This window comes from Delphinus delphis, chromosome 17, assembly GCF_949987515.2.
Source record: "Delphinus delphis chromosome 17, mDelDel1.2, whole genome shotgun sequence".
NCBI lineage: Eukaryota > Metazoa > Chordata > Mammalia > Artiodactyla > Delphinidae > Delphinus > Delphinus delphis.
In genome coordinates this window covers 51434212-51506300 of record NC_082699.1, presented here as the reverse complement: position 1 = coordinate 51506300, position 72089 = coordinate 51434212, and the positions used below count along the sequence as shown (strand labels likewise).

General features: G+C 36.3%; 1 protein-coding gene across 3 annotated transcripts; it reads left to right on the top strand.

Moving 5' to 3' along the window:
• Positions 1–11470: 11470 nt before the first annotated feature.
• On the top strand, positions 11471–68892 carry EIF3E (eukaryotic translation initiation factor 3 subunit E). 3 transcript variants are annotated; one of them, XR_009516637.1, is made up of 14 exons: positions 11471–11605; positions 17706–17820; positions 19431–19548; positions 23329–23371; positions 24439–24543; positions 29667–29792; positions 30468–30592; positions 43839–43965; positions 44794–44895; positions 46199–46308; positions 60571–60673; positions 60966–61100; positions 62180–62284; positions 67990–68892. XR_009516637.1 is itself a non-coding variant. In XM_059995062.1 (13 exons), exons 1-13 carry the CDS (start codon positions 11516–11518, stop codon positions 62216–62218), a joined length of 1338 nt encoding a protein of 445 aa, XP_059851045.1. In that variant the 5' UTR covers positions 11471–11515; the 3' UTR covers positions 62219–62372. The 3 variants fall into 3 exon arrangements, 2 of the variants coding, with proteins under 2 accessions (XP_059851045.1, XP_059851046.1); XM_059995062.1 differs by lacking the exon at positions 67990–68892 and having other exon boundaries at positions 62180–62372; XM_059995063.1 differs by lacking the exons at positions 62180–62284; positions 67990–68892 and having other exon boundaries at positions 60945–61069.
• The last annotated feature ends 3197 nt before the right edge of the window (positions 68893–72089 follow it).

Genomic DNA, 72089 nt, shown 5'->3' with positions numbered 1-72089 from the left:
AGCTGTCAATCCTAGCTTTATATGAGGTGGTAAGTGAAGAAAGAAGGAGATTTAAGTCCTCCAAAGGCACCTTCTCTCTGTGTGATTCTTTAATGAGGATGACAGCAGGACTGAGGCTTCTGGAAATTCTCACACAGGAATTAGGTGGAATCAGTACATAAAGAGTTCCAATAAGGTCCCCCAGAGCAAGGGAATAAGGTCAGGAAAAAGTCAGCTTCTGAAGATACACACTCCCAGAAGCAATAATTATTTTGGAAAGAAAGACTGAAAACACCTAGCTGTACGATGTGTCCATGCTTTCAATCTAATTAAAGCACTACATTAATATCCCATGCACACCTCTATCATTGCACTTACCACACTGAAATATAAATTGTTAGTTTAGGTATCTGTCCCTTCTGCCTAATCATGAGTTCCTTCATGTAGGAACAGCATTTTAGTTATTTTCTCACTCTCAGAATCTAGCACTGTGTCTGGCTAGAATAGGGACTGAATAAATGTGTGTTGAATAAATGAGTGGGAAATATAGTTAAAGAAGGCATGCTGCAATAGGCATCTGCATGCAGTACGTAAAAAGGGTAATTGGATTAAATATAATATTATTTAGTGTTATTTAGAAATATCTAAGAGAGCTATTGAATCAGAAGGCAGGAGCATTCTGAAAGTGTCCACTACAGTAGTGACAGGTATTCATTAGGCTATTCCAAGATATGGATGAGGGACTTCCCTAGCAGTCCAATAGTTAAGACTCCATGCTTCCACTGCAGGGGTCATGGGTTCGATCCCTGGTCGGGGAACTAATATCCCACATACTGCATGGTGCGGCCAAAAAACAAAAACAAAATATGAAAGAATTTCTTTCAAGAACATGTAGGTCTGGATATCCAGGCTCTATGCACATTTATTCATTTCCATAGCATTTGTTGAGTACTTGGTATATGTCAGGTACTGAGACAGGAACTAGGACTACAAAGACAGATATTCATAGTCCTTACACTCAAGATGTTTACAGCCTAATAGGGGGAAACAAACATTAAAAAATAATAAAAGAGGGCTTCCCTGGTGGCACAGTGGTTGAGAGTCCGCCTGCCGATGCAGGGGACGCGGGTTCGTGCCCCGGTCCAGGAAGATCCCACATGCCGCAGGGCGGCTGGGCCTGTGAGCCATGGCCGCTGGGCCTGCACATCCGGAACCTGTGCTCCACAACGGGAGAGACCACAACGGTGAGAGGCCTGCGTACCGAAAAAAAAAAAAAAAAAAAAAAGTGGGCTAAAATGTTATAGACTCTGTGATAAAAGTTTGTTACTGGTAGTGAGAGGCTGGAGGGATTGCTTCAGATATGCTCTGCTAATGGGAGACACAGAATAAAGAAGATGATGCTTAATCCAAGTCTTAAAAAGTGAAGAGGTTGGGACTTCCCTGGTGGCGCAGTGGTTACAAATTTGCCTGCCAATGCAGGGGACACAGGTTCGAGCCCTGGCCCGGGAAGATCCCATATGCTGCATAGCAGCTAAGCCCCTGTGCCACAACTGCTGAGCAACCCCCGCTCGTCATAACTAGAGAAAGCCTGCATACAGCAACGAAGACCCAGTGCAGCCAAAAATAAATAAATAAAAATAAATTTTATTTTTAAAAAAAAGTGAAGAGGTGGTCAACAGGGTGGGAGAGGGCAAAAGGGCATTTTAGTCTGAAGGACCTGCTAGAGAGCAAGCGAAGAAATCATAAACTTGTGAATCCGTATAAATTTCAGAAGTGTTTTTTTCTACTTCTGTAAAACATAGCATTGGAATCTTGACAGGGATTGCACTGAATCTATAGATGCCTTTTGGTAGTATTGTTGTCTTAACAATATTAATTCTTTCAATCCATAAACACAGTATGCTTTTACATTTATTTGTGTCTTCTTCAATTTCTTTCGTCAATGTCTTGTAGTTTTCGGAGTAGAGATCTTTCACATCTTCACTAAATTTATTCCTAAGTATTTTATTATCTTTTATGCTATTGTAAATGGGATCAATTTCTTTATTTCTTTTTCAGAAATTACGTTATTAGTGTATAGAAACACTACTAATTTTTGTGTGTTAATTTTGTATCCTGCAACTTTACTGGACTCATTGGTAAAATCTAACAGTCTTTTGATTGAGTCTTTAGGATTTTCTGTCTATAAAATCACTGTCATCTGCGTATAGAGACAATTTTACTTCTTCCTTTCCAATTCTTATACCTTTTATTTCTTTTTCTTGCCCAATTGCTCTAGCTAGGACTTCCACTACTATGTTGAATAGGCGTGGTAAAAGTGGGCACCCTTGTCTTATTCCTGATCTTAGAGGAAAAGCTTTCAACCTTTTGCCATTGAGCTATGGGCTTATCATACATGGCCTTTATTATGTTAAGATATGTTCTTTCTATGCCTAACTTGTTAAAAAGTGTTTATCATGAATGGATGTTGAATTTCCCAAATGCTTTTCCTGCATCTATTTAGATGATCATATCATTCTTTCCTTTAATTCTATTAACATAATGTCACACATTAACTGAGTTGCATATGCTGAACCATCCTTGCATCCCATGGATTAATCCCACTTGATCATGGTGAATGGCTCTTTTAATGTGTGGCTAAGTTTGGTTTGCTAGTATTTTATTGAGAATTTTTGTATCTACATTCATCAGGGATATTGGCCTGTGGTTTTCTTTTCTAGTGGTGTCCCTTGCAGTTTTGGTATCAGGATAATGCTGATCTCATAAAATGAGTTTGAGAGTGCCCTCCCCTTCATTTTTGTTAGCGTTTGAGAAGGTTTGATGTTAATTTCTTATTAAATTTTTGTTAAAATTCACCAGTGGAGCCATCTGGTCCTGGGATTTTCTTTGTTGCAGATTTTTTTTTAAATAAATTTATTTATTTTTGGCTGCGTTGGGTCTTTGTTGCTGTGCACGGGCTTTCTCTAGTTGTGGCGAGTGGGGGCTACTCTTCGTTGCGGTGTACAGGCTTCCCATTGCGGTGGCTTCTCTTGTTGTGGAACACGGGTTCTAGGCACGTGGGCTTCAGTAGTTGTAGCTTGCGGGCTCTAGAGCGCAGGCTCAGTAGTTGTGGCACATGGGCTTAGTTGCTCCACAGCATGTGGGATCTTCCTGCACCAGGACTCAAACCTGTGTCCCCTGCATTGGCAGGTGGATTCTTAACCCCTGCGCCACCAGGGAAGCCCCTGTGTGAGTTTTTTGATTATGGTTTTAATATCTTTACTAGTAATTGGTCTATCAGATTTTCTATTTCTCCCTTGGTAAGTTGTATATTTATGAGAATTTTTCATCTGTTCTAGGTTGTCCAATTTGTTGGCATATAGTCATTCATAGTAGCCTCTTATGATCCTTTGTATTTCTGTGGTATCAGTTGTAATGTCTCTTTTTTCAATTATAATTTTGTTGATATGGAACTTCTCTTTTTCCCTTGGTTATTCTAGCTAAGTGTTTGTCAATTTTGTTTGTCTTTTCAGAGAACCAACTCTCAGTTTGGTTAACCTTTTCTATTGTTTTTCTATTCTCTATTTATTTCTGCTCTAATCTTTATTATTTCCTTTCTTCTGCTAATTTTGAGCTCAGTTTCTAGTTCCTTAAGGTGTAGAATTAGGTTGCTTTTTGGGGCTATTTCTCACTTCTTAATGTAGAGAAGCAAAAAAACTTGATGGCTTATTCGAGCAGAAGTTAGCATGGAAGGGGTGTACAGCTCTGGAGAGATAAAGTTCTAAAGAACATCCTACAGTGTGCTAAGATGTTTTTATGTTACACTATATGAAATTAGAAGTGCAGAGTGTATTAGTTTGCTAGGGCTGCCAAAATAAAGTACCACAGATTAGGTGGCTTAAACAACAGAAATTTTTTGTCTCAATTCTGGAGGCTAGAAGTTCAAGATCAATATGTTGGCAGGGTTGTTTCTTCTAAGGCTTCTCTCCTTGGCTTGTAGATGGCTATCTTTTCCCTGTGTCTTCACAAGGTCTTTCCTCTGTACATGTTTCTATCCTAATCTCTTCTTCTTATTAGGACACAGTCTATTGGATTAGGGCTCACCACAATGACCTCATTTTAACTTAATTACCTCTTTAAAGACCCTATCGACAAATACAGTTTCATTCTAAGGTACTGGAGGCTAGGGCTTCAACATATGAATTTCAGGAGAGGGGGGCACGATTCAGTTCATAACAAGGTTAGATGTACATTTAGGTCACCAGGACAGCAGGGCGGAGGACAGGCTAGATGGGTGCAGGGCTAGGGACAGGGAGACCCTTTGGATGACTATTGCAATAGTCCGTCTGTGTGAGGGATGATCAGAGCCTGAACTAGAAAGACAGAGGAAGGTGTGTCAAAGACAGATGATAAAAGAGTTACCAGGAGAAAGGGCCTGCAGGATAGAATCTAAACTCCTCAGCATAGTTCACAGAGCCCTTGACAATTCAGCCCTGACCCCTCAACTCAGACTCATGTCCTGCCACTTGCCATCACACATGCTACCCTCTAGGCATAAAGACCTTCTCAATGTCTCTGATCACACTATGCTTTTACTCAAGGTCAAGTCTGTGTGCCTGCTCTTCCCTCTGCCTAAAACATTCTTTTCCCTTTTTTTTTTTTGTGGTACGCGGGCCTCTCACTGTTGTGGCCTCTCCCGTTGCAGAGCACAGGCTCCAGACGCGTAGGCTCAGTGGCCATGGCTCACGGGCCCAGCCGCTCCGTGGCATGTGGGAACTTCCCAGACCAGGGCACGAACCCGTGTCCCCTGCATCGGCAGGCGGACTCTCAACCACTGCGCCACCAGGGAAGCCCCTTTTCCCTTTTCTTAGTCAGTTAAACATCTATTCAGGTAGAGGTAGTCCAGTGTTACCTTCCCCATGAAACTCCAGCTTTCTCTGGCAGCAAATCACTTCCTCCTCCGGACACTCTGTGCATAGACTCTCTCACATGGTGCTATGATTATTTTATATTTTACATGCTTGTCACCTCCACTAAACTGTCAATTCCTTTTAGGCTAGGATTGGTTTCCTTTCTTTGTTTCCCCAGAGCCTGACATGGTGATCAGCAAATGAAAAGTGTTGCATCAATATCTGATGAGTGTATGAGAAAGTCTTCACCTGATACCACCTAGATCCTACCAGGTGAGGCCTTGCCTGTCTTTCTTCTGTAATATCTCTTTTTAACTAAAACACTAGGAAGAGACTAAAGCAAGAAAGTCAGATTTTCCATATTTGGGGCTAAATCTCTCTTATAAAAAGAAATAAGATATTTTCACAAACCAGCAAGGAAAATTCCAGGGGAAAAGCCAGGCAAATCAGCAGAGTTTCCAATCTGTCACCACTTTAATCCTTCTTGTAAATCACTTCCAGTTTAATTGTAAAGGACAAAACACCACTGTCTTCATGTCTTTTTCTATTTAAGAACTTAATGAGTGGCTCCCATTGCCTATCTGGTCAAATCCAAGTTTCCCAGTCTGGTTTTGAAGATCTTCCACAGCCTGGCTGCATTTCACCTAACCAATTCACTGTCCACACGACAGTCAGAACTACCTTCCTGAAACACTCTCACACTCAAAAATATTTTAAGGCTCCTCATGACTTCAGATGAATTTCAAATTCCTCACATAAGCTTTCTACTGTTTGGCCCTTGTCTTGTGTTTTCTGGCATATCCTCTTCTATAGTCTTCAGTCTTCAGTCAACTTCCCAAGTTGTCTTTCCCAGATATTTCTTATATTCTTCTGTTTTTGTGTCTCTCTACTGTTCAAATCGTTCCTGAACCACCTGTAATGCTCTCTCCCACATCTGTTTTAAAAGTCAGCAGTTCCAATACAAAAGACATCCAATCCACCAAGCTTTCTCCATTTTCTCTACCCTCATGGAGAATCAATCTCCGTTTGGAGCCAGTTGCCTAGGACCACATGCTCTTCTCATATTCCCTACAGCTTGTCATAATACTCTATCCTTCCATGATAGCTATTTATGTAAGTACTGTAGCATGTCTATCAGCATACACACATCTTTTAAAACACGCTCCCTAGACCCAACATCTATCGTTCCATTTTACTCCTTCCCTTTCTAGTAAAATTCCTCAAAAGATCTGTTTATATATGGTGTTTCACTTTCTCTCCTCCCATCTTTTGAGCTCACATCAAACAGACTTTCATCCACCACTCACTGAAATTGCTTTTATCAAAGTCATCAATAACCTGCATATCTTAGAAAGTCAAAGAGCAACACAGTAAGTGCCCTACGTATAAACCTTCAAGTTGCGAGCTTTCAAAGATGTGAATGTGCATTCAAATGTCCAATCACATAAGTTAGTTCACACGTCTGGTGTACATTGTCACATGCATCCTCTACACGTGCTTGTGCTTTTGTGTACTTTACTGTACAGTACTATATAGAGTACAGTAGTACAGTATCTTTATTTCAAGCCCAGGATGTCTGGAAGCAAGCGTAAAAGCGGCAGTGATGTAGCTGGTACTGCTAAGAAGCACCAGGAATTGGAGGCCCAGAGAAAGGACAAAGAGAGACAAGAGGAAGAAGAAGTAACTGAAGAACTGAAGAAATTCATGACGCAGGAAGTGGCAAGAGGATTTTCTTTATTTGAGGAGGCACTATTAGTTTTTGAGGCACAGGACCGTGTAGAATGGTACGTGAAGGAAGGTTGCAGCAGCTGTTCAGAGTGCAATCCAGTGCTACCGTGTCATCTAAGATGAGAAAAAAAGAGCTATTACTCAGACGTCACTGGATCGCTTTTTTTAAGAGGGTAGATAGAATTAAATCCAGAAAGGAACCAGAACCTGTGCCATCAGCGTCAGCCATGAGTGAAATTGCAGCTTGCCCTCCGTCTCCTATTGCTGAGGATCCTTCAGCTCTACCATCTCCCACCTCCTCTCCCTCCTCCAGTCGGTAAGTCTTCTTGCCTGTTCACTCGATGCCAGCCCCTGCATGCCACCTATTGTACTGTACTACTGTACTTTTCAAGGTACCGTACTATAAGATTAAAAATGTTTTCTTTATTTTTTGCGTCTGTTTGCTTTTTATGTATTATTTGTGTGAAAGCTATTAGAGTACAGTGCTATATAGCTGATTGTGTTAGGTGGGTACCTAGGCTAACTTTGTTGGACTTACAAACAAATTGGACTTATGAACGTGCTTTCGGAATGGAACTCGTCCCTATGGAGGGGACTTACTGTATTCAGTTGTCATCTTGAACAAACCATACCATTTGACACAGTTAATTGCTCCTTGGTGCTTGGACCAATCTCCTTCTTTGGTGCCTGGAACACCACTTTCTCTTGTTCCTCCACATTCCTCCTCCACTTCCTGGCCAGTCTTTCTCTGGTGTCTTTACTTGATCTGAATTATCCCAACCTCTACAAGTTGAAGTGCCTAAGACTTAGCCCTCCTCATCTCTTTTCCCAACATACTCACAGTCTGATCTCATCCAGTGCCATGGTTCTAAATTTCATCAGGAGGTTGACAAGATCTAGTCTTCTGTCTCCAGCTCTTACCTTTCTCCCGAATTCCAGATTCATATGTACCACTGCTTAATCAGTATTTCAACTTAGGTGTCTAATAGGCATCCCAAACATAATATGTCCAAAACTTAACTCTTGATTTCTCTCCTCTAAACATGCATCTATCACACCCTTCCTCATCTTAGCAAAGGGCCTCTCATTTCTTCTAGACCTTAGAGTCATCTTGGCCCCTTCTCCTTCTCATCTAATGCATCTAATGCACAAATTTTGCTAGCTATGCATTTGGAATATATTCAGAATTTCACTACTGTCCATAACTCTTTCAATGCTACCTAAGCCACCAATGCTGATCTAAGCCACCATCATCTCTTGCTTGAGTTATTTCAATAGTCCCTTAACTGGTCTCTCTGTGAATGAGCTTCTTCCCCCACCCCCTTCCAAACCCTCAAAGTGGCCTTTTTTAAAAGCATAAACACTGATTATATGCCTTCTCTGCTCAAAACCCTCCAGTACCTTCCCACCTCCTTCAGAATGCAACCCAAAGTCTTTACTGTGGCCAACAAAGCATTATGTCATCTGTCCCACCACTCCCTCTCTGAACTCATCTTCTTCCACACTTCCCCTTGCTCAATCAGTTCCATACATTGATACTTAATGTTCCTTCACCTGGCTTTTTCTCCTCTAGGCAGCCACAGGCACCCTCACTTCCTTCATATCTCTTTTCAAATTCTACTTTATTAGAGACGCCTTCTCTGACCACTTTATATAAATTAGCAACTTTTTCCCATCATTCTCACCCTGCCTATTGTTCTTCATAGCACTTATCACCACTGGACAAATTATGTATTTGTTAATATGTTTTTATCTGTCTCCCCCAACTTGAATATAAGCTTCTTTAGAGAAGGCAATTTGTTTTCTTTACTGCTATATTCCCAGGACCTAGACCAGTGCTTAGCATATTGCAGGTGTTCAATTTATATTGAATGAATGAACAAATAATTGCTACCTATTAGATTGAAAGCTCCTGGGCCAGAGACTAGCTCTTACGGATTATATAGTCCCATTAACACCTAGCTTAGTACCTGGCATATTAAAAGTTCAAAATGTTAATCAAATTGAATTGCATCTTATTTCTCACTGCTTCTCAAAGATGCTCTCTGTTCCTTTTTGGCAAGTTTCCGTACTTCTACCTGCTTCCTTCCTTCCTCTGCTGCGGCTCACTTCTGCTGGAAGCCTCAGTTCCTGCTTTTTCTCTCTTTAACTTCCTCTTTTCCTGTCTATATTCTATTACAGCTTTGGTCTCTGGGCTTACAGGAAACTTCATATTACAGCTATCACCTCTTAGAGGCTACAAAGACTATCCCCTACAATACAGCAGCCTATACCACCACTTATTCTTTGCTTCATGGAAATTCAGCCTTGCTTTCCCAACAATACTGTAATGACACTATGGCAGAGATCATATCATACTCCCAAATCCTTGAAAACAGCTAGTACAAGGTTACACGGATGGTAAGTGATTAACAACTATATCAACTGATCCAGAATAGTATCTCCATTTTTTTTTTTTTTTTTTTTTTTGTGGTACGCGGGCCTCTCACTGTTGTGGCCTCTCCCGTTGCGGAGCACAGGCTCCGGACGCGCAGGCTCAGCGGCCATGGCTCACGGGCCTAGCTGCTCCGTGGCATGTGGGATCTTCCTGGACCGGGGCACGAACCCGTGTCCCCTGCATCAGCAGGCGGACTCTCAACCACTGTGCCACCAGGGAAGCCCAGTATCTCCATTTGCATACTAGACAGCATCACTTGGGTAGCTAATAGGAATGTTATTCTGTCTGAAACAGAATTTCTGATTTTAGCACTCATACATATTCCTTTGCCATTGCCCCACCCACCTTTTACTGTCACCAGTAGGTATCCAGTTTTTTAAGCCCAAAGTCTAGGAGTCACTGTTTTTTTTAATTAGACTTTTATTCTGATTGTGGATTCACATGCAGTTGTAAGAAATAATACATGAAGATCCCGTGTACCCTTTACTCAGTTTCTTCCAGTGGTAACATCGTACAAACTTATAGTATACTCTGATGGTTCCTCAAATAATTAAACGTAGAGTTACCGTATAACACAGCAATTCCACCTCTGAATATATATGTAAGAGAACTGAAAACATATGTCCACATAAACATGTGTACACGAATGTTTATAGCAGCATTATTCATAGTAGCCAGAAAGTAGAAAAAAACCAAATGTCCATCAGTGGATGGATGGGTAAATAATATGTGGTATGTCCATATAATGGAATATTAATCAGACCTAAAAAGGAATGAAGTACTGATACATGCTACAACTTGGATGAACCTTGAAAACATTAAGTAAAATGAAAAAAGTCAGACCCCAAAGGCCATATATCATGTTATTCCATTCATTTGAAAGTCCTGAATGGGAAAATCTACAGAGTGGTTCCTTAGGGCTGTGGTAGAATGAGCAAGAGGAGGAGATAGAGAAGATGAGGTAAGAGAGGTAACGGGTCCAGATGATGCAGGGCTTTTTAGGCTATTTTGAGACATATGTTTTTCTCTGAGTGAGATTACAAGGCCTGCAGGGTTTTGAGCATAATCTGACTTTTAAAAGTCACTCTGGCTTATATATGGAGAATAAACCACAGGAGGAAAAGAGGGGAAGCAAGGTGATTTGTGAAAAGACTATCTCAAAAACCAAAGCAAGTGATAATGGTGTTTTGGAGTAGGGATTAACTTTGTAGGTGCTGTGAACTGATTGATCAGGACATGCTTTAAAGGTAGAACCAGAGGATTTGTTGGTGAAGTCAATGTAGAGTATAAGAGAAAGAGAAAAGTCAAGGACGACTCCAAGGTTTTGGGTCTGAACAACTGGACAGATGGAGTGGGCATTCACTGAGGTGGAGAAGAGTGTAAAAGGAGCAGGTTTTGACGAGCTACATGGGGAATTTGCTTTTGGACACGTTAATGTGGAGATGTTGGATATATGGAGTATTAGCTGTTAACTAATATGTGGACTATTAGCTGTTAACTAATAGTTTGTGCTGGGGCTCTAATTTGGGAGTTGTCAATGTGTGGATTGCATTTAAAGCCCTTAGGTTGAATGACATCACTTAGGGCATTGGCCTAGAGAGTGAAAAGGTCCAAGACACTCCAAAGGCACTCCAAAATGCAGAGGTCTGAAAGACGACAAGGAGACAAGAGTACTTAGAATAAAATACTCACATTCCCTACCTTAATGGAGACCTGGCCCTTCTCCATGTCTGTAACCTCACTCTCCAGTCTGGTAGGATACTCAGTTTTTGAAGGACACCAAGCCCTTTCCTGTCTCATGGACTTTGTCTTTGCTGTGCTTCCACCAGGCATGTTTCCACCCAGCCTCTAATTTTGGTCACCTGCTTCTCTTACCACAACCTCGACTAAATTGTAACCCTGAGTTTTATCTAAACACCCTAATTGAAAAGCCCCAAACTGGCACCGCGTCCCTCACCTCCCTGCCCCCCTGACACCAAGTTATGGCTTTTACTATAATCTGAAATTATTTCACTGTTTTTTGTCTAGAAGACCATCCCATCTTAATTTAACAAATGCTTACAAAACGATTACTATACACCAAATAAAAGCTCAGCTATTCCTCCTTGTACTTAATTTTCTGGAGAGCAGGGGCCTCATTATCTTGTCCTTTGCCGCATCTCCAATACAAATGACATTGCCTCAGCAATCAATTCTGAGTTTTCAGTATTTGTTAACGGAACGGATTGCGGGACACCTACAAACTTGCAAACAAAAGGAATTTTGCCCGCCCATCCACCCCGTCCCAGAGTTGCCGGGAAGGAGGAAGGGAGGGAGGACCTCGCGCATGCGCTATTGTTCCCTGAGCGCTCGAGGCTGAACCCCGCCCCTTTCCTTTGGTTGGTTTAACCACTGCACATGCGCAGTAAGGGTCTTGTCCGTTCGTTTGTCGGCGCTATCAATAAAGTTTTAGCGACCGCACACTTCTCTTTTCCTTGGCAAGATGGCGGAGTACGACTTGACTACTCGCATCGCGCACTTTTTGGATCGGCATCTAGTCTTTCCGTTGCTTGAGTTTCTCTCCGTAAAGGAGGTGAGTGGGTTTTTGAGCGCGAGGAAGGCGTGGGAGCGCGTGAGATGCGGGGCAAGGCCGAAAGGCGGTGGCGGTAGCCTTAGGCCTTACCCACGTGTGAGGCGGCCCTGAGTTTGGTCCCGAGTCGGGCAATAAGGATCTGCTGGTAGTTAAGCGTCGTCCCTGTTGATTAGCACCGCGGAATTCGGCCGTGAGTAGGGGTGAGGTGACAATATGAAACTGAGGGGAGAAAGGGAGGGGTCTCTGCTTCACTTCTTGAGGTGCCAGTGCCGCTGGGACTTCCGCATCGTTCCTCTTGGAAGTTGACGATTGGCTGGCTTCCCTGTATTAATGCTTGAGCTTAACATAAAGCTGGCTTCGAGAAGCAAATTGGACTGTTAGAGATTTAAATTTTTCTTTTGGGCACAGTAGGAGGGGTGACCGTGGCTTTGAGTTTTTGCTTGCCGGATCGTTTGGAATGATTTTCTTACACTTAAATATCTAGCCCTTTGGTTTCCGTAAAGTTGGGAGTTCTTTGCGAGGAGTTTAACTGGTGTTTCGGTAAATAGCCACTTCCTAGAAGCGTAGCTTTTTTTTTTTTTTTTTGCGGTACGCGGGCCTCTCACTGCTGTGGCCTCTCCCGTTGCGGAGCACAGGCCCCGGACGCGCAGGCTCAGCAGCCATGGCTCACGGGCCCAGCCGCTCCGTGGCATGTGGGATTCTCCCGGACCAGGGCACGAACCTGTGTCCCCTGCATCGGCAGGCGGACTCTCAACCACTGCGCCACCAGGGAAGCCCAAGCGTAGCAAATTTTGTCTAGTGGGGAGGGGACCCCAAAAAATAATCCGACAGTAATTTTATCTTAAGAGTTGTTTTTCGGTGTATAGATGTACAGACTTCGAGTGATTTAAATTGGTTGTTAATGTTCATTGAGCTATTCCGGATATCTTGAAAAAGTATTTGGTCCTAGTACCTCATTTAAAAATATCTCAGTCCTAAAAGTTTGGAGATATTAGGCTTAGTTATACCGTAGTTTATTGGGAAATTGATATATTTTAATAGTTACAATAAAGTAATATTACTGTGATGAAGGAATTAGAATATTGGTCAGAAAAATGCATTCTATTTCTAGAAGCAGATTAAACCGCAAGTCTACTTAGGGCACTCTAGATTTGGGGAGTAGATTTTGTGTGTTCCAACAGCAATAAAACAAAAAAGCCCTACAAATAAACATTAAATTTTTCTGATAAGTTTTCAAATTTTCCCATGGTTCATTGGATAGGTATAACCCTCAAATTCATATGAACCTTTTCTAAACACCTACACACAACTTAAAGTTAATGATATTAGGGAACAGCAAAGTTTACTTTCAATAAATATTCAAGAATGCCTTGCCATATAAAGCTTTATCTTGAAATGCTTTTGTCTTGATTTTTCTTTTATAGGATGTACTTAACCTGTATTGTAGAACTTGCATAAAACAGCCCAGTCTGCCTTCTGTTTCTCTTTTGGATAATTTAGGATAATTTACCAAAGATCAAGGAATAGAAAAATATCCTCTATGCTTCTGAACTAGCCAAACTTCATATTTTTGTAATGTGTCTTTACACTTTTGTTTTTCAATGCAGACAGATGAAAGGGAGGAATACATAAGTGTAAATTAGTTTTTCATAGGGCAAGACCAAAACTGTGAACGGCAGCTGAGAATCAGTGGAAAATAACTGCTCAAAACCTGTTTCCTTGGAGAGAATGTTGGTAAGATGGCTGTGATACACCAAGGGGAAGACAGATGCTGGAGTATTTATTTATCAATTACTAAGTATAGGACTACCGTGGAATTGTGAGAAATCCAAGATAAAATCCAGACATCTCATCACTAAAAAACTCATCCTTTCGTGGAGATAGAGGTCTGTAATTATAAGGCTAAGAGTAATAAATGTCAGAAGTAGTGGCAGAGTGCTATCAATATTGAAGAGGTACAGAAAGGATTCTGAGGAAGAGAGGCTTGAAGTTGAGTTTTGAAGGCTAGATGGTTAGGATAGTCAATGATCATGACACGTGAGGGTATCAATTGAATATATTTATAGTATCAATATGTTGGAAAATATAAACTCCATTGGAGCAGGAGCTTTGTTTTATTTCCTTGCTGTGTTCTCAGCAGATAGAGTCTGGCATAAGGGCTTCTCATGACTATTTAATAAATGAGTGAATATATATTTGAACCTTAGTGTTCTTTATTCTCAAGTGAAGTGGAAGGCCAGATAGTGTTTAGCAGCCTGGGTACTGAATTGGGACCTGGATTAGGATCCTGGCTCTGTCACTTAATACCTTTGTGCACTTGAGAACAGTTTCTTTCCCATCTTTTTTTTTTGCGCGGTACGCGGGCCTCTCACTGTTGTGGCCTCTCCCGTTGCGGAGCCCAGGTTCCGGATGCGCAGGCTCAGCGGCCATGGCTCATGGACCCAGCCGCTCCACGGCATGTGGGATCCTCCCGGACCAGGGCACGAACCCGTGTCCCGTGCATCGGCAGGCGGACTCTCAACCACTGCGCCACCAGGGAAGCCCCTCCTTCCCATCTTAACTAAGCCTTTTCTCATGCATAAAGTGTTGGTACTACCACCAGCCTCATAGGGTTGTTAGAAAAATTACATGAAATAGTACATATAAAGTATTTAGCCTTCTGGGACAGAGTAGGTACTCCTAAGTGTTTTCTATTAGGAGGCTAGGCCATCCTATATGAGAGGCATTCAATTGGCTTTGTTTTTTTAAGTTTTGTTTGTTTTGGGCTGCATTGGGTCTTCGATGCTGTGTGCAGGCTTTTTCTCTAGTTGCGGTGAGCAGGGGCTACTCTTCTTTGCTGTGCGTTGGCTTCTCATTGCGGTGATTTCTCTTGTTGCGGAGCACAGGCTCTAAGTGCGCGGGCTTCAGTAGTTTGCAGCACGTGGGCTCAGTAGTTGCGGCCCGTGGGCTGGAGCACAGGCTCAGTAGTTGTGGTGCACAAGCCCAGTTGCTCCACGGCATGTGCGATCATCCCGGACCAGGGATCGAACCCATGTCCCCCGCATTGGCAGGCGGATTCTCAACCACTGTGCCACCAGGGAATTCCTCAACTGGGGTTTTGAGGAGGGAAATAAAGACTGGAAATGGTGACTGAGGAAACTGACCAAAGACAAATGCAAGGATTGGTAAGTTTGGAGGGCCCAACTGAGATTGGAAATCACACATTTATAAGTGGTCATTCTTGGAGTGAGAGAAATGGTAGTTTATTTGAGTAGTATAGAAATATGTGGAGGTAGGCTGGTGATAAATAAATGCCATCTAGAGATTGATGAAAAGGTTTGCTGATTAGAGAAAAGCACAGATGTGATTGAATAACATTATTGCCTAGTTCTGAAACATTTTATAGGTGACCTTAGCCATAACATAGAAAAGAGGGAACTTTTTTCCAGTGCTAGAGATAGACATTGATTGTATTTGGTTGGAGAAAATGAATGGAATAAATGTTAACCGCTAAAGAGAAGGGCTTTGAAATAGCCAAAAACAATATCCAAACTAATGTAGAAAGTGACAACCAAATAGGGTGATGTAAAAATTAGAAAGAACAGAGGGTATGTTGAGGGTGATGAACCATTTTAGAGGTAATAGTGGAAGAGGTGATGAATGTAAGTTAAAAGTCTTAGAGATGAGCTGATGAAAGTTGTTATGATTTGCGGGATAAAGGAATTTTAAGGCTTGAGGTTTTAAAGAATCATCAGTATGGATGTTGGATTTGTGGAGGATGATAGCAGGAGATGTCAAAAGAAGATTTTTAATCTATTAAAAAGTAGGAGTTGTTTTCAAGAGGTTGATAGACTGTGTTGGCAGACTATAACCTGTGAGCCAGATACAACCCTCTCTGCCTGTTTTGTATAGTCTCAGCTAAAAAAAATTTTTAACAGGTGCAAGATTTGCAACCTTTCTCAATTATAGAACAATAACTGTACACAGGTTAAGTGAAACGTTTCCTGCCCAAAAAGAATTCCATTCTTCTCATTAGTAGAACTGTATTACAGAAAATTTTATAACATATTATATTTTTTATTTCAAAAAGAAAATTGAAGCTTTTCTCTCTTATGGTACTTATATATAGTATCCTTGATTTTTGCTTTTTGGCTCACAAAATCTTACTGTCTTTTCTTTACAGAATAAATGTGCCTATGAGATAAAATTTAGAGAGGATGGTATAAGCAGATATAGATTTAAGAAGAGCCCAGTGAGGTCTGATGGCAGAGGAGAAATGCTTTGGATCTGCAGTTGGGAGAAACATTACAAATTAAAAGCTATTGATGAAGTGGTGAGGAGAGGTGGCATGCCAGGAAGAGGATGTTTTCACCTAAGATTAGGGTTTCTATGGGGCAAACTGAAAGGAAATTTCTTTTTTTTTTTTTAAAGTAAACTTTTTATCAAGTATAATATGTGAACAGAAAAGTGAGCTGGACTTCCCTGGTGGTGCAGTGGTTGAGAGTCCGCCTGCCGATGCAGGGGACGCGGGTTCGTGCCCGGGTCCGGAAGGATCCCACATGCCCAGGCGGCTGGGCCCGTGAGCCATGGCCGCTGAGCCTGCGCCTCCAGAGCCTGTGCTCCGCAACAGGAGGGGCCACGGCAGTGAGAGGCCCGCGTACCGCAAAAAAAAAAAAAAAGAAAAGAAAAGTGAGCAACTATAAATGCTTTTTTTCCCCAAAGGAAAAACACTTATGTGTGACCACCATCCAGATCAATAAATAAAACGTTGCCAACATCCTAAATAACTGCAATTTATTTATCCAGTCTAAAGTTGATAGGACTTGGCTGTTACAAATAGTTCTGCTGGGAACATTCTTGGTAATGTCCTTTGAGTATACGTACCCATTTCTGTTGGGTACTTAGGAGTAGAATTGCTGGGTTAAAGAATATTTTAGCTTTAGAAGATAAAAACAGTTTTCCAAAGTGGTTGTAGTTCTGCCAGCAGAGAAGGTGTTCAGTTACTCTGCAACTATACCAACACTGGTATTGTCCAGTTTTTTTAGTGTGATTTTAATTTACATTTTCTTTATGACTGATGCGGTTGAGGGCTTTTTCTGGTGTTTGTTGGCCATTTGGTTGTGCTCTTGTGGAGTGCCTATTTAAAATCTTTTAGCCATGTTCAATTGGATTGTCTATTTTTTCTTACTGTTTTGTAGGAGTTCTTTATGTAGTTTGGAAGGTTCAGGTTTGATCTCATGGCTATACCGTTTGACCACCTTTATCTTTTCTTTTCATGGGTAGTAAAATGTTGTATAATCTTCCTTCATTTTTCTTTGCTTGACAAAATTAGATTTAGTACAAAAATCTTTTCTTTTGCTGAAACCTTATCTTGACTATTTGATTAAAAATTGTTTTGAATTATGTTACTGTCTCTCTCCTTGAATGCTATTGTGTAGAATCCTTAACATATTGCTCAGTACACTTCATGTTTATGTGAGTTTGCTTATGTATCTATTTGGTTCCTGAACTGTGGGTTAAATTACGTTTCTTGAACTCTTTGCAAAAGCTAAAACCTGATATGACAAGGTTGACTGAAAGAATGGGTGCCAATTTGTTTCAGGGGTGTGGATGGGAAGCATTATAAAGGATTTTAACTATTTAGTGGAAAAGTATGTGGGGGAAAAAGGAGAGGCCACCTCAACGAGAAATGGGTAGGCATCATGTGGATGTGAGAGAGACTAAGAAGGTAAAACATTTAAGGGTTGATTCTTAGTTACCTGAATGTGGAGAGGAGTCAACAATACTATGTGCTTATCAGGGGAGTTGGTGTGGTTTATTTACTCACAGCCTTGTTCTAGAAAGACTAAGAGATGACATGTAGGGACACATTAAAAAATGAAGTTGGTGGGAATGGCTTTGTGGTATGTAATTGCCTTTATTTTAAAGTTGCTAGGTAAACAAAATATTTTATGTCTCTGTAGGCTGATTGCTTGCCTTGTTGTAGGAGGGTGAATTAATAGTATATATTTTATTAAAAAAATAGTTCAGGACATATGTTTCCAGGTACACTATCTTAATATTAACCACTTTACTTGAGGGAACTTCAATTTATTCATTAGAAAGTAATTTTCTCTTGCAGATATATAATGAAAAAGAATTGTTACAAGGGAAATTGGATCTTCTTAGTGATACCAACATGGTAGACTTTGCTATGGATGTATACAAAAACCTTTATTCTGATGATATTCCTCATGGTAAGTTTTGTCATTACATCTGAAGCTTGACTTGTGAGCTGAGGCCACGTGTATTAAAAGTTTTGTGATTTATAAAAGTGCTTTAGCCAGAAGTCTTAATAAGTATTTGAATGATTTAAAAGTTCTTTGGATGAAAGGTAGTATGAAGGTTACAGGTCTTCTAAAGCAGTGGTCCCCACCCTTTTTGGCACCAGGGACTGGTTTTGTGGAGGACAGTTTTTCCATGGTCTGGGGGTGGCAAGGGGATGGTTCAGGGGGCAGTGCGAGCGATGGGGAGCTGCAGATGAAGCTTTGCTCCCTTGCCCGCTGCTTCCCTCCTGCTGTGCAGCTGGATTCCTAACCAACTGGTCTGCAGCCCGGGGGTTGGGGACCCTGTAAAATGTGTGAAACTACTTTAAAACATGGTCATCAAATGTCTGCAGTTCATAGTATGCAGCATCAAAGTTGTACTTATTAATCAGATTGCTTCCTTAGAATTATCTGGGAATTTTGCAGTTTTTTGACTTTTTCAGTTGGCATCTTGTGTGCCTTAGAGATTTCTTTTTTGTCTTGAAGCATCTGGGTTCTCAAAAGCATGGTCCCCAGAACCAGCATCCTCAGCTCACCTGGGAGAACTTGTTAGAAATGCAAATTCTTGTGCCATACCACAGATCTACTTAACCAGAAAATGTTGGCTGAAGACCAGCACTCAAATTAGGGAACTGCTGTGGTATATTTCGAAATCCTTGTTTTCTGTAGTAATAGATGTTCTTAAAACAAGCAAACAGAAAAACCCACTATGCACATAGTATTTTAAAAGATTATAAGAACTCAGTAGAGAAATACAGTTTACTTTGTTTAAATTGACATTTCTCAAAATTTGATCACAGATCCCATCTGTGTTTGAGAAACACTCTCCTAGTATTAGTACTTTCTAATATATAATGTAGAAATTATTACATAAAACATAATCACTATTTTGACTTCTATTATAGTTCCCTGCAAGAACAGTAGCTCTTTAAATTTTAGTTTGTGGTAAAAAAGTAAACTATTTCTTAGTGAAACTTTAAAACATGCTAACAGGGTAAATTATGTGCAAGTTTTCTCTGACTTCATGATGTGGTAAAAAGAAACTATAGAATTGGTTTTGAGAGATTACAGAACTAGATTTAAAGTGAAAAGAGAAATTATTGACTGGATTTAAATACCATTCAACCTAGTTGAAAACCTGTAGTAATAATATGTAAACCCCTCTGAGCCTCTTCAGAAACTGTGGGATAATCTCCTGAAAGAATTCAATGAAAACAAATATAAAAACACTGAGGATGAAGTGTCTGAAATGTAGAGTTAGATAATTGTTTCCTCAACAGCTCCTTCTCCTAGGCTGTATCTGTATATTCCTCAGTTTCTTCTAAGAGTAAGAAGAGGATTCACTGTTCCTTTATGTGCCTTTGCAGTGCTAGAAAGAAGAAATTGGATCTGAGGAAGTTACTGAGTTGGTGGCTCCTGGCATATGCATATATTGGGGATAAATAAATGCACAATTTAGATAGACTGAAAAATTTCCAGAGACATCCTCATAGTGAGCAATATAGTTTAACATTATAGTACTCCTTTGCATTTTTAATTAGCTTTGAGAGAAAAAAGAACCACCGTTGTTGCACAACTGAAACAGCTTCAGGCAGAAACTGAACCTATTGTGAAGATGTTTGAAGATCCAGAAACTACAAGGCAAATGCAGTCAACCAGGTAACCTCTTTTTTTTAAAATTATTTTATTGAAGTATAGTTGATTTACAGTGTTGATTAATTTCTGCTGTACAGCAAAGTGATTCAGTTATACATATATATACATATTATTTTTCGTATTCTTTTCCATATGGTTTATCACAGGATATTGAAAATAGTTCCTTGTGCTATACACTAGGTCCTTGTTGGTTATCCATTCTGTATATAATCGTTTGCATCTGCTAATCCCAAACTCCCAATCCATCCCTCCACCACCCCCTCCCCCTTGGCAGCCTCAAGTCTGTTGTTTTCTGTGTCTGTGAGTCTGTTTCTGTTTTGTAGTTCATTTGTGTCATATTTTAGATTCCACATATAAGTGATATCACATGGTATTTGTCTTTCTCTTTCTGACTTACTTCACTTAGTATGATAATCTTTGGGTCTGTCTTTGTTGCTGCAAATGGCATTATTTCTTTCTTTTTTATGGCTCAGCAGTATTCCATTGTTTATATGTACCACATCTTCTTTATCCATTCATCTGTCATTGGACATTTAGGTTGTTTCCATGTCTCGGCTATCGTGAATAGTGCTGCTATGAACATAGGGTTTCATGTGTCTTTTTGAATTATGGTTTTATCCAGGTATATGCCCAGGAGTGGGATTGCTGGATCATATGGTAACTCTATTTTTAGTTTTTTAAGGAACCTCCATACTGTTTTCTACAGTGGCTGTATCAATTTACATTCCCACCAACAGTGTAGGAGGTTTCCTTTTCTCCACACCCTCTCCAGCATTTGTTTGTAGACATTTAATGATGGCCCTTCTGACTGGTGTGAGGTGGTACCTCACTGTAGTTTTGATTTGCATTTCTCTAATGATTAGCAATGTTGAGCATCTTTTCATGTGCCTGTTGGCCATCTGTATGCCTTCTTTGGAGAAATGTTTATTTAGGTCTTCTGCCCATTTCTCGATTGGGTTGTTTTTTTGTTGTTGAGTTGTACGAGCTGTTTGTTGTGTTTTTGTTTGTTTGTTTTTGCCACAGCATGCGGGATTTTAGTTCCCTGACCAGGGATTGAGCCCTTGCCCTTGCAGTGGAAGCGCAGAGTCCTAACCACTGGACTGCCAGGGAATTCCCTGTATGAGCTGTTTGTGTATTTTGGAAGTTAAGCCCTTGTTGGTTGCATCATTTGCAAATGTTTTTTCCCAGTCAGTAGGTTGTCTTTTTGTTTTGTTTATGGTTTCTTTTGCTGTACAAAAGCTTGTAATTTTGACTAGGTCCTATTTGTTTATTTTTGCTTTTATTTCTGTTGCCTTCAGGTAACCTCTCCTTAATTTGAATTCTAAAAATTCTGTTTTCTGGATTAATACAAATGTTAATTCATACTTTAGTAACCTAGTCTAAAAGTTCACAGTTTAAGAGATAGCTTTATCTGCTTTTTTCATTTATCTTTATTGTGTAGGGACGAGGAAGTCCTTAATTATAAATGTTAATAACTAAATTTTTTTTAGAACTTCTTTACCAATTAATCCAAATCTGATTATGCTGAGCCGCTCCCCCCTCCTCCCCCCTTCCCAGGGGACATTTGGAATGTCTGGAGACATTTTTGGTTGTCACAGCTGGAGAGGTGCTACCAGCATCTAAAGAGGAGAGGCCAGGGATGCTGCTATACATCCTACAGTGCATCAGGCAGTACCCTCACTTCCCCCAAAAGAATTACCCAGCTCAAAATGTCATTAGTCCTGAGGTTGAGAAACTGTGCCTGGGCAATACCTAGAGTACATGGGTTGCTCAATGTATGGGAAAACTGAGCTCACTCTATCACTTTGCTACGTTGTCTCATATCCTTCCATGCTCAGCCCAAGGAGGGTAGTATAGAGCTGATATGGTTATATTTTATTCCTGATTTCCTCTTAGCTAGAAATAGACTTATTGTTTAGTTTACAAAGAAAGCATGTTACCCTACTCTGGCTTTACTAATTGAAGCCCTTTGGGTCATTAAAAATGTTTAAAAATAGTCTTCTACTAAAACTGAATATTGCCATTGTGGTAAATCTTTTCTATCAATATATTCACCTGAGGAATTGTTTAGGATTTTACCATGTTGCACCTTGAGTTCTTAGGATATGTCATCAAACCAAATTTTTAGAGCGATTGGCTCTAAGTTTTCATTTGTGATTTGAGAAAGTGTTACCAGATATGTTTTAGAAAAGCAGCAAATACTATACAATTACTATACCTTACTATAATGTGCCATGTTATATAGTATGTATATATATACAGAGATAACTATATCTTAACAAAGCTATTATATATATGTATTTTCATATATATGTATATAGCCTGTATATAGCTATCTCTGTGTGTCTGTGTATACTAGTATACACTTAGAATATCATGAGTAATTGTAGCCCTTCAGGTCACGTGTAAGTGCCCACAAAGGGACAGCTGAAATAATCCAGATGTTAGGGTACGACAGAAAATTTAGGATTTTAATTCTAAGTTTAGTCTAGTCACTTAAATACTGGGAAGTAATTGGATTAAGGTATGAATAAGATGAATATAGATTTGTTCACTAAATATTAGAAAAAGATAACTCCTTTTAGCTTAATAGGCAATAAATTGGAGATAAATGAAAGGATGGAAATGGGGTAAAAACTTGTAATCTAATTTATAACCTATTCATTTTCAAAGTAATAACCACCTCTCCCTGCCGATTCCCCATTTTAAAATTTCATTGAATATGTAGTTTTGTACTTCTCATACTTTCCCAGAAATACCGTATCAGCCAGAGGACAGTGATTATATACCTGAGGTGTAAGGCGTATAACACAAAGTTATTCACTATGACCTACAGGAAGTGTTAAGGGTTTTTTTTTGAGATCTCTTTATGTTAAAATTTCATGCATGTTTTTATTTAGTATTATAATATGTTCATGTTAATTTTAGTGGTAACATATCCCCTCCCCATTAAACCTTCAAGTAAAATTATGCTCCCAAAAGACATGCCACGGTATTCATTCTTACAATGAGCATAAGAAAATGGTTTCATTTTTGCAAATGCCCAGAAGGCGGGCAACTCTGCCACCTGTCACTTGTTCCTTGGTGTCTTTGTCATCAATTTGTCTTTTACAAGGCTGCCAACATCTCAAGTTATGCAAAGCTAATTTTAAAAATGTTACATTGGGTTATTTGACACTTTGGTATGAATAATGATCATATAGAGTATGTAGCATAGATAGCATGTGAGTTAGGCATGATTTATTAGTCTTGTAAATTTGCCAAATCACTGTCTGTATGAGAAATACTAACATTGTGGAGGGGGACAAAATTTATGTACAGGATTAATTCCTCCTTGTTTGTATAGTACATTATTTCCATCTCTATCCTATTTTAAGAATATATTACCTATTAGAAAAGTATCCTCAAGAGAGCAGATTCCATTCTCAGTAGGTTAACACCTAAGTAGACCTCACTGACCTCACTATAAGAATAGTCAGAATGTTCTGGTTTTATTACCTAAAAAACTTAGATCATGTGGTGAATCAGAACACATGATTTTCAATTACAGCTAAAGAAATCTGAAAGTGAAATGTTAAGTTTGCAGTTGTCCTTGAGTTCCTATTCCTTATGTTCAAAACATGTAATGTTCTGTTTATTTTATTCCGGAAGTTTTATTTTTAGTGTTTAAGTATTAATATAATTAAATTGGCTTTATGTGAGTAATAAGATAGAAGTTGAATAGGCTTGTTTTGTTTTCTGTGGTCTATAAATTACAATAATTTTTGTTTTTTTATTATTAAGGGATGGTCGGATGCTGTTTGACTACCTCGCAGACAAGCATGGTGTAAGTGGTCTTTTAAAAAATTGTTTAGTTGTCATGTTGTAGTAAGGTTAATTAAAGAATAGTGCGGTATAGATAGATTCATGGCTTGACAAGAGTATAATTTCCAGATTAAGTTATTAGACATAATACCTGGTATGTTTTTGAAACTTTAGTTTTTAAAAATTGGTCCTGATTGGAAAATATCATCCTTATACTTACCTTTTTAGATAACGGAAATTCTCAAATTGTTTGTTCCAGAATGATCATGTAATAGTTAGCATTTTATATTTCTGATGGATAAACAAGTGGGTAAAAACAGAACTAAATTTGAATTAGAATACCTTGAGCAATAGCATTAAGCTGCCTTGTGGAATACAGTAGCCCTTGACATTACCAAGACCTTCATAAACCCCCATATAAAGGAATGTTGTTATAGGCTTTCCTAGTCATCTCCCAGTCTCCTTCCCCTTGTGTTAACTCAAAGTGTGAGGCTATGTATATAATCAGTTCTTTAACTTGCATTCAAGTTTTATCATTCATTTAACAATTATTGTAACAAGAGACATGCTGACCACTGCAAAATTACTCTTTCTGGTTTCCATATAGAATGTTTGGTATATTTGTTAATGTTCTGGTTCAGAGCCCTTCTCTTGATTTTTTGTCTTTCACTTTGCTTGCATCATTAACTGTAAAAGTTGGTGTAATTTGGGGGCCAGTTTTTTCAGAGAACTAAAGTTTACTATACACATTATTTGTACAGAATCACAAAATCCTCACAGGGATGCATATGCTTGGTAGTTGTCTAAGCTCATTCACCAGCTAAGGGACTCACACATCAGACCTTCAGCTGTAATTCAAGTTTGTATCACAACAAAGTAGGTATTGTTACAGTTCAGAACTATGAAAGTTAAATCCAACAATTCCTAATATGTATTTTAACGGTCATGTGCTTTTATGATTTTTGGGGGCGGGGAGAGGGTAGTAACTTTTGAAAGAATTGATATCTGGGGATATTTGAAAGAGTAAATGGTTTGAATTTTAAAACTCAAAATTAAAAAATAGAATTTAAGCTTTTTTCCTTTTTTTAGTTTAGGCAGGAATATTTAGATACACTCTACAGGTATGCAAAATTCCAATATGAATGTGGAAATTACTCTGGAGCAGCAGAATATCTTTACTTCTTTAGAGTGTTGGTAAGTAATTTTTTTTTCTTTTTCTTCTCTTTTGTAGGTTGCCTTGGTTCCTTAAAACATGTCTGTAGATTTGATCTGTCCATTAAGTTTTCAACAGTTATTGGCAAAAGGAGAAAAAAATAAACTTTCAACAAAACCAAATAGAAATAGGAAACCTTATTTCAGGGCCTCAAAATTTGGAGGGAGATTTAACTTGTCCTTGAAATCCAAAAGTAGGAACCACTAATTTTTCATTTTATATATAATTGTATGATTTTAGCATTAGAATTCTATCATGTAGTGAATTTGTTACAGTATTACTGTACAGCACAGTGAGTGGCACATTGTGGGTGCTTAATATTTACTGAATAAATCTATTATTCCTAATTTTAATTCAATATTTTATGCTGCATATATTCCTTGAATTTGTTCTAAACAGCTGTGGAATTCTAATGATATCTGAAAAGATTTTATGCTTTAATAGTAACTTTTTTCTATTTACTTCTGCCCTCAGGTATTAGACTACAAAGCTCAATTTCTTTTCATTATGTAGGGAGTAGATGAGTTTAAATAGTACTGCTAGAAAAAATCCCTAACCTTTTTTTCTTCATTTGTTTACTTGACAAGTTTCCTAGATTCATTGTGTTTGTTAGGGAAGGAGAGTTGCATGAAGCCAAAGGAAAAATCAGGATTTCACATTGACAGATTTCTTTCTTATTCTGCCTTCTGTTTAGGTAATTATATTAATAAATGCCTTCTAAAGTTACCAAAATTCTCTTGTTTTAACTAGCGTCTCATTTGAGAAATTATAATTTGTTACTTTGGATTAGTAAGCAAGTACCTACATCTCTGATATCTCTAGTTAACTCTAGAAGTTGGGAAATGACCTCTTTAAGACAGGGACTTTTTGTCTTCCAACTTTGGAAGAGTCCGTTCTTTCTGTCTCTGTTTTCTGGTGCCTTTTTTCTTTTAGCCCCGCAAGTCACAAAGAAAAGACTCAATGGCTGCTATCTTTGGTTGTTCTCTAGGAAATTAAATTTTCCTTTTTTGCAAGTGAGGAAAGAGTTCAGTATTATTAAATCGAATAAATCCTACACTTAAAAAAAGTGCTTAGACAACTTCATTTTTTAAAGTACCATCCTTCCTTCAAAGAAATAAAGATTTCAGTTTATTTCCAAGTTTGATTTGAAAAAAAAATTATCCCATTTGTAAACGAATTCTTAATTTACAGTTTAGCTGTGGTTAGCTTGCAAGTGCATTGAAGGTAATGGGTGATGCTAAATTTGTAGCAGCTTATCAGAAAATTCCATCAGTTTTACTTTGAATATTATGAAGGATTTAGGAGAGCAAAAGTTGATTACTTTGGAAATGTAAACAGCTTAGACGAGGATTGTAAAATCAGAAGCCTGATATGATTACAGGTACATGAAAAGAGTTGGTTATTCATATCATTTGTTAATGCTGGGAGTGAATTTTGAGAATGAAGATTTAGTGTCATGTTAGAGTTCTAGCACAGTAAATTTATTGTTGCTGGTCAGTGAGTGAATGTGCCATTTTGCTAAGACATGGAAACTTAAGGTAACTGCTGGAAATCCAGATATTGAAACTCTTCTAGCATATCCACCCTTGAAAGCAGATTGGTATGAAGAGCCAACTGTAATGACATGGACTTGAGCCAGAGTAGTATGCATGAATCTTTTGGGGATTAAAAAACTTGCTACACTGCTGCAAAAAGCTTTTATCCTAACACATGTAACATATTTTAGTTTTAATAGTATTATTATGTTTATGTAGTATGGTTTCATAATTAGTCTGAAAATTTCTGCATGTGATACGTATATACTTAAAAGTTTGCAGAGTTTTTATATTTACTTTTGTAAAATACAAAGATCTAATTAAGTTTCCTGTCTTAAAAAATTCTGGGTTGATCTTAAGCTTTTACATTGCCTAGCAGATCTTATGATGGAACTCAAATGATGTTTAAGTGATTGAATACCATGGTCTGGATACAAAATTAATGTTTTACGTTAAGAGCAGTCAAAATGTAGTGATTGGATAGTGTTCAGAAATTAGGTGCAGTTCATTTTAGTTTTTGTCCCATCTTGTGCCACAGAACAATTGAGTTACGTGGGAGTTGGTTACTTCATGTTGGCATATTGATAAAGGCTAACTAAGCTAAGTTTAAAAATGGATTATTTACTTTTGATTAAGATAGACACCACTAATGAAATCTTGTTAATAGCAAAGATAAAAATCCTGTTTTGGATTTGGGATAAATAATGTCAATGTTTTTGCTTATTAGTTATTTAATTTTACTTTTTTGCAAATGGCCTGTTTTCATTTCTTTTCTGGTGGTTGATTATTCTTTTAAATCTATGGTTAGGGAAACATAAGCTATGAAAGAACCATTGTAACTATGATCTGAGATTAGAATTTGACTCTCTGAGTGACCTATTGTAGGTTAGTGTTGTATAAATTAAAGCTGTATGACCCTAGAATCTACTTTTATTTTTAAAAGACTTCATGGCTTTTAGAATACACCAAGTGCTTAAATGCACCCTATTTGATTGTGAAGCTTCTTTGAATCATGCTCTAAGAAATGCATTAATTTGAATTGAAATGGTGGGGCAGATTTGTTAGGAATTTTTGAACACTTTTGTTTTAAAAGTTATTAATTTATAACTGTATTGTAATTAATCACTGTATTGTAATTATTTTGTTAAAATTTGCCCTCACTGTGGCCTTTGGTCTGGCTCCAAAATATAACCCCTCTCCTCATCCAGCAGCTATTTGAAATAAAAGTGATTTTAAGATGCTAGGACTGTTGGTGATCATATTTGTGTGTGTGTGTTTCACTCAGAATTTAAAGTTTATCTACTGTAAGTACTTGCCATTCGATTTAAAGGTACTTTCCCTTGACTCAAGAAAGCTTGAGTAATGATGATTTGGTGAAGTTTTAGGCTCTTGACTGAAGGTTTGGATCTGATGTACTCTGAAAATGTCACTGTAAAAGACATCTATTTCATATCGATTCTCAGATATATTTTTATCCCACTTTAACATCTAAAATTAGGACGTGTCCTGAATTGACCTAAAATAATATACCATAAAATTGATGACATCTTAGATTCAATGAAATATTAGTACTTAGATTTCTTTGTAAGGATAAAACGTTTTATCCTTTGTAATTTGAACAATAATTTTATAGATTTTTATATAAGGTTTTTTTGATTTCGGTGAGTTTTGACAAATGCACATACCTGTACAACTACCACCAAATCAAGATAAAGAATATTTCTGTTACCCAGAAAGACCCCTTGTTCCCCTTTGCAGTCATACCTCATCTCTGGTTCATCCATTGGTCTGCTTTCCATCCCTGTAGATTAGTTTTGTCTGTTCTAGAATTTCATGTAAGTGGAATGATATATGTAAGCTTGTGCCTGGCTTATTTTGACTAGCAAGTTTTTTGAGATTCGTTTATATTATTGTATGTATCAGAAGTTTGATTCTTTCCATTGCTGACCAGTATTCCATTCTATGAATATACTGCAGTTTATTCATCTATTGATAAACATTTGGATTACTTCTGGGTTTTGTCTATTTCAAATAAAGACATGAATATTCATATACAAGTTTCTTGTGGACACACATTGTAATAATAATAAGAACTAGTGATTTCATGGTTATGTTACAAATTTTAATTTGCAAATTTAGTCTCTACTATTTGCCTGTTCTGAGAGTTTGCTAAAGTGTTTTCCTGTACATTTGAATTAATTACTGACATCAAAGGAAGAATTTCAGTATAGGCAGAGTCTGACTTAGGTATGATTTTGATCCTCATAGTTTAGGCAACCTATAATACTCTGATATAATCATTTCTATTCTCATTATCATTGTGGTAATGACTCACATTTCCCAAGTTTTTATCATGTGTCAGATGATGTTGTAATCTTTTTACATGTATTATGTAATTTAAGTCATACAACAACTGAGGTGGCTTCTGTTACTAGCCCCATTTTATAGATGAGGAAGCTAAAGCACAGATGGTTCAGCTGCTTATAGTAAGTGATAGAGCCAGAATTATTGGTGGTTGGATTTCCAGTCCTGCCCATATGATTTTATTTAACTTGTAATTATAATATGTACCAATAGTACTTTACAATTAATAGTACCATGTAAGTGCTTCAGTGAAAAATTCAAAATTTCAGCTTGGGGTATAGAAATGTTTTCTCCCTCCAGTACCCTCACTTGCTTCTGCTGCTTTAGGACAGTTCAGAGTCATTATATCCACTTTCTTTGCCTTGTTTTGAGAGTCCTGCTTTACTTGTTTTTGTTATTAGCCTAGTCCTTATAGGTGTTTGGGTTTATGACCCACTTGTATCAATGGCAAGAAGAGATAGAGTGACCCTCATTCTTCCTTTTTTGTAGGGTTAAGACTGCAGTATGAAATTTTATAGCTTTTATGATTAGAAGTATAATTTTCAACAAATTATGCTCTCCGTGCATCAGTTCCCCTCTTTAAAATAGGGATAAAAATCATTATTTACCTTCCAGGGTTTTAGGGTTATATAAGAAAATGAACTTCTGTTTCTCAGTACATATTCCTTTGATAATTATTAATGTTATTAACCAGTAGACCTGCTTTTTTTTCTCTCTATGACCTCTTCCATTTATATCATAATTTGGAAGTTTTTTTGTTCTGGAAATAATTTTTCTAAATTTTAGATGAGACACTCAATTCTTGATTTTCACATCTTCACTCCAGGAATTTTTAGCAGCAAATTGCCTCTGAATCTAACTTTGTTTGCAAAGTTTTGAGTCCCTAAAATTTGATTAATTGTGTATAAATGGTCTGAAATGGGTTACACGAAAACACTGGTGCTGTATCCTAGTTTTAAGTTATTTATCTTCTGATCTAGACTGACTATCAAAGACCTGAGTATTTTTAGTAAATCAAGTTAAATGAAATCTATTTGAATCAGCTTAACCAGTGTGATCCAACTAAGGGCTTATATAACTGGAGTTTGGGGAAGAGTGCTATAGACCTTTTAGTAGGCCCGAGGGATATGTAGGGTATAAAATATACATTATCTTTTTTTCCTCCAGAGTATTCAGAATATAATTAATTATGATTGCTTAAACAGGTTCCAGCAACAGATAGAAATGCTTTGAGTTCACTCTGGGGAAAACTGGCCTCTGAAATCTTAATGCAGAATTGGGATGCAGCCATGGAAGACCTTACACGGCTAAAAGAGACCATAGATAATAATGTGAGTTACACTTTTTCAGGGTGATTTTCTGAAATTTCTATGTATCCTTCATACTTCCTGATAAGGAGAACACTGTGTACTTTAAAAAGGAAGGAGGAAAAGGAGGGAGACTAAACTAAAATGTTGACCTGATATAAAAATCACAGTGGATTAGTGGCTTGATTAGTTTTACTGAATCTCCTTGAAGGAAGCTGTCAAACTTCTTTTGGCTCTTAGAGAAAATAACTCAGTTTTCATTTTTCTTAGAGCTGTGGTGCCTCTTTGATCTGTTCCAGTGGAAATGACATAATACTCTTAGTGCCACCCATTATTGAAAGTCTAATGCAGAAGATGACAGTTTTCATCTACTATTAATGTCTAATAAAACTTATTATGAAGTGTTTAATTTAGTCCTTGCTTATGAAATGTTTTCTGAAATATGTATAACTTGGAGCCTCTGTAAAAATGGCTTAGTGGACATTGTTGAATCTGTCTCTGAGAACAGGGAAATTTTGAATGTCAGGGGTCATGCAGAGAGTAGAGTGGTCTGGGGGATTGGACTTTGATCATAATGATCACTGTGCATGCTTTAGAAGGTTCTCATTTAAAATAAAATTCTGAGATCAGGCATGTTTATTCCCTTTCATCTTTTTCATATATTAATATTTCCTATGTATACCTTTTTTAATCCTTTAGTCTGTGAGTTCTCCACTTCAGTCTCTTCAGCAGCGAACATGGCTCATTCATTGGTCTCTGTTTGTTTTCTTCAATCACCCTAAAGGGCGTGATAACATTATTGATCTCTTCCTTTACCAGCCACAGTAAGTTATTTCACTGTATAGTTTTGACTTTAATTATATGAAATCAAATAGGATTTTTAAAATTTAAAATGTACTTCTCTCTAACATTTGAATTTGTTGTCACATTTTTTCCCCTCTTCATGTGGTAGATTTGCTTGTTAATTGAAAAAGCTTACATGTAACTCCTAAGTAAATTATTTGATAAAAGTATACTCTTAAGCCCTTTAAAGTGCTATTTAAGTTTGGTCCCTGGGCCAGCAGCATCAGTATAATGCAGAGTCTCAGGCCTTATTCTAGAAGAACTAAATCAGAATCTTCAACGTAAGAAGAACCCAGGTAATTCATGTATACATTAAAGCTTTAGAATTAAGGCTCTAGGCCATATTATTTGGAAGGAAGATACACATTCCAAGAGAATTCCTTTTATATCTTCTTTGTTCCATCATCCAGCTTTTGGTGATAAGAAATTCACTGCTTTATGAACTAGACTGTTCTACTGTTAGCTAGAAATCATTTTTTAAAATTTATTCTTCCATTTGAGGTCAATGCCTCTGAATATTCTATTATTTCTTATTTGGTTGGAGCAACAGAAAACTAGACTGCTTTATGAAAATACTTCAGATACTTGAAGATAATTTTCCTTATTTTTCTTTCCTTCAGGCTAAATATCTCTAGTTTTATTAAGTAATGTAGTTTGTCACATTCTTTAGTATTTTGGCTGCTGTTCTTAGGTAACCACCAGTTTATCCACAGCTTTTTAAAAATCTGGATCTTTAAAATTGAAAGCTTATTCTAGGATTGTTATCTAAGCTTTATAGATTACAGTGGCAATATTAGCTCCTATGACCAGTACATATACTTATATTAATTTAGCCCAAAATTGCATTCTTGGTATGACTTATTGACTGCATTGTTGGTTAAGTCTCACATAACACTTTGAGCCATATTTTTGTTATTTTTAACTCAATTTAAGATGGAGATCCTAATACATTTCAGTTGATATCTGCTTATTGTCTGTCAAATTAAGATTTTAACATTTTTTTCTAAAATGCATATTTAATTTACAGAAGTATAGTTTAGGAATAGATGGTGTAATACCCATCTAATAGAAAATCAATGAACATTGAACAGTGTATTTTTAAATTTCTTTGTAATTTTTTAAGTCTTGAAAATAAGGTAATAATACGTTAGCGATATTTTTATATAAGTTGATGAAATATAATCATCTAAACTGAGTCACATGAATAAACATGTTCTTTAAATATTCCGTGTAGTAAGATTTTTGAGACTATAAAATATTTGACCTATTCAGTTAAGTTGTTAACATAATCATCTGAACTTTAAGAGAAATGAAATTATTGGTGGCGATACAGATGAAAAATATTTGCCAACCAAGAATTGCCAGTGATTTTTAAATGTAGAAATGGAGGGGTTTTGTGTTTTTTTTTGATGTGGACCATTTTTTAAAGTCTTTATTGAATTTGTTACAATACTTTTGTGTTTTTGGCCACGAGGCATGTGGGATCTTAGCTCCCCAACCAGGGATTGAACCCACACCCCTGCATTGGAAGTCTTAGCTACTGGATCACCAGGGAAGTCCCAGGGAGCCATTTTTAAATGGTTTAAATTGTGTTTTCTGCATTAAATGCTAAATGTTTGCCTGAATCTGTCAAATAGAAGCACTTTTATCAGAAATATGCTTGGCTTATTTTTTGTATTAACATTACAACTTCAGTATTAATGTATTTAGTTAGTATTTGCATGACACGCAGGTCCAATTTGTTAAAACTGAACACAGGCAAAGAAGTTTTCGTAATAGAAAATTATTTCGGTCTTCCCTTGAAAAAACAAAACTACATGGCATTAAGTGAGGTAGAAGATGGTGATTCCAGCATTAAATTTTAAATGTAAATTATAAGAGATAAGATTTTGTAATTTACATGGTATTATAGTTATTTCTTCTTTTATTAGAGATGTTCAAGTATGCCTTCTAGATTCACATTATTCACTAATGTGAACATAAAAGCTTCATTCTGTCTGAGCTGTTGTTCCTCCTTTATTGAAGAAACCCTATTTTGTGGGAAATCTAAAAATTTTAAAGCTATATGTTTTACTGTTTGCTGGATGCTATGATAGATTGTAATCTGGAAAGTTATATATAAGTTGTAGTCCATATGTTGCATTAAGTAAAAAGCTCTTGGGAAAGGTTAAAAAAGAAAAGCCACTGTGTACTAAAGTAAGATCCTACAAGGGTGGTATTATTTTGTTCTGGCTTTTGGTATAGGAAGCATGCAACTTTATTTTTACAGTATCCTAGGGGTTGATTTGTGAAGAACAAAGCTGAACCAACCTCAAAAAGACTGAGTATAAAACCAGAATGCCATCATTATTTGCAATGAGAAGTGCTTAGAGGACTAAGTACATGAAACATGACCAGATTGTTCTGACCCTATAGGTTTAATACATAGGAAGCTGTAGAATACAGAAGATTCCTTTATGAATATTTGGAATCAGAACAGAAAATTAATTTATGTGACTGGAATGTTTCATGGCACCATCAGATTAAGCATCGGGTTAACATTTCCATTTCCACAATAGGAATATCCTTGTCATAAGGACCAGATCATGAACATTTTTTGACATGTTATGTCACCCTACACATTTGGATGGGCATTTCCAAGATTTGCTTTTTACTTCTCTTTTTATGATTCCATTTCATATCAGTATCTCTCACTTTGTTCCTATCTTCCTTCCCTGTCCCCCTATGTTGATTTAAATATGTTAGTATTTTGTATCAAGTTCTTCTCAAGTCTTCCTGATCTGGTAGTTTTCTCTTACTAAATTGATTAATCTCTCTCTGCTCTGGTGCATTGTTTATTTAATCCTCTGAGGGCCGTCTTATTTCTGTTACACTCTGATTCTTGAGAAGTACCTTTTTCATGCACCCTTTGGGCAATCATTATATTTTAGAAGAGGCTTTTTTATTTGTGATACTGACAGTTGCAATCTTATGCAGTAGTTGAGACATACCAATAATGGATGAATCTGGAGTACCCAGAAAAATGATTGGTAAAACATTGCAAGAAATTTGGGGATGTTGGTGAATATAAAATAGTTACATACCTATCTTTAATGTTAAACTATCCGTGCATCTTATGAAAAGAGATGTTTGATGAGAATTTCAAACTCAAGAATTAAGGGTATATTTCTCAATATTTATGGAGATTAATCGAACATGCATTCAAGAGATTAAAAGTAACATTATTATGTAGTATTTTGCCTCCCTCCTGAATAATACAGCCTGTACGATTGCCTTGTGAGTTGATTGATATCCCTAGAATCATGGCTGGGAGTAAGAGCCTTCCCTGAATGAGCAGATTTGACTCAAACATTGGATACTGTAATAGTTGGCTCTAATCTTGATATCTAGTAGGTGGGTTAAGGATCGATAAGGACAGCTCTTCTTGAACTCAGTCATAGGAATCCCTAGGCATTGGCTTTCCATGCTACTGCTTACAGGTAGACTCACTCTGCTGAAATTTTTTTTTTGATAAATTTATTTATTTATTTATGGCTGCATTGGGTCTTTGTTGCTGCGTGCAGGCTTTCTCTAGTCGCGACGAGCGGGGGCTATTCTTCATTGTGGTGCATGGGCTTCTCATTGCGGTGGCTTCTCTTGCTACGGAGCATGGGCTATAGGCACGCAGGCTCAGTAGTTGTGGCTCGCGGACTCTAGAGCACAGGCTCAGCAGTTGTGGCTCACAGGCTTAGTTGCTCCACGGCATGTGGGATCTTCCCGCACCAGGGCTCTAATCCGTGTCCCCTGCATTGGCAGGCAGATTCTTAACCACTGCGCCACCAGGGAAGCCTTCTGCTGTAGTTTTTGCAGTTACATATGTATCCAGAAAGGAACATTAAATTCAACTGATTTTTTAAAAATATTTTTAAGTAATGAAAGGAAGTATACAAACAAGGAAAGTGAAAATATTCAAGCCCACTGTAAAAATTCTATAATACAAATAAGGGGGAAACAGTATGGATTAATCCCTGACAACCTTATGGCTTATATGAAATCAAAACAATATATTTAATTCGTTAGTAGAATCATTTATTTTAGATATTAGAAATAGAAAGGTAGTTCAGTTGAGATTGCAGAAAATTTTGTTAAAGATAAAAAATCAAACTTTTATAAAGGAAAACAATGCAAAAAAGTAGATTTGTTTTTTAAATTTTAAAGTAAGATAAAGGTTCATGGTCATAGAAATATAATTAAAATAACAACTTAGAATTAAGACAGTTATCAAGCTGTATTCTACAAGTAGGCTTAATGCCTTCATTTGCATTTCCATGGTTCATATGCAAAAAAGACAATACCTTATGCCATTAAAAATCTCTGAATAAATTTTTAAAACTAGAAATTTTATAGCATGTACTTTCCGGACACAAAACAGTAAAACTAGGAGTTATTAAAAGTTTTATAAGTAACTGAATCAAAGAAGAGATTAAATGTTGATAATTATGAAATACCTGCCAAAGCAGCACTCAGAAATTAATTCATAGCTTTGAGTACTTGTTCAACTTTTAAAACCTTGAGTAAAAAGTACAGAAAAATGGAACAAAGGCACTGAAAATAAAATTAGTAATATATTAGTAAATGTTGAAATTACTAATTTTGGAGCATTAAAAGAACTAGGTGTACATGGGGAGATATTCTGCATCCAATTTTGTGAGGCAAATAGGACTAGCCCTATTAGAACATTCAGTAAGATCCTCTTACCCCCTCCAAGACCCAAATCAGATATACACAGTGAGGAGAAAAAACATTGGATGTTGAGAAGAAAATAATACTGACATCAGAATTATCTTTGGCAATATTATTGTTACTGGTGAATGGTTCTTAAACTTTTTAGTCTTGAAACTCTTACACTATCAAGAGTTTTTGAGTGTAGTTTTGTATGTGTTGGCTAAATTTATTGATATATATACTGTATTAGAAATTAAGAAATTCTAAAATATATTTATTAATTGACAAATAGTAAATTGATTATAGTTATATATATTCTTATGAAAAATAACTTTAAAAAACCAAATTTAGTGATGAGTGGCATTGTTTTACATTTTTGCAGACCTTTACATTTCTGGCTTAATTGACAGCTAGATTTTCGTGTTTTTTTTTTTCATATCTGATTTTCATTCAGTCTGTTGTGATATGTCATTTTGTTTGAAGGATAAGAAGAAAACCAAGCCTCACACATACATGTAGTTGGGAAAGAGAGGTGTTTTACTAGCCTTTTCAGATAATTGTGAATATCCTTTTTTGATCATACACCAGAACTCAACAAGTAGTAATTTCTTAAAAGGTACTGAAATGTGGGATTTGAAACCATATCATTCAGTTTTTTGGATTCTAAACTATACTAGAATTCTAAACTATATTGGTTGATTTTGCAATTTAAATGGATCTTTTACCCATGCATGATTTTTTGACCGTATGCATTGATTGTTTGGGAAATACTGGTTCAGGGAGTTATGCAGGTATTCCAACATATACAGCACCATTATACAACACCAAAAAAATCACATTCATTAATTTCACTACTAAACCCATTAGAAAAGGCTTTTCAAAAAGTATTGGATAATAGTCAAACTCTTGATGACAGATACAGATTTTCCAAAATTTTACCCTTTTTTTGAAAACTGATTTTTATCATTTGTTTTTATTGAAGGATAGGCTCAACTTTATTATCTGGAAAATGTCTGCCAAATACTCAAGTCTGAATGGCTTTGGTTTGACTGTCACTCCTTCAAGTAAAAATAGTGTTCTATGAGAAAAGCAGCTGGTTCACCTTGCAACTCAATCATTGAACATGTACTTTTCCTTAAGACAACCATGACACTGTAGTGTACAGCAGAAGATCTTTTACACACTTCCCATTTTAGTCATACAGAATATTAACAAGATAAGTATGCACGGGTTGAAATTTTTGAAAGTTAATAATTTGTACTGCCTAATCAAAGATATAGTTGAAATTGGCTTTTTTTTTAACTGTAAGAGTTTGGTTATTAATAACAGTGACTATTATAGTATGATGTCACTACCGTGGTTTGTGCTAAGGTACCAGATGATTTCATTTTTTGTTTACAGTTCAGTGATTTTTAGTTACTTTACCAAGTGGTGCAGCCATCACCATAAGTCAATTTTTGAACATTTTCATCCTCACAATAAGAACCCTGATGCCATTTGGACTATTTTTTTTTAAACAGAAGTAGCTTGTTCGCAAAATGTGAAAAAGAAAACTCAGTAGTATTACAGTTTTAAAATTTCACCAAAATACGGTGCTTACCATTTTCACTTGCCATAGGGTCAGGTTGCCATTGTATTTTCTTCCTCATTAGTAATGTCTTAATGACTTACTCTGGTTTTTGCTTGATTCTAACTTTTTTCGCGTGAGAATACACCCAGTTGGCTTGACAGATCATTGTTTCAGCCATTTTCCTAGGTTGCATATTCTTTAAGTAGAATAGCTTCTAGTAAGTGTGTAATTTGCATTTGTATGTCTACAGTCAGTATGCATTTTTCAGTTGTCTCTGATAGGTAGTAGGTATTAATGGAGAAAGTATCATATTTTTCTGTTTTTAATTTCCAGTAGCACAGGAATACAATTTAATGTGGTTCATTGAGTGTATGTTAAATTGATAGTTTATATAGATTGTGATTTCAGGCTTTTTTTAAAATACGAAAGTACTGTTGAGATAATTTATACTTTTGTCCTTGAAGTGAAAGTTTAGATGCCAGTGCAGGTTAAGTCTCTTACATCATATATATTATCATTTCTGCCATAATTTATTCTGAATCCAAAATGGAGATGATTTACACATTTGAAAAATGTTGAACTTTTAAATGTAATATAATATGTAAGATAAAGTATCAAGTGTAAGCTAGAACAGTGTTCGTAGGCTATTAGAGATGAGGCTTTGCCACCAAATGTAGATGCTATTAAGGAGAAGAATGCATTTGTAATACAATGCCCTAGTTACTCTCCAGTTGTAAAAAGAAAGATTCAAAGTTCAGTTAGCAAAAGAATGTTTAATTTGTTTTCTAAATAAAGATATCATAAATATCCTAAGAAATTTCAAGTTTTACTGTTAACAGTCAACTAGATCGTGTCTAGAATTTGTCCTGATTTACCCTCTGCCTTTATTTTTCCTAAATTTTCTAATTGTTCCTGATAAGAAAACTTTTTCATGCAGGTGTTTTACCTGCTTTAGCTCAGGATGATCTCTAAAAATCCATCCTCTGCAGTTCTACTAAGTCTTGCCTTTTTGATTTTTTAAGCCTTTCTGGAAGTACCTTTCCCTTTTTTGTACCAATTCAAAGCCTGCCTGTTTTTCAAGCTCCAGCTCAGGTTTACTTCTACATGAGGTCCTGTATATTGTGCCTACCTTATATTGATAATTTGGAATTTAATTATTTACTGTCTTTTTTAAAAAACTTATAATTGCCTTATCTCCCCAACTAGATTATAAGCATATTTGAGAGCAGAATTTTTATTCTTTATGTCCTTATAGTATCCCCCATATAATACTTAAATATTTTTTATTTGGTGGCATATTTTGTCTTATCCTTTGATTTCTAAATGTTCTGACTTACCATTAGAAAATATTGTAGAAAAAACTTCCATAAAATTGTACAGTTAGAGCAGGGCTGTGCTAGAGGAAAAATAAACATTTTTACTTAACCATCATGAAATTACACTTCCAGACACAGTAAATACTGAAGCTCTTGTTTAAAGGAAAAATTAATTTTAAGTTAGATTTCAAAAATAGGGGAGGTATAGCCTCCTTTCTTGCCTAATTTATAATCCAAACAAATAACATAACAAGTAGTTTAAGAACCTACTTAGCTAAATACAGATGTATTATGCATGCTAAACACACTATAAATATATAACACTTACCAGTGAGACCTCGAGAAGTTAGAGTCCAGTGAAGATGAAAATTGATTTGACTTTTAAATTTTGATTGTTAGAGATGAAAGGAGATGGATGATAACAAAGAGAAGTAGAACAAAAGAGTACAATGGTTATGTACAGGCTGTTAAATAACTATATCTATGGTTTTGCTTTTGTTCGAACTAAATATATAATTACGGATCCTACAAGAGTGTGAAGTAAGGTAACGTCCCCAGAATCACCCTTAATCCCCACTCCCTTCCTTTATATATTGATCTATATACATAACATACATACATACATACATAGGAAGGATCACTTCTGCCCTAGCATGTTTCGAAGTCAGCCATGGTAATGCTGTATACCAGGAGTCTGGAAACTATGGACCATGGGCTAAAACGTCTTGTGGCCCACTGCCTTTTTTCTTATGGCCTGCAATCTAAGAATGGCTTTTACATTTTAAATGGTTGGGGAAAATAATGAAAAGAAAAATATTTTGCAATGTGATAATTATATGCCATTACAGTTTTAGTGTCCATAAATTTTTATTGGAACACACATTTATATATGGATATATCTACACACACGCACACACACACATCTTTGGCTGCTTTTGGATTGTAATGGCAGAGTTGAATTGTTGTGACAGAGATCATATATTATTGCACTCTCCCTGCCTCACTCTGCTACTCAGTGCTCTTTGAATCCCAGTGACGCTGCCCTTGTACCTGGACAAAGTTTCAAGTGCCATGTGTATCACTATACTGCAACATTTTACTTCTTTTAGAAAAGTGGACTCAAATGTGCTTAAATGTTTTTTTTAATAAATGTATTAATTTATTTATTTTTGGCTGCGTTGGGTCTTTGTTGCTGTGCGCAGGCTTTCTCTAGTTGCAGCAAGTGGAGGCTACCCTTGCAGTGCACGGGCTTCTCATTGTGGTGACTTCTCTTGTTGCATGGTACGGGCTCTAGGTGCGTGGGCTTCAGTAGTTGTAGCTCATGGGCTCTAGAGCGCAGGCTCAGTAGTTGTGGTCACTGGCTTAGTTGCTCCGTGGCATGTGGGATCTTCCCTGACCAGGGCTCAAACTTGTGTCCCCTGCATTGGCAGGAGGATTCTTAACCACTGTGCTACCAGCGAAGTACCAAATGTGCATAAATTTTAAGGCACAGTGCAGTGGGAATTATTTTGTTTCAAATTAGAAAGCAAAGCATTGAACTGACAATGTAGATATGCTAAGAGAATACAGTATACATCTACATAACCAGACTGTAAGCACTCATTACAATATTCCCAACTGATTACAAAGCAACTGTCAGAAAAATTAGGAAATTTAAAACAGAAGATCTCATCACAGCAGAATTTCCTCACAAAAATTAATGAAAATGAGGCTTCAACCAAAGTAAGTTTCTGAGCGGCTCTTTTGTTAACCAGGTAAGGAAAGCCATTTACCAGTGGTGATTTTGTTAAATTCTGTTCAGTTGCAGTAGCCAAAGAAATATGTCCAGAAAAAATGAACTTGTTTAAAACTTTTAGCCTTTTGGTGAGAACAGCTCCTCAGAATTGAAAATGTTGGGAGCAGCATCAGTAGTCAATTAAAATATAAAGTATATGATTTTTAGTGGTTTTCCTGGGCTCTTGATGAGTTGAGAGATGTTTACCAATATGGCTAGTTGTTGGCTTGAGGAGTCAGTGATGGATTTGAAGTGACTGAAGAACATGCCTCTCTGAATAGTCTGGAACAACTACAGGTGAAAATGTTTTCAAAATTGAGGAAACACTAATTTAGTACAGCCTGAAGTGGAATCTGCTAAGATGTGTTAAAACTTTTGGTGGCAAATATGTGTGGAGGAGAAAAATGCTTATTAGTTGAACAGATTTACAAAGGTTGTGAAAATGTGAGGTGTTCAAAGCCTATAGTTACCCATTGCATTGTTCATTTCCAGGTACTTTGTGGGGAAAATTCTTGAATCCATGGTGTATTACTGAACCATTCGTGTCAACAGTGAACTTCATTTGCTATTGTGGACTTAACTGTTCTCAGTCCATGAATTTTTGTCAGATCAATAGAATATCTTGATTTTTCCTGCTACCACAGTGATAGGATGGCTTTGCAGTGGCAAAGTTTTGTTGTGACTTTTTTGAGGTTGGAGCAAGACTGAAATTTTCCTGAACAAAAAATTGCCCTCAAACACTATTATCAAGCCATGAATGGCTCTGGACGTTAAGCTATAGACTTGATAATGTTTCTGAATTCAACCTAAAATTACAAATCAGAACAGTACTTATATGCAAAACTTATACTCTGGTAATCACTTTGATAATGCCTAACATAGCATAAATCCTATGTCCAGCTGCTTTATACATTTTCCATTCTTTCAAAAGTTAAAAGAAGAAATGAGACTCTCATTCCCACACGTTTGTAGTGGACACGTTTTTTGGGCTCAAGTTACAATTCCAGAAAGTTTTAGACCTCATTGTAAGCATTGGGTTGGCCAAGAAGTTCATTCGAGTTTTTTTGTAAGATCTTACAGAAAAACTGAACCTTTTTGCCAACCCAATACAAAGGAAATTTCTGTATTTGAAAATTCATTTAACTGTGCAATTGAAACAGAAGCAATTTATCTGTAGTGTAATGATATGCTAAAAGGCAGTATCAAAAGAACTTAACAGAATTCTGTAAAAGCCTTCCATAAAAGCCTTCCAAGTGATAAATATGCTCAATTAAAATCTTATCAATTGATATCAGAGGTCAAATATGTAAAATCTCGTTACAGATCAGCATTAACAGATAAACATTTGCAATAAATTTTAGTGATAGGGATCTCTAACTTTGAACACAGTTAAGCAAAGTTACCCTATTAAAGGAATTTTATTCTTCTCATTAGTAGACCTGAATTATAAAAAATTATAGTCAACTATTATATTTTGCATTTCGTCAGTAAAATATTTTGGAAATTTGTTTTCTTGTTACTTAGGTTATTTAGGTACCTGATTAATATTCTCAGTCTTGCCTCTCAACCTGCGAACCTAAAATATTCATTGTCTGCTCTTTACAAAAATTTTGCTAACCCCTACCATATACTCACATAAGAGAGATGATTTTTTAAGGAAGTCATTCTCCAATAAAAACAGTGAAGTTGGGGCTTCCCTGGTGGCGCAGTGGTTGAGAGTCCGCCTGCCGATGCGGGGGACGCGGGTTCATGCCCCGGTCCGGGAGGATCCCACATGCCGCGGAGTGGCTGGGCCCGTGAGCCATGGCCGCTGGGCCTGCGCGTCCGGAGCCTGTGCTCCGCAACGGAACAGTGAGAGGCCCACGTACCGCAAAAAAAAAAAAAAAAAACAGTGAAGTTACACGTGGTGCAATGATACAGAGAAAGGATAAGTAAAAATAAATGTTTAACATCATATAAAATAAACTTACAATTTTTTATTTGGTATGGAAAAATCTATGAATGAGTTTCATAAATGCCTACTAAAATTACCTACTTCAAAACTGATGAAGAACACCAGTCATGCTCTGCTGTACATGATGTCTCTGATAAGAGTATTGAGGCAATCACTTGTACTGAGTGAACATTGCATTTAAAATTTTCTGCCTAAAACTCAGGCTTAATTTTTCAGATAATGAAACTTTTAGCTGATTTGTGTAGTTATCTTTTCTTAGAAATTGTTTTATTCTTAAGTGAGTGTTGATTATTTTTATACCTTACCTTTTTTAGAGGAAATTTAGGGAGGGCTAAGTGGGACTAGATTTTATTTGTTAGGTTACTATCAGATTCTAGGGTCCTCTAAAGAGTTCAGACAGCATTTTATGGGGAATCTGCAATATGACAAAGTATAAAGATTTATTAACATTACAGTCTGGGAGAACTTGGAAGATAAGGTATCTGAGCTGGACCTTGAAGGATGGCTAGAATTTAGGCCTTTAGAGGGATGTGTTTGGAAGAGCAGTCCATATGGAGTGAGTTTTAAGAAGTGAGGGAAGCAAGAGGCAGTCGGTGGTGTGGTGGGAGATGCATCTGGATGGGTACTTTGGGACTTGAAGATTTAACTAAGAGAAATGGACTTTGTTGACAAATGTTTCCAAGCTTGGCATAGTACCTGGTGCTCAGAGGTTCTTACTGGATAAAAATTGGGGAGCTATATAAGGAAATTGAGCAGGAGAAATACAGGATAAACACTGAATGACAGAGGGTAACCAGCTGGGGATCATCAAAATAGTTTCCAGTCTTTCATCTCCTGAAATTATTTTTTTAATTCTTTGTGTTGAGTGCCTGATTCTCTAATGGAGTAGTGTTTTTTTGCACATAGGTTTTCACACATTTGTTCTTCTAGGGAAATGAAATCTTTTGAAACAGAATGACAGCATGTATAAGGGCCTTGCAAAATCCTCTTATTCAACAATGGTAATAGGATTATTTACCTCTTAAGTGAGTCTGTCATCTCACTCCAAATTGGGAAATACCAGCTGGCATTCTCATCATTTAGACTTTTTCTTGGAGGAGATGGCCCTTACAGCAGGGGTCTCCAACTCCCAGTCTGCAGACTGGTACCCGTCCTCGGCCTGTTAGGAACCGGGCTGCACAGCAGGCGGTGAGCGGTGGGCAAGCAAGCAAAGCTTCATCTGCCACTCCCCATCACTCCCGATCGCTTGCACGCTCGCATTACCGCCTGAACCCTCCCCACCATCTAGCACATTACTACCTGAACCACACCAACTCCCCCCCCCCCGCCGCCCTCCCATGGAAAAATTGTCTTCCACAGAACTGGTCCCTGGTGCCAAAAAGGTTGTGAACCGCTGCTTTATAGTATTCATTCTTAAGTTTTTGCAATCCTAGTTTTCTGAAACAGTGCAATCTAATGGGCTGCTCAAGTGTTTTATTTTTATTCTTTTATAACTTAATTTTTTTAATATTTGGCTGCATTGAGTCTTCTTTGTTGCGCACGGGCTTTCTCTGGTTGCGGCGAGTGGGGGCTACTCTTCGTTGCAGTGCGCGGGCTTCTCATTGTGGTGGCTTCTCTAGTTGTGGAGCACGGGCTCTGGGCGCGCAGGCTTCAGTAGTTGTGGCACATGGGCTCACTAGTTGTGGCTCGCAGGCTCAGTAGTTGTGGCACATGGGCTTAGTTGCTCCACAGCATGTGGGATCTTCCCAGCCAGGGCTCGAACCTGTGTCCCCTGCATTGGCAGGCGGATTCTTAACCACTGCAGCACCAGGGGAGCCCCAAGTGTTTTTTTTTAAATCACAGGTGATTATAGATCTAAAAAAACTGGGTAAATGATTAATATTAAGTAACTTTTATATTTTTACCTTAGGTATCTTAATGCAATTCAGACAATGTGTCCACATATTCTCCGCTATTTGACCACAGCAGTCATAACAAACAAAGATGTCCGAAAACGCCGGCAAGTGCTAAAAGATCTGGTCAAAGTTATTCAACAGGTAAAAACTAAAATCTGTTGATTTTTAAAATGTGCCTAAACTTTAAGTCTAACCTCTTTTTCTGAAAAAGTAGGACTCTTAGTTCTTAAGGTAAAAATGTTTAAAAATAGGAGGGAAGTATACATGAAGAGAAAAGAGCCCAAGAACCCCAAATGGGCATATACTACTTTTAAGTTCATGATATACTTATGGTAGATGTGGTATGAATGAATACTACTCTCTGCTAGTTAGATACTTACTATGCATTGTGTATTAGTGTTGCTCTTATTGCAAAGGGTGAAGGAGATCTGGAGCTTGGAACTTTTTGTTGGAAGGTCATTACCTACATAGTTCCAGAGTAGTGATCTTTACATAGAATATAATTTTAATAGTCCCCAAGTTGTACAAAAGCTATAGCCCTACTGATTGATTTTTAGTGAATTTCTTAGCAGTAACTATGGGTTAAAAAAGAACTTAAACATTTATTTGATCTAAGAATAATTTAAGTACAAAAAGACAGTTTTATCCTGAAAGATATGAATACCCTTTTACTTGGAGAAGTTCATCACTGTTTATTAACTAAGGGAGACTTTTGGCAGTAGAGGAATTTGAAAGCTTTTGGAATGGTTCTAGGATGAGAATTTAGAGAACTTGGTCTGGAAGGCATTATAAGGTTAAGGTGTGGCCTGCAATCAGGATATGAGCAATTGCTTTGAGAAGATAATACTAGGTAATTTGTTAGAAATTAATGGTAAGGGAGGAGAAAATAGGAAGATTGGGCTATTCTGGGGACGGTCTACTAAACAGTGTTGAATCAGATCCAACTTAACCTTTGACTTAATTTTACAGGAGTCTTACACATATAAAGACCCAATTACAGAGTTTGTTGAATGCTTATATGTTAACTTTGACTTTGATGGGGCTCAGAAAAAGCTAAGGGAATGTGAATCAGTAAGTACAAATTTTTACTTACAAATTAATAATATTCTTAAAATTTTGAATATTATAAAAGTTAACCTTGCAGGGTTTTATTAAAGTGATTATATCAGAAATGTTTATTAATCTTAATATGCAGATTATTTAGAAATGTGCTGGGTTGAAGACATTTTCAATCTTATTGCCTGAGTCTATCCCTTTTGTTAGGACAGTTGGTTAAAACATGGGGGCTTTATAAATTCACACATGTCTTATCCTGAATGAGTAAATATGTGAAATATTTTATATGTATGGGCAAGATTATATGGAATTTTCCATCACAGCTGTAATTCCAGTGTGTTACGTAAGCAGGCCTATCTTCAGAATTTTTCTCATGATTGTATTTATCATTTGCTATAAATCAGTCAAGCTAAGAGTGTGAATTTTTTAACTACAACGTCTTCTGTTAGTTGGTAGAAACTAAAGTTCTGTGAGAGCAACTGAAAGAGTTAGATTTACGGGTTTTTTTTTGAATAACTTAGTTTGCAAGTTTTGAGAAACTAAGAATTTACCTGTTTAAGGCATTTACCAAATCTACAAGTTACTAGCTGTCAGTTTCATTTTTGAACCCAGATATTAGCACAAAAATTGGAAGAGTTTGTTGAAGGACTTAAGATCTTATTTGTCTAAGGAAAAGGAAATTATGTAAGTATACCTTTAGAGGTGATTTTCAAACATTGGACAAAATTAGAATCCAGTTTAATAACTTGTGTACTTGCAGTGAAATGTGACATTGTTATTTAAATATTGGTGTATATTGTAGTACTAAGTATCTAGGCCTTGCCAAGGCAGTGGGGCACTTGGTTGCTATTCTTGAAGTTAGAATATTCCCTTCTAAGTATAATACCATCTGTGGAATAGGTGCTACCCTTTGAATTTTTTTCTTTTGTAGATTTTCAAGTCTACTTACTATCACAAAAATATGCATATCTTTAGTCCATTTGTAACTATCTTAAATAGCTGGAAATATGTTATCTACAGAATATTTATGTAGGATAGAGACAGGACAAAGCTGCTTTGTCACAAGATTGCTCAAGTCATCAATGGAACAAGGAAACAGTGCAGTTCTTAGCTCTTTTTCCTGTAGCATTCGTTTACTTCTTGGTTAAATTGTTAGAGACTTGAATATAGTGTTCTAGAAAGTGCTGTGGTGTACAACTTGTGATAGATGAGAGAATTATAGTGAATGGAATAATGAGTAAAGCACAAAGAAAGTATTTGTGACAAATTTTTCAAAATTGCTTGTCAGCACCGTTTTTTCTTTTTCTTACATGCATAGGTGCTAGTGAATGATTTCTTCTTGGTGGCTTGTCTTGAGGATTTCATTGAAAATGCCCGTCTCTTCATATTTGAGACTTTTTGTCGCATCCATCAATGTATCAGCATTAAGTAAGAGCACTCTGATTTGATTTGTATTTTCTACTTCTAAATTCCTGTAAATTTTCATTTATTGTAAAGTTATACTTAATAGGATTCCAGTTAATTGGATTTTTATTTTATTTCTCTTTGCTTTAGAAGAAAAAGGAAACATTGTCCTAGTAATTTATTAAAAATCCTAGCTTTTGTTTGAATTCCGGGGTGCTACAGTCCTTCTTTATCTTTTTTAGTTTCCATGTGTGTGGGAAAGCATGAATTTTGAAAATGATAACTTCAAGGCAGTATTATGATTATCAGTTACCTTTTTAAAGAGTTACCTTTTAAAATAATACTATTATACCATTACGTAGGGAGAAAAGAGCAGTGACCAGTTTTAGAATGGTTTTTAACAGGGGTTCAAATAAGGAGTTAGTCCTTAGTAAATTGGAAATGCTGTTGAAAAGACCACATTTGGTAATCATTTCAGTTAATTGAATTTGTTTTATTTAATTATATATTTGAATTCTCATATAGTAAACTCTTGTGACATTCTAAAATGTTGAAACATGGAAAAATTATGGTGAATTTCAGTTGGAATTTTCTCTTGTGTGAGGAAATTATTAGGAAAAAATTGTGAAACTTACATAACCTATTAGAAACTAATTTTACATATTAGAATTTGAAAAATAACAGTGCCCTTTGGCCACAGATGAAGTCGAACGGTAAATGCTCCTTAATGTTTAAAAACTAAGCTACTTTAATGTTTGCCTCTTAGGAATTGTATGTAGACCAAAGTTTTTCTTTAGTGCCATTCGTTTTTGCTAAGGCATCCATACTTGCTTGCCTAATTTTAGTGGATTGTCATTGAAGTGGTTACTCAGAGTTAGAATTACAGTGTGAGTGTGAGGCTTTTTCTATGGTAGTTGAAGCCTTGACCTGTTTTAGTAGTACTTTAGCTAGCAGACATATAATTTTACAAATCTGATTCTCTTAAAGAATAGATGGCAATTCCTAAAATGTCATTCGTTGTGAAATGCAATATTATGTATATGAGTATACATATTTATGTATACATATATGCAGATAAAATAAGAGCCCCTTCACCTTGTTTAGCCTGTACCTCTATTCAGCTTTCCTCCTGACTCTATGGAATCATACGACTCTGACTCTGGAAACCCAATTTTACAAAACACTGATTCAGTACAACTCCTTTGTTTTGTAACTCCCTGTTTATAGCTGAGAAACTGAAGGCTCAGAGACATTAAGCAGCTTAGGGCTTATTTAATGAAAGAGGCTGAGCTAATAGCTCTCTGACATTCATTGTCTTCACCCTCATTATAAATTCTTTCTTTTTCATTGTGAGCAATTGATATTTTTAGAAACAGCAGATTTAGACTAATTTGTCATTAGTTTATCACTTGAGCCAGAGGATAAAGATGGAAACCATAAGACAGTGTTTAATTTTTTTGTGCAAAATCTGTAGAATTTTGATTTTTATTTTACAAAGAGATTCCCTGAAGCAACTGTGAACTTTCTGAGTCAGATTTTCTGTGTATGCTATGCTATGCTGTGTAATAAATAGGGCTACTATGCTGTTCCATTTAGGGTGATAATTCCAAAGCACATCAGGATTGAGAACCATTGCATCAGGTCACCAGTTTTTCTTAGGCACATAATTACAGCCTGCTAGGGTAATGAAGTGAAAAACCAGTGATTTAATATTTTTAGTATATAATGAATTAAGAAGGTAGAGGCAGAGCATAAAGTATAGCTTCATGTGAACAAAGAAATAATTCTTTTTAGAGTAACAGTGAGATCTCAGGTTGTAAGGTTTACGGGGTGATAGTGGAGAGTATGTGGCCAATAGGCTCAGTCCAGGGGGCTACGCTTCTTCATGTTTTTTTAAAATTATTTATTTATTTATTTATTTATGGCTGTGTTGGATCTTCGTTTCTGTGCGAGGGCTTTCTCTAGTTGCGGCGAGCGGGGGCCACTCTTCATCGCGGTGCGCGGGCCTCTCACTGTAGTGGCCTCTCTTGTTGCGGAGCACAAGCTCCAGACGCTCAGGCTCAGTAGTTGTGGCTCACGGGGCTAGTTGATCCGCGGCATGTGGGATCTTCCCAGACCAGGGCTCGAACCCGTGTCCCCTGCATTGGCAGGCAGGTTCTCAACCACTGCCCCTCCAGGGAAGCCCCCTTCATGTTTTTAGAGCTGCTTTAATGGGTTAGGAATATGGCTGAAAATTATGTTAAGCATCTAAGTTGGGCTTTTATAAGTACAACAAATGTCTTAATTCAGACCCCAAGGACTTGGAATCCATAATAATGACCAAAATAGCTAATGTTTACCTTCAAACAATCCATAGAAAAAATTATTGTTCTCTAGTCCAGAGGTTTTTAAACCTAGCTGTACATCAGAATCATCTGGAGAACTTAAAAAACCACCAACAACTTAAACTTAAGAAGAATAGATTTTCTGGCTTTACCCCAGACCTTCTGAATCAGAATCTCTGGGATCAAGGCTTGAGAATTTGGTTTAAAACTTCCCAGGTCCAACCCCCCAAAAATGAAGCATTCTCAGAGTGGGGAGGGGGAGATCTCAGCATCTGTATTTTTCAAAGCTCCTCTAAGTAACTCTGATGCAAAACTTCTTTTTTTAAATTACACTTCTTATTTTGAGATGATAATAGATTCACCTTGAGTTGTAAGAAATAATGAAGAGATCCCCTATGCCCTTTACACAGTTTCCTTCATTGTAAGCCATAGTAAAATATCACAGCCATCATTATTGTTGTTGATATATTCAGATACAGAACATTTCTGTCACCACAAGGATTCCTCAAATTGCTCTTTTATAGCCATACCCACTTCCCTCCCACCTCTCTTTAACCCCTGGCAACCACTCATCTGTTCTCCATTTCTGTAATTTTGTCATTTCAAGAATGTGCAAAATTTTTAAAAGATAGTGTTCAGTTTTCTTTTTTTTAATATGATTTGCTTTTATTTATTTTTATTTATTTTTGGCTGCGTTGGGTCTTTATTTAAATTTAAATATTTATTTAAAGATTTAATTTAAATTTAAATAAATTTATTTAAATAATAAACATTATTTATTTATTTAAATAATAAATATCATTTATTTATTTTTGGCTGTGTTGCTGTATGCGGGGGCTTTCTCTAATTGTGGCGAGCAAGGGCTACTCTTCGTTGCGATGCGCAGGCTTCTCATTGCGGTGGGGCTTCTCTTGTTGCAGAGCACAGGCTCTAGGTGCACGGGCTTCAGTAGTTGTGGCACATGGGCTCAGTAGTTGTGGCCCGCGGGGCTCTAGAGCGCAGACTCAGTAGTTGTGGCGCATGGGCTTTGTTGCTCCGCGGCATGTGGGATCTTCCCAGATCAGGGCTCGAACCTGTGTCCCCTGCATTGGCAGGCAGATTTTTAACCACTGTGCCACCAGGGAAGCCCAGTGTTCAGCTTTCTAAAGAGGATAAATACATATGATATACATTAAGATATAATTAGTTAAGAGCAGTGTAACTAGTACAGTTGTTGAAGAAGAAAATATTACAGATGTGAATGAGTGCCTCTTGGAGCATAGCCTTAGAGCTTAAAATCCAGAGGAAGAAACAGATATTAAATAAAGGTAAGATTACAAATTGTGATAGGCATTTTGAAGAAAAATACAAAGTAATTAGAATGACATGGACATTATTTGTATATTGAAAAATCAGAGAATAATTTGGATTGAAGGTTCAGTGAACTCTCATAATTCTCCAAATGGGATATATTTAAGTAGACTCTTCCACCATATATTAATTATGACAAATTACTCCATTCTCTAGTTTATGCTGGCCTATCTCTGCTGCTAATTAATTTAAAGTTATTTGATATTCGATCTTTTCTAGGGTTGGGCGGGGAAGATTTGTCTCTGTCTTCCTTTCTGTCCCCCAGCAGACGCATATCAAATGCTATTCAGTATTATAAAACGCATGGTTGTTTATTAAATAACTCTTTCCATTTGTGATTTGGAACATTCTCTGTTAATAGGATTCTTCACTAAGTGGCTGTAAGCACATGTGATAGTCTTATCTTTGTAAAAATGCATATTAAGAATGTTTTTATCGGTTTATATACAACCCTATAGATTTGTAGGATAAGTTTCGAATCTGTTTACCATAAAGTATACAACATCTGTCAAAAAAGATTACTGTGGTGGGATTTAATTTAGTATAGCTGAATAGTTTATCAGATATGGTGTGTGTCTGAAATTTAAAAGCTGTTCTAGAATAAGTCTTGGACCAGTTTTCAATTGTAGATAAAAGCAAAGTATGGAAGTAATATTTTGAATGTGTATGATAAACATTTTGGAGCATACATTAATATAATTTCCCTATGGGAATTAGTTTTGGCTTTTCACAAAAGTATGTATTTGCCAACTGCTCTTGCATTTAAGTTATGAAGTCATTCTACTTTGCTTATTTTATTAAGTAACACTTTAGATCTTAATATTTTTCTTAAAGTTTTTATTACCATGTAGCAATTTGTATTCTTAATTATACTTCCTGATGTTAGAAATAAAAAGGTGTGTTTCCAGATGGAGATTAAATCATTTTAACAGCCATTATCACTGTATTTCTGTGTTAACTATAAAGTAATATACTGTCTTTTTTTTATCAGAAGTTTCTTTTTTAAAAAATTTATTTATTTTTATTTTGGGCTGCGTTGGGTCTTCATTGTTGAACATGGGCTTTTTTCTGGTTGCGGTGAGCAGGGGCTACTCTTCGTTGTAGTGCGCAGGCTTCTCATTGTGGTGGCTTCTCTTGTTGGGAGCACGGGCTCTAGGCTCGTGGGCTTCAGTAGTTGTGGTGCACGGTCTTAGTTGCTCCGCGGCCTGTGGGATCTTCCCGGACCAGGGCTCAAACCCGTGTCTCCTGCATTGGCAGGCGTATTCTTAACCACTGCACCACCAGGGAAGCTCTATACTCTCATTTTTGACTAATGCGATGTTGCAAAATTCAGTGAGAATTTTCATTTGTCACACACAGAATTTAGCATTTTCTCAGTTTTCTCCTAGTTTCTTTCTATTTCCTCCTAATCTTACAGTTAAACACAGTTTACACTTAACGCTTATTCTTCAATTAGTTGTCATAGCATACAGTTATAAAAGACTGCTGCTCTTTGGATATGCTAAATAGCCACAGTCTTCAGTGAAAAGCAGGCCAGAGTTTCCATAGTTTAATGCTAAAGTCAATACTATTTGAAATAAATTGTGCTTATCAAATAAAATTTGGAAAGCCAGGTTATTTAAACAGGTAATTCATATGCCTGTGAAATGCTGGACCCCAAATCCTTATTTGTTAAATACTAATATTAGGGCAGGGGCTATGGGAGGGTTCAGAAAAGGGAGACTGTCTAAAAGATTAGTCATTGAAAACCTGATAGACAATCAGCCTAGAGTTGATGAAAGCCTAATTGGTTCTCTAGATTTAGATTTATATATTTTATGTGCTTAAGTGGGACCACTGGTCTTAATTACTTCCCAGAAAGAAGAAAAGTATCTGGTTTTGTGCTAAGAGTCTTGAATATGTTTTATTAATGAAATTGAATAGAGAATGAAATACTTATTTTTTCTATGCCTTGAAATAGCACTTAGGATTCTATCTTTTTCCCCCAAAGGAATGATTTATATTTTTATTTAGTCAAAGTTACTAACCTTTTCCTTTATGGTACTGGATTTTGTATTTTATTAAAAAGTTCTTTCTCATAATAGGTTTATATGCTATTTATATGTTTTTTTCTAGGACCTTAATGGCTTTATTTCTTCTACTTGAATCCATCAATGATTATTTGGGAATAGAGAATAGTTTCCCCCCACCCCCAATAGCTAGCCAACATGAGTTATTGAAAAACTATCCTTCCCCCGACCTATTTGAAATGCCACCCATATCACATTTTAAATTCTCATTTATATATGGGACTTTTTCTGAACTTTTTAATCTTTTATAAATTGTGTGTTGATTTCTGAACTTAGCACCAAATACGTGCTAAGTTAACTTAGTACCTTTTTTCAGATAAGGTAGATCTGTAGTATGTTTTAGTATTCAGTATTTATTTTCCATGTAATTGATAATTGCCACTTTTCCCTCATTTGCTTCATTGTTCTTCCTAATGTCTTTTTCATTAATTCTACTTCAGGTTCTTTGCCAGTTTATAAATCTCTTCTGAAAATTGATTATTTTATTAGTTTTATCTTCTTCAAAAAAATGTGAACTCGTTGCTCTTTCTGCCAGGTGCATATTTATCTCTCTTTGTCATTTGTTCTGGGGATTTCCTTAGCTTGTCTACTATGATAGTGCTCCAGTTTCGTGGACATTATGCCTTCCTTTTTCTTGGTTTATTATCATATTTGGTAATTATCATATTCTTCAGCGGCTTTATAAGGAAGGGTACTTTGGAGGTAAATTTTTTCACATCTAAAATTGTGTATTTGACTCTCATACTTGAGTAGTGGTATTGCTCAAGGCATGGTATTCTCATTTGAAAACTACTCCAGAATTTTGAAGATGTGATTCTCTTGCTTTCTAGCTTTTGTTGTAGAAGTCAGAAGCCATTTTTATTCCTCATCTTTTATACAGGTGTTTTGTTCTCCTGTCTAGAAATGTGGGGGGAAGAAGCTTTTTTTTTTTTTGGTCCCCATTGCTCTGAAATTTTACAATGATATGCCTTAGTTTAGGTCTGTTTTAATTCTTTATGTAGGACCTTTTTAATTTGGAAGCTCATGCTCTCCAGTTCTGGGAAATTTTCTTGAATTATTTCTTTCTTCTTTATGTTCACTGTTTATTCTTTCTGGAACTTCTATTGTTCAGGTATTAGACCTGCTGGACCAGGCTTCCAATTTTCTTATCATTTCTCTATTTTCCATCACTTTGTCTTTGTGTTCTACACTCTGGGATATTTTCTCAACATCTTTCAAATCTTCTGTAGATTAAAAACAACAAATCTCTAATGTTATTCTTTAATTTCCAAGAGCCCTCTGTCACTCTTTTCTCTGAATATTTTTCCTTTATAGCATTCTGTTCTTATTTTATGAATGCAATACTACAGTGGTTTTTAATTTTGCTAAGGATATTAATGATAGTTTTTGTTGTAGTTTTCTTTTTATAAATTGAGATATAATTAACATATAACAAAACATTACATTAGTTTCAGGTGTACAATATAATGATTTCATATTGTATATATTATGAAATGATCACCATAATAACTGTAGTCAGCATTCATCGCTACACATAGTTGCAAATTTTTTTTTCTTGTGATGAGATTTACTCTAAACTATAGTCACCATGCTGTACATTATATCCCATGACTTATTTTGTAACTGTAAGTTTGTACCTTTTGACCCTTCACCCAGTCCCCACTGCCCTCCCCAATCTCTTCTCTGTATCTATGAGCATTTTTTGTTTGTTTTAGATTTCACGTATAAATGAGATCATATGGTATTTGTCTTTTTCTATCTGACCTAATTCACTTGGCATAATGCCCTCAAGTTCTTTCCATGTTGTCACAAATGGCAAGGTTTCATTCTTTTAATGGTTGAATAATATTCCTCTGTGTGTGTGTGTGTGTGTGTGTGTGTATCACATTTTCTTCATTCATCCATTGATGGTCACTTAGGTTGCTTTTGTGTCTTGGCTGTTGTAAATAATACTGCAGTGAACATGAGTTTAGGTATATCTTCTCAAGTTAGTGTTTTCATTTCCTTCTGATAAATATTCATAAGTGGAATTGCTGGATCATATGATAGTTCTATTTTTAATTGTTTGAGGAACTAACATACTGTCTTCCATAGTGGCTATACCAATTTACTTTACCACCAGCAGTGCACAAGTGTTCCCCTTTCTCCACATTCATGCTAACACTTATTTCTTATCTTTTTGGTAATAGCCATTCTAACAGGTGTGAGAGATCTCATTATAGTTTTGATTTGCATTTCTCTGATGATTAGTGATGCTGAGCACCTTTTCACGTTCCTTGGAAAAATATTCAGATCCTCTGCCCATTTTTAAATTAAATTACTTGTTGTTTTGATATTGAGTTATATGTGTTCCTTCTGTGTTTTGGGTATTAACCCCTTAAATACATGGTTTGCAATATTTTGCAATATTTCTCCCATTTGGTAGGTTGCCTTTTCTTCTCATTGATGGTTTCCTTTACTGTGCAGGGGTTTTTTAGTTTGATGTTAATTTTTGCTTTTGTTGCCTTTGTTTTGGGGTTTGTTTTTGGTATCAGGTCCAAAAAATCATCACCAAGACTTATGTCAAGGAACTTACTACCTGTGTTTTTTTTTTTTATGGTTTCAGGTCTTTTTTTTTTTTTTTTTTTGGTATGCGGGCCTCTCACTGTTGTGGCCTCTCCCGTTGTGGAGCACAGGCTCCAGACACGCAGGCTCAGCGGCCATGGCTTACGGGCCCAGCCGCTCCGCAGCATGTGGGATCTTCCCAGACCGGGGCACGAACCCGTGTCCCCTGCATCGGCAGGCGAACTCTCAACCACTGTGCCACCAGGGAAGCCCTGGTTTCAGGTCTTAATGTTCAAGTCTTTAATTCATTTTGAGTTAATTTTTGTACATGTTGTGAGGTAGTGGTCCAGTTTCATTTGTTTGCATGTAGCTGTCCAGTTTTCCCAACACCGTTTGTTGAAGAGACTGTTCTTTTCCCATCGTGTATTCTTGCCTCCTTTGTCATAAATAAATTAATGCTTGGGTTTGAGCTCTCTATTGTGTTCCATGGATCTTTGTGTCTGTTTTTATGCCAGTAGCATACTGTTTTGATTACTGTATCTTTGTGATATAGTTTGAAGTCAAGGTGTGTGATGCCTCCGGCTTTGTTCTTCTTTCTCAAGATTGCTTGGGCTACTTGGGGTCTTATGTATTACTGACTTAACGTATTCAATATCATGTTGTTGTGTCATTTGAGGAGGAGAGCTCTTCAACTAAAAGATGGGAATAAGGAATTTACACAAAATATTTTAAATGTCTTTTTAATTTATCTTATTGAAGTATAGTTGACTTACAGTGTTGTGTTAATTTCTGCTGTATAGCAAAGTGATTCAGTTATATGTATATATATTCTTTTTTTATTTCTTTCCATTATGGTTTATTACAGGATATTGGATATAGTTCCCTGTGCTATACAGTAGGACCTTGTTGTTTATCCATTCTATTTATAGTAGTTTGCATCTGCTAATCCCAAACTACCAGTCCATCCCTCCCCCAGCCCTCCTCTACCTCAGCAACCACAAGTCTGTTCCCTGTCCTTGAGTCTGTTTCTGTTTTGTAGATAAGTTCATTTGTGTCATATTTTACATTTCACATATAAGTGGTATCATGTGGTATTTGTCTTTCTCTGTCTGACTTCACTTAGTATGATATCTCCAGGTCCATCCATGTTGCTGCAAATGGCATTATTTCATTCTTTTTTATGGCTGAGTAGTATTCCTTTATGTATATATACCACATCTTCTTTATCCATTCATCTGTCATTGGACATTTGGGTTGTTTCCATGTTTTGGCTATTGTGAATAGTATTGCTGCTGTGAACATAGGGGTGCATGTATCTTTTTGAATTATGGTTTTGTCTGGATATATACCCAGGAGTGGGATTGCTGGATCATATGGCAACTCTTTTTCGTTTTTTGAGGAACCTCCATACTGTTTTCCCTAGTAGCTGCACCAATTTACATTCCCACCAACAATGTAGGAGGGTTCCCTTTTCTCCACACCCTCTCCAGCATTTGTTATTTGTAGACTTTTTAGTGATGGCCATTCTGACTGATGTGAGGTGGTACCTCATTGCAGTTTTGATTTGCATTTCTCTAATAATTAGCAATGTTGAGCATCTTTTCATAGGCCTATTGGCCATCTCTGTATGTCTTCTTTGGAGAAATGTCTGTTTAGGTCTTCTGCCCATTTTTTCGGACTAGGTTGTTTTGTTGGTGTTGTTGAGTTGTATGAGCTGTTTGTATATTTTGGAAATTAATCCCTTGTTGGTCACATCATTTGCAAATACTTTCTCCCAGTCAGTAGGTTGTCTTTCTGTTTTGTTTATGGTTTCCTTTGCTGTGCAAAAGCTTACGTTTGATTAGGTTCCATTTGGTTATTTTTTGTTTGTTTGTTTTTTGCTTTTATTTCTATTGCCTTGGGAGACTGACCTAAGAAAACAGTGGTATGATTTATGTCAGAGAATGTTTTGCCTATGTTATCTTCTGGGAATTTTATGGTGTCATGTCTTAAATATAAGTCTTTAAGCCTAAAATATCTTCTTTAAGCTGCCTACTGACAGGGTTGAGATTTTTAGTGTAATCTAAATAATCTGGAAGTTATTTTTGAGTTTGAAACCTAGATTGAATTAGGTATTTTTCTCAGAAATTCTGCCTTTTGATACATTTTGTCTTTTAATTTATTGATAAACTAAATTATTTTAAAAACACAAAATTAACATGGTGTAGGATAGCTTAAGGCAAGTTTGTTTTTTTAAGCTTTAATAGGATATTAAATTTTTTTTTTTAAACCTTTACTAATATTTTCATAAAATCAGTAGAATGTAAGAGAATTGTGGACTTTGAGGATTTCTATTATTTACTTTTACTGTGTATATTTTCCTGTTACTTGAAAGAAACTGGATTATTGCCACGTTCTCTTACTTATTCTCAGAGTGATTGGTAGCCTAGATAACCTGCGATACCATCAATAATTTACTGGTACTTCTCGGACCTTATTTCAAGTTTTTCTTTGACTTGATTTAAAAGTAAAGGATCAACAAGCACATTGCAAAACAGTAAATCCCCGAAGTGGGATTATGGGTCAGAGTATGCAGACATTTGTGGGTCTTGCTGCATGTTGCCAGATTGCTCTAACCATGATGGAATATGAGACTTAGAATATGTATGTAAAGAAAAAAGAGGGATGGAAAATTCTAGGTAGAGTTATACAGCGTAGAATTTTCTTTCTTTTATCTTAAAATTTGACCTTAAATATTCCTTTACTTAAACCGTCCTCAAACTTCCAGATTGGAACTGGTTAAACCCTTTTGCACTCACATAGCTCCTTTCACTTTTTTATCCTTACACTAAAAATAGTTTATATATTTGGGGTATTAGGTGATTGTCCCCTATTTCCCAGTCTCCAGCTTTAAACTTTATGAAAGTGGGGAGCAGACTGTATGTTGTCACAAACATCTAACATAGTTCATATTTTGTTGAATGAATGATTTGGTTGGTGTGTGGTATTCATGAGGAAGAATAAGAGAAGGCTGGAAAGGTAGATTGTAGCTAAATTGTAGAGAACCATGAAAGAGAAACTTGGAAGTTTGAATTTTATTGTTTTGGTAGAAGGGCTCTATTAAAGATTTGAAAGGAATTTAGGAATAAACTGGTAGTTGGGTTTTAGGACTAAGCTGACAGCTATGTAAAATAGATTAAGGAAAGACTCGAGGTAGATTAATTAGAAAATTAGGAAATAGTAATGGAGCCCTAGGGTAGTGACTAGGGTAGGAATCAGACAATAAGTATTTATTTAATTGCCTCCTGTAGACTGTGCTAATTGCTGGATATATAGCAGTGAACAAAGAAGCTATGATGCATGCTCTTGGGGTACATATACAGTCTACCATGAAAGCAGATACTCAGTAAAACAACTACAGCTCTATGAATGCTCTGAAAAAAATAGGGGGCCTTGAAAGCATCAAACAGATCTGTCATGATTGGCAGAGGTGTCTTGGAAGGCTGATGAGGGTGCTGTTTTAACTGATAGCCATGTAACACATAGCTTAGTGAAGAAAAAGGTGGATTAGCCTTTTAAGCAGAAGGCACAGCATGTGCAAAGGTCCTGAAGTGGTTAAAAACATGGTATGTTTAATGAACAGAGAGGTTTAGTCTGGTTGGTGAAGAGGAGAGTCTTTCAAGATGAGAGTAGTTTGGTAGGGAACTTAGATTAGAGGCAGTGGTTAAAGAGATAATTGATAGGACTTCTCAGTTTGTTATAGGCAGCAAGAAGAGGAATCTGATCAGTAACTTAGGCTTGAGACTGAATGTTTCATTATAATTTTAATTATGTAAACAGCCTGGATAAACAGGTTCTATATTATAATTTTTAAAAATCTGTATAAAACCAACTATACACAATTAGTAGCTACTAGGAATAACGTCTATTTTGAAAAGCAGTATATAGAGATCTTGAAGATTGGAGTTTTAATATATTCAGTATAAATTATTTTCATTTGTGCTTTTCAGAGTAAAATGGTCTTTACCTCACTTTAAAGAGTTGTATTTTGGGGGAATGCAGGATACACACAAAAGAGAAATTGTTACAAGAGTCGATAAAGTAATATCTTTTGGAAAATATGTTCTTTACCTTTAGAGTAGCAGCTTCAGATAAAAGTATTAGGCAGTTGGTTACTTTAGCAGCACAGAAGAGAATGAAATTTATTTATTTATTTATTTTTGGCTGCGTTGGGTCTTCCTTGCTGTGTGCGTGCTTTCTCTGGTTGCGGAGAGCAGGGGCTACTCTTCGTTGTGGTGCATGGGCTTCTCATTGCGTTGGCTTCTCGTTGCGGAGCACGGGCTCTAGGCACGCGGGCGTCCGTAGTTGTGGCTCGCAGGCTCAGTAGTTGTGGCGCACAGGCTTCATTGCTCCACGGCATGTGGGAACTTACCGGACCAGGGCTTGAACCCTTGTCCCCTGCATTGGCAGGCGGATTCTTAACCACTGCGCCACCAGGGAAGCCCAGGAGAATGAAATTTACACATCTCTAAGTCAAGTACCTGCAGGAAACACAAAGAGTTTATTGGGAAGCCACAGGAAACACCAACTGCAGGAATTTTTCCTAGTCAAAAAAAAGCCTGGTTCTTTCAGTAAAATGACACACTTCCCTACTTCTAGTAGCTTAAATAAAATAAGGTTTGGTTAGAGAGCAGTAACAAAGAGACTAAGATGAAACCTGATCATGAAATTGAAGTAGTAGTCATGGACTAATTGTTCTTCGTGTTTGCTGAGAATGTGTACTTACAGCAAAATTAACCATAAAAAGACAGACAACAGAATTTGACATGTAAATCCAGGGAGTTTTATGGTTGAGTTGGCTCATACTCATCATGATGTTTTTAACATCAAGCATATTTTAGGGATAAATTTTAAATGATTGTCTTCATAGCTTTAGTTTGTAATTTAGTGTGTAATGATTTTATTGATAGTCTAACTTAATTTTTACATTTTGAATGAAATTCTTCTCTTTGACAATAAACATATAAAATAGGGATAGCACAGATTATATTATTCCCATAAAGGTATTTTTATTAACTTGATTGGTTACTTTTAGGTTGGGAGCTCCGGAATTACATAATTATATGATTGGCAATGTCTTGGATATTTATGTTATAAAATTGGGAATGCAATCAAATCAGGAATTCTAGTTTATAATATTCTAAGGAATTATTTTGTTACTGATATTCTAGGTTTTTTTTTTCCATTAAACCAGTGATAACATTAGAAGGCCTAGCAAGTGTGCAATATCTTCAGTGAAGACAAGTAAAAGGGGACAGTTAATGTTTGTGTCTAACACCTGTGTATATGCATATATGTATACCATCCTTCCAAATACTATACATGCATATGTAGATACTCTTTCATCAGGTGACTGACTGGCTTACCTACTAGCAAGGCTTGTGTTTGTGTTAGTCCTGATAAATTAAGCTCTGCAGTGGCCTCTTTTTCAACCTGACCATAAATTAGAAAATGCAGATTGGTTGATGACATCAAAGGCTTTAGATCAGGGTCTTGGTGTCTGTCATCTTTTTCCCTCCCCCTCTCCTTTCGGGTTTTCTGTGTATGTGTGTCTGTCTCTTTTCCCTTAAATTCAGTGGTCATTTAGGTTATATAGTGTTCTAGTTCTAGGGAGTGTCCTTAGAATTTATAACAAACATATGTAGCGGCCCTGAGTTTTAGTTACGTGTTACATTTTATTATTCTTACTACTGATGTTCCTTGTAATAGGATTTCTGTAATACAGAATATGGGGCCCTACCTTCAAGGATCTTACAGTCTGGTTGGTGAAATGAGATAGATTGTGAATGGTACAAGATAATAGCACAAACATCAATAGTGCACTTTTAAGACTCATAATATTTAAGAGAAGGTGACCCATAAGTACCTAAAAGTTTCTATTCAGAGCATAGGTCAAAGACTATGTATGTGAAACTAAGTTTTTAGACCCAGTTAATGTCATTTTTTTCTTTTTTCATTAGCATGTTGGCAGATAAACTGAACATGACTCCAGAAGAAGCTGAAAGGTGGATTGTAAATTTGATTAGAAATGCAAGACTGGATGCCAAGATTGATTCTAAATTAGTGAGTATTATGTTATCTGTGCAAAATACTAGATATCAGTTGCTGATTATTTGATACTTTGGGGAGAAGTTTTTATTAGGACATTTATTCTATTAAGAATTTTTGTTTTAATGTATAATAATTTTCTGAAGGCAACAGCAACCTCCTATTTTGTGTTGTTGGATGAATATTGTCATCTCTGTGCATAAAAATATTTGCAACAGACATGTAGATTGTGATGTCATCCTCATGACTTACCTGAGAAACTTGGTTGTTAACATTACAGGATCAGTTTCCCTCTGTCTCATTGTAGGGTCATGTGGTTATGGGTAACAATGCAGTCTCACCCTATCAGCAAGTGATTGAAAAGACCAAAAGCCTTTCATTTAGAAGCCAGATGTTGGCCATGAATATTGAGAAGAAACTTAATCAGAACAGTAGATCAGAGGTAAGAACCACACATCTTCTCTTCTGTCTGGGATTTAGCAATAATGTAATATAATTGTTATATGGACTTCATTTGAGAACAAATTAATTTTGGTTGTATCTGATTCTGTATTTTTGGGGCTATAAACATTTTATTTAAGAAATTACTAAATGGAAAAGGTTTCTCTTAGATGTATTATGCATTAGTTAAGGCAGCAAAAAAAATTAAGTGTTCCTAGTTTTAACCATAATTGGGTTATTTTTCTTTTACCCTTCCTGTGTGCCTTCATTATCTCATTTCCTCAGTGTTTTTAACACATCATTTTGATACTGGCAGATGATAACTTACATGTGTTATCTCTCAAGTGTTTGACATTCATTTTCCTTTTATTCAGTAAATCTAAAGAACTACTTCTGTAAAAATGTTGATCTTATATATATTGATTTTATAAAATTTTATTTTATCTGAAAGTCATATTTAATTTTCAGAAAAATATATCCCCCTTTTTGGTAGAAATCCTGCATATTAGATACTAAATGAATTTGTATGGCCTTGTAATTTTGGGATTCCAAACTACCTCTAATGCTCTTTAGTCATTATGATTATGTATAACTGGAGGGTAGGACATTTTTAGGAAACTGTTGAGGCACATTCAAAGATCTCATTTGATTGAAGTTTTAGTATCAGATTTTGTCCTTAGCATAGTCCTTCAGTTGTAAAAGAGAAGGAAGAATTAGGAAATTATTGTCCTTGCCTTTTCCATCCAAGTCCAGAATAACTGAGCCTGAAAAATAACTTTTATGTAATGGTTGTTTCCGTATGCTTAAGGATCAATTTGTATTGATTTTAGTTATAATATTGGTGATATTGTCCTTGTCATACTTTATAATTGGTGAGAAACTGTATCAGATGGTATTTTGGTGTGTTTTGTTGTTGTTCTGAGACACCTCGCATTTAGTAATTGAAGAGGTTGTTAAGATCTTAGAGAATGGTTTGGGAGGAGTATTGCTAAAAAACTTTGCTAGTATCACTTTTTTTTGAAACTGGCTTTTCAGAAAGTATTTCTTTTCACCCTGTTGATTTCTCTTTGTGTATTTTAGGCTCCTAACTGGGCAACTCAGGACTCTGGCTTCTACTGAAGAACTGTACAGAAAAAATGAAAAAACTATAAAAGAAAGGTGAAATAATAAAACCATTATACAAAGGTGAAACATTTTATAAACAATTAACATATTTAGCATAAGTTTTGGAGAATTTGAATAAAATTGGCTATGTTTCATTTATGTCATTATATTTCCTTGTGTATGTAAGTGTGTGTTTTTTTTTAACTTTTTATTTTGGAATAATTATAGATTCACAGGAAGTTGCAGAAATAGTACAGAGAGGTCCTATGCAGCCTTAATCTAGTTTCTCCCAATTTTTTCCTCATGTGTTACTATAATACAGCATCAAAACCAGGGTATTGACATTGGTACAATGGTGTGAATAGCTCTGTACCATTTTATCACTTTTTTGGTAACCATCGCTGCAGTCAAGATACAGAGCTATCATCATCATGAAGATCTCCCTCATGCTACCCCTTTGGAGTCACACCTACTCCAACCAGCCCTAACCTCTGGCAACCACTCGTCTGTTCTCTGTCTCTATAATTTTGTCATGAGAATGTTACAGCAATGGAATTATACAATATGTGACTTTTTTGAGATTAGCTTTTTCTACTCATAATGCCCTTGAGAGCTCTTTATCCAAGTTACCATATATATCAGTAGTTTGTGTTTTTTTTATTGCTAAGTTGTATTCCATGGCATTGATGTACCAGATTGTTTAACCATGTACCTATTTTAGGATATTTTGGTGGTTTCCAGTTTGGGGCTATTAACAAATAAGGCTGCTATTTCTTAATTCCTTAAAGTGACTCTTTAGTCACTCACTAGGCAGCTACAGAGACTTAAATAGGAATATAAGTTGAATTTTATAAATACCTCCTTGAATATTTTGTGCATGTGCGCACATGCACACACACAAACACAGAGTTAAATAGACACCTAAGATATTCAAGAAGTATATAAAGCCCTGGTTGGGTCTCCTTTACCTAGAAGTGGTTTGATGTTTCATTTTGATTGTTGAACTAAAACCCAGTCACAACAGAAGTTTCTGTTTCTGCTCTCAACAAATGGTACAAAGATAAAAGATACATGCATACTGTTCTTTTATTTGACACCTGGTCAGGCCACCCTCAACATACAGTTAAATTTGGAGAATACAGGCCAGATTTGGCCCTTGTGCTGTGGTTTGTGGTATTGGTTCTTCTAAACTGTAATCCAAAGGTGTTGAAGCTAGGAGGATTCCTGGTCAAGGTAAGCCAAATGCTAATTTTTGATTCATCTATAACCAGTGTTGTGAAAATGCCAAGTTTAGAGGATCACTTGTAATACAAAATGATCAAGGTTCATAGAGAAAGTACCATAAAGTGGCATATCAGTAACTAGATAGAAGCAGACCCTCATTACCTCATGTGTAGGAGCTAATTCCATGGCTCAAAAGTACAGAGCTATAAGAAATGGAGCAGTAGTTATATAAAGTTGTATGTATTACTCAGGCTATGTAGAAATGGGAAGAATGTTTAAGATGCTTATGTTTCCATCCTCACCAGTGACCCAAGGGCAAAACATTCTTAAAGGCATCATTAATATTCACTTTTTATCTTAAGATAGCTCAACCAAGCCATGTTAATAGCAAAGATTTCTAGGTGATTATATCACTAGCAATTAAAAGCAAGTCTGACAGTTATTTAATACGTCTTAGTGGACCTGTAAAAACTGCAGGGAGGAAAGATAGTATGTGACTATTAAGCATTTACTATGTGTCAGGCATTTTTACACCTATATATCTAAATAACCCTAAGGAAAAGAAAAGGAATCTAACATTTGAGTGCCTCACTTATGCCTGGAAACACTGAAATTTTTGTGCAAATATTTATATATTGTTGATGAGGAAATATACACAGATGGTTACTCAGGGTCATACCTAGTAAATGTTAAAGGAAGGAATTGAAAACAGGCTTTTTCAGTTATGTCACACTGTCTCTCCTTACATCATTATTGCTTTATAAATCCTTCCAGACTAAGTTTACATAGGGTTATGGGATGTATGTTTAGTAGGTTGTAAATGAGAATCTTGATCCACAAAACCATTTAAGTCTCTTGGCACTATTATCTTCAAATGAGAGCAATAGGGTGTTTAGTTTAGTTTTGTTTTTTAAGCCAGTATAATCATCTCATGCTATTGGCCTCACAAAAGAACCTGTTGGAACATACAAAACTTTAATGAATATCTCTGATTTTTTTTTTCTATTTATGTACCACTCCTTCAAGATTATACATTATATGTATAGTTAATGTTCACATTTTCTACCACTTTTTGCTTTTCAAATATTGCTGCCCTTTGAAGAAAGATGATGCCACTATGGATTACCAGTATCAATCAGAAAAATAATAAAACTGTATATAACTAATGGCCATTTTTACACATTACCAAACTTTGTTCATTGTTGAAGTGCACATTTGAGGTTTGCATAAAAACAAATTACTTGGTTCTGGATTTAACCTTAAGTTTTGATAACAGGCAAACTGTCCCAGTAAGATGTTGAGCACAAATTACATACTGATTAATTTTTTTGTGCTCTTTATTTTTTTCCATTCAATAGTAGACCCTTCTATGTGTCAGCAGTTTTTACAGGCACTGGGAACACGTCAGAGAAAAAGAGTTCATGAAGCTTAAATAGTTGCTTGTGTATCTTTTTTTAAAGTAACTATATATTCACAAGCAGTGTGTTTATGCTTTTTAACATATGAAATATACAAAAGAATATATATAAATAATATCTCCAGTTTAAAGAAAAATAAAATACCCATTTACCAGTGTCTCCTACCTACTACTCAGCTTAAGAAATTGAATGGTTCTAGTAACTTTGAAGAGCTTGTGAGCCCCGCACTAGTTGTATTTTCCTCTTTGCCCCTGAGAAGTAACCATTACCATGACCTTTGTGTTAATTTCTTTATATGTACATCCCTAGCAAAAATGCCTGGTTTTGCATGTTTTTGACATGTATTTAATTGAAATCATGCTTTGTATTCTGTGGCTTGCTTTGTAAACACCGAAACTTATCCATATTGATTTATTCATGTTGCTGTATTCAGCTGTAGTCTATTCTTTTTCACTGCTTTGTAATATTCCATTGTCTGAATATACCATAATTAATTCATTCAAGGATTGATGAACACAGGGTGTTTCCAGCTTCTTATCTGGAGTTTTTGGAACCAGCCTGACAGTCATGTGCCTGTTAACTGGAATGTTAAATCCATTCATTTTATTATGATTACTAACATATATGGGTTTATTTCTACCATCTTATTATAAGCTTTCTATATGTTCCACTTTGTCTTTTTTCCACTCTATTTCTTGCCTTCTTATGGTTCCATTTTTCTTTGATCTTCTACTAGTTGGGTAGCTAAACATTCTATTTTTATAGTGGTCACCCTAGAAATTTTAACTTGTATTTTTTAACTTAATGTCTTAAAATTAATATCTTTGCCCCCTGCCAACAATATGAAGAAAGCTTCGACTGCAGTCATCTTTCTCTCAGCTTGTTATTTGTGTCCATAGTCTGTCCTTTTCATTGTAACCGCATAAATAAGACATTATTTTGTACAATAGTACCCTTTTTCTTGTTCATTCTTTTTGTAATTACATTTTTTTCCCCTCAGGTTGCTTTTAGCATTTCCTTTTCATTGGTGTTCTACAGTTTTACAATGAGATGTCTAAGTGAATTTTCTTCTATTTATACTGAAAAGTTTTCACTGGGCCTCCTGATGCTGAAAATGGCTTTTGTGTTGCATTAGTTCTGGAAAATTATCTCTTTGGGTATTTCCTTTTCTTGGGTCCTCAAGTTTTTGAGTTCTCACTCCAGAAGAACCTCCCTCCCTTTCATATTTTTTTACCTCTGTCATCTGTGCTGCATTGCTTTTTGGGTAATTTCTTCAGATCTGTTTTCTAATTCATAACAACCTCTTCAACTGTGTCTAATTTGCTGTTAAACATCCATTCAGTTTCTTATTTCAGTTATTTTCTGCATCTTTGGTAGTCTCTTATCGTACTTTCAATGCCCACTTGTATTCTTTACATTTATTTTATATTTTATGTTTTGAATCTATTTCTCTGCCACTACTCTTGCCCAAGCTAGCATCTGTCACTTAATGAACACAATAACTTCTGAGTTACTCTCCCTGTAACTATTCTTGACACCCCCCCAATCCCACCCGTTTTCCATATTATAGAGTTCGAGTAATTTTTTCAAATTTAAATCTGAGTGTTTTTCTTCACTGAAATTCTTCAGTGGCTCCCCATTGTTAGCCTGAAGACTGAATCCTTAACCTGGCTCTCATTATCTGGCACCTGCTTGCTGCATCAGCCTCATTCATTATATGCCAGCCTCAAGCCCTACTGACCTCAGTCCTTAAAGCAGTAGCTTCAAGCTATTTTGACTGCTGCAGAGTAAGGAAAACATTTTACATCATGACCCAATACTATAAAAATAAACATATTTGATGCAAAAGTTTTATAAAACAATACCCACCTTTTTGATATGTGGTGATCTCTTTTTATTCTGTTCTGTTCTATTGCTTTCATAATCTACTGTTTGATATTAATTCACATTTGAAAAATACTTCTCTAAAGAACAACAGTCCTTCCCTATGCTTTAATGTTTGTAATGCTGTTCCCTCTGCTTGGGAATAAATTTTCTCTGCTTCCACTTCCCACTTCCCAGAAGCACACGTGTACTTTTTTTGTTGTTTTTTAATATTCATTCATTTATTGATTTGGCTGTATCAGGTCTTAGTTGCAGCGCGCAGGCTCTTCGTTACGGTGCGCGGGCTTCTCTCTAGTTGTGGCATGCAGGCTCAGTTGCCCCGCGGCATGTGGGATCTTAGTTCCCTGACCAGGGATTGAACCCGAGTCCCCTGCATTGGAAGGCGGATTCTTAACCATTGGACCACCAGGGAAGTCCCCACACATGTGTACTTTTAGTTTATGTTTTATTTTTCCTCCAGGACTCAACTCACATCAAAGAAAACTTGACATTTCCTTTCTCAAGGAAGATTTTCCTTACCCACAGACTAGGCTAGATTCTTCTGTCACAATCTCGGTCTCATTTGTATTATTTACCCCACTATAATTATATTTAATATTTTATAATTAATTGGTTCATTTCTGTCTTAGGCTGTCATTTTCATTTGTTTATGGATAATACGTGTCTTTTTCATTGCTGAATCCCTAATGCCTGGCTTATAGTAGGCCCTTGATAAATTATTGAATGAATGAATGAGTCTTGTTCAGAATTGTACAGTGGAAAAAATGTGGACTTAGAGGGGGAAAGGTTGATAAATGTACCTGTTCAAAAACTTTTAAAGACTTCCACAGCCCTTCTTTCCATGAATTTAGAGTTGATGTCTGAGACACACAAACATAATACAATTTGGTAAGTACTATTGTATGTGGAAACACTTAGACTGATGAATTGTTGTTATAGGATACGTTTTTATTTTATGGTTAAGGTTAGTTGAAAAGTTGTTAAAATCAACATGATAACTGCAATTTAAGAAAAGTTTCCAAACTTGTCTTTCTCTGGGTCTTGGCTCTTTCTTGGTAATGATAGAAGGAAAATAGAGGCAGATATTCTAATGATCTCAGATGTTTTCCTTCCTCTCTACTTCCCAGTAGTCAGGAAAACAGCTGAACAACATATAAAACTATTGACTTCTAAAATCACAATATTCTGAACTCAGAATTCTGTTTGTCAGCCTACTGTTGATCCCCACATCTAACCACTGTTTTGTTTTCCATCTGGTAGATGTGTGAACAAAGGAAGAGGTACAGGTATCCTCAAAAATCCTGAAGCATCTTGAAGAGGTCACTTGGGAAGAAACCTTTTTGTTCTAGTATCACTGCTAACACTGGAGCAGTTGAAGCCCTAAATCAGATTTACCTCAGCAGTAGACGTCAGTAGTAAAATACTGAGTAGTAACAACCATCAGTAAGAGAAGTAACCAAGGTCAGGTCCAAACTATCTGCTAGAGTGAAATGTTTAAAACTTTCAATGAGTCTTTAATTAGACTCTTAGAAAATGGCCTGCTGTTAAACTGTTTTAAGTGTTTTCCATGCATAATTTACTCCCATGCATTTTAATTCTCTCAGAGAACAAGCCATCCTCTGGAAAAGTGTTAACTTGCTGGAGAGGTAGCACAAACACTGTTAAGTTTTGTTAATTTTTCATCTCATGTATTTAATAAACTGTTGAATTATTAGAATCTGCAAGAAATAACATTAATCTAAGGCATCTCCTATTTTGGTTCTAAAACTGATTCTTGTGCTGACTTCCATTTAGTCTGCTGAGATTGGGAAAACAATGCCAGACTGATTCATTTAGTTTTTAAGTATTGTGAGGACAATTGAGGAGAAGTTGACATTTTGAACTGGGAAACAGCATGGGTACTTAGGCACAATTCCAGGTAAATAAACGAAGTATTGCTTATGTGCATGTGTAAGTCTGATGGCTTAAACGTATACATCGAAGATTCCATGTGGATCTAGACAGCAGCTGTTTTGAGGACCCAGAGGTATGGCTTATGTGCACAATGGCATGGAAAAAGCAATTGGATCGCAGAAACACTTTCATTTAATCAGGACTTGAAATCTGGTGCTCTTCTGAGGGAATAAAATATAGTATTGGATTGCTTTTATTTGTGGACCTTTTTTTTTCTTGCCTTCTACATTGCCCTTTAAGCATAATAACCATAATTTCTTCATCTTTGTACTCCCTAAACAGTAGGCATAATAGTAGATGCTTAGATATTTACTCTACTACCTATCTGTTTATTCAGGTACACAGGTGATGTTTGGTAAATATTAAAGCAACAGTCTAGCAGAGAGGGCATTGCTGTGATTCCCTCTGGTTTCCTCAACTTAGGGAGTATGCAGCTTTTCATTTTATTTTAAAGACAAATGGTTTGCATAGAGAGGAAGCACTGATTAGTTGTGTCTTTGTTCAGTTGGCTAATTAGGACAGAGCTGTTGGACCTTCTGTGCATAAGCCAGTTAGTGTTTCTCCACTCCTAGCCACAGATTTGCACCTTGAAACTTTGCCAGCTGTTTCCTAAGTGCATGCTATGAGATGCCAGGAGACCAGAAAACAGTGCACGTAGATCTGCTTAAAATCATCACAACTTTTAAAAACAAAGCAAACAAAGCATAAAGCATGAATCCCATAATGGCAAATCAGAAGCTTTATCTTTGTATATTGAAAGGTCAGTAAATCGGTGTTATATGTGCTGCTGTCATTGTAAACACTACGTTGAGAGGGACAAAACTTAAGAAGCTATGACAGGTATTGGAACTTTTGTTATCATTCTTACTTAAAATTTTAAATTTCTGCTGGTGAGTTAGAATAACCAGGCCTAGAAAATACTGGGCAGACTGTGGATGGTTTCCTTGATTCAGAAATCATCCAGAGTTCTACATGATCAGTATGTTTTAATAGATGACATAATTAGAGAACATTCTTGGTTGTCTAGGCATAACTAGACACAGTTATGGGACTTTGGGCCTTGTTCTTTGAAGATTTGTAGGACTCAAATGCGGTTTCACAGTCAGTAATAATGCCTCATATTTGCTTCATTTTCACTTTTTGTTAACATTCATCTGTAATGATTTACATCGTCTCAAATGAGTCTCAAAACAGTCTTGTAACTTGGACATTATTGTTCAGGTTTATCATTTGATCACCTGGCAGCCTTTTCTTATCTGACCATTAGTGACTTAAGGAACTCTGGGAAGAACAGTTGACTATATAGTTTAAAAAAAAAAAGTCCCATACTGACAAAATTTTTTCTTATAAGATGCTATTACATTCTCTTATTAGAAAACAGAATGAAATTTAAGTTCATCATTCATCAAAGTTAAAAACAATACTAAAACAGTTTGCTCCCTTCTAGAGCATCTAAAGAAAAAATGAGAGAATTCCCTTTGGCATCTCTGGATATTTGAATAGACAACAAGGAAGAACTGTAGCTTTTTTTTCCTTTTTCTTTTTCTTTTTTTCAGCTAAATTATCCTAAGAACACTCTGCTCCGACATAGGAATGCCAGTGGAATAGGAGATGGTAACACAAGATGCACCAGGAGACTCGAGGTTTTGTGTGTTTGAAACTTATATTCTACTATAATGACTAAATTGTAGAGAAGCAAAACTAATGTGTGTGTGTTTTTTTTTAATTTACCCAATGTTTTTTGGGTTTTGTCTTCTAGGAGCAGACAAACTTCTTTTGTTTTTTGTTTGCTTGTTTGTTTTTAAAAGTTCACTCTTAAATTTTATAAAACAATGTAAGACAAGGAAAATTAAAAAGTTGTCCTACATTAGAACAATATATTTGCTCAAAATAGAAATGCCAAAGACATATAAAGGTATAAAGTGGTATGCAGTGTTTTTTCACATAATTTATTTACATTGGTAAGACTTTTTTGTCTTTCAACTTTTAATTTCACTATAAACAAAAGTGAAGTAAATACACTTCACTGAATTTATCAACTGAATACTAGATGGGGCCTCAGTATTTAAAAGAGCGTAACTCTCTTTTTAATTCAAGAATAATTATGCTGGGTTCTTATGTATGACTGGACAAAAAAACATGCGGTTGTATGTTTTGGCATATGTTCTTCCAGATTTTTCAGTGATAGTCATGATAACCAACAAAGGAAATTTAGATTGGAAGGCCTTTTTCTGTACAAGATTCTAATAATCACCCTAAAAATAATTCCAGCACCTATTGGTTACTTTTACTTGAAGTCCTTCAGTATATATATATATATATATATATATATATATATATATATATGACATAGAATCAATGACATTAAGTGGTGGAGAATAGGGATGTGGAATTAAGAAGAATTAACTTTTGGAACAGATACCTGTACAATACCATGCTCCTTTCCAGCTACACTGTTGTTACCAGAAAAAGATTTGGGTAAGTAATTATGAAATTAGTAAAAATATAATGTTTTTATAGCAGACTTTTTTTTCTATCAAGCTTTTTCCCCCTATCATTCATGTTTAAAGCTTTCCCAAGCAAGCAGAATGAAAATTGTAAATCTTAGCTTTAACGTATATTATTACCATAAAGGAAAGGAATCTGTACACACATACACAAACACACACACACGTAGAACAGCGATGTGGGTGTTGTGCAATCAACAAAACTTGTGCAATAATTAAAGAATTTTTAAACTGAAGATTAAATTGGAATGTTGTTATAAACATAAGGGAAATGGCCAACATTTTTCGTTGTATCAAAAGAAAACTCATTTCTAAAAATAAGCACCCTCTTTGTGATGACCCTTTAAAATAGTTTTAAGTGATTCCATTCACAGATGAGCTTTTGGGTCTGCAGCCCGTTGCTGTAAGTGGTTTGCTCTTTGATCCTGTAGCCTTTAATCAGGTGTGTATAGAGAAGAAGAAAGCACTGGCATGGCGATATCACCCTCCAGACACTGCATCTCTCTGAAAGTGAACATGCCATGACTAAAACAGCCTGCTGGGTCCTGAAAGGTTTCCTTTGGTGTATGAATTTAAGAAAACATTGCTAAGCTTTATTTTACCAAATTGAGGCAAACATGGACCTTTCTAAAGTTACCAAATTTAAAAATCACCTTTACCAAAAAGAGAAAGAAAAGTGTTTTTATCTTCCATGTTTCATTTTAAGTTCCCAGAAATTAGAATTAAATAAAAGGATTGAGAATGTTACCTAGTCTTAACTCTTGACCTTCAGTGTTCAATTCCTTTGCAATGCAAAACTGATTTGGTGTAATCCTTTTTTTTTTTTTTTTTTACTTAGAGTGTCTTGGATAGTGCCGTCAGAAATGCAAAAACCAAGAAATTATTCTTTTTATTCCACTT

Bases quoted from the DNA above. Each gene is read 5' to 3' on its own strand.
- EIF3E (XM_059995062.1), top strand. From the start codon at position 11,516: ATGGCGGAGTACGACTTGACTACTCGCATCGCGCACTTTTTGGATCGG. The intron at 11,606-17,705 runs GTGAGTGGGTTT...TTTCTCTTGCAG, and splicing joins AGTTTCTCTCCGTAAAGGAG to ATATATAATGAAAAAGAATT. The intron at 61,101-62,179 runs GTAAGAACCACA...TGTGTATTTTAG, and splicing joins ATCAGAACAGTAGATCAGAG to GCTCCTAACTGGGCAACTCA.